This window comes from Nylanderia fulva, unplaced genomic scaffold (assembly GCF_048542155.1).
Source record: "Nylanderia fulva isolate GAGA-0341 unplaced genomic scaffold, ASM4854215v1 Scaffold83, whole genome shotgun sequence".
Classification (NCBI taxonomy): Eukaryota; Metazoa; Arthropoda; class Insecta; order Hymenoptera; family Formicidae; genus Nylanderia; species Nylanderia fulva.
This window is the reverse complement of record NW_028190950.1, coordinates 409,803-481,891: the sequence shown is the minus strand read 5'-3', so window position 1 is coordinate 481,891 and position 72,089 is coordinate 409,803. Positions and strand designations below refer to the sequence as shown.

At 40.8% G+C, this 72,089-nt stretch overlaps 3 protein-coding genes and 1 pseudogene across 3 annotated transcripts; 3 read left to right on the top strand and 1 right to left on the bottom strand.

Annotated features, from left to right (window-relative positions):
• Positions 1-7,129: 7,129 nt before the first annotated feature.
• On the top strand, positions 7,130-8,647 carry LOC146719878 (uncharacterized). The gene has a single exon (XM_085489424.1). It carries the CDS (start codon positions 7,466-7,468, stop codon positions 8,492-8,494), a length of 1,029 nt encoding a protein of 342 aa, XP_085345550.1. The 5' UTR covers positions 7,130-7,465; the 3' UTR covers positions 8,495-8,647.
• A 17,421-nt stretch (positions 8,648-26,068) lies between these two features.
• LOC146719877 (uncharacterized) lies at positions 26,069-28,402 on the top strand. Its single transcript, XM_085489438.1, has one exon. The coding sequence runs from the start codon at positions 26,372-26,374 to the stop codon at positions 28,400-28,402; it is 2,031 nt and encodes a 676-aa protein (XP_085345564.1). The 5' UTR covers positions 26,069-26,371.
• Positions 28,403-40,964: 12,562 nt separating this feature from the next.
• Positions 40,965-47,012, bottom strand: LOC146719876 (uncharacterized). Its single transcript, XM_085489437.1, has 3 exons — positions 44,312-47,012; positions 42,627-44,230; positions 40,965-41,159 (listed from the first exon to the last, which is right to left on the bottom strand). Exons 1-3 carry the CDS (start codon positions 47,010-47,012, stop codon positions 40,965-40,967), a joined length of 4,500 nt encoding a protein of 1,499 aa, XP_085345563.1.
• A 2,120-nt stretch (positions 47,013-49,132) lies between these two features.
• On the top strand, positions 49,133-51,204 carry LOC146719875 (uncharacterized; annotated as a pseudogene).
• The last annotated feature ends 20,885 nt before the right edge of the window (positions 51,205-72,089 follow it).

Sequence of the window (72,089 nt, the reverse complement as noted above, 5' to 3'; positions counted from 1 at the left end):
TGCAGTAAAAAAATTAGTCTATACTTTGATTTATATTTTATTTTATTTACTAATGTGTTAAAATAACAATACAAAAACAGCGCTAAGTATTTTTTGTACATTACATTTTTTTTACTTTTATTTTTACTTTTATTTTTTAATTTAAATTAAAAATTTTTATTTAACTTTAAATTTTTTTAATTTCCTAAATTTAATTCTTTGTGCCTTATATTACCTTTTTTGAATATACGTTTAAATATTGTTGCGTCCTCGGGACGCCTCTCGCTCTGTCACTCACACACAGTCACTCTCACTCGCGCGCGAAATAAAGACACTCGCGTAATAGGGAAATGAACTTTAATATGAGGAACCAATACACGAAACCAATGAAATATAATAAATAGTGCATTCGTAATGCAAAGAAGCTCCGGTCTCGGAAAACGTCCGCACGATACGACCGCTAGACCAAATCTGTCATGTCTCCCGAAAACAGAAGAAGACCCTTAGTTGTTTAACAACAACTCCCTTGACGACGATCTCCCGGAAGCGTAAAGAGTTGATCCCGCGAAAAGTATCACCCGATACAAAGATGTAGATCCAGGGGCGTAACACGGGGGCGCAACACTGCCCCCCTTCTTCAAAATTGTCGTCCCGACAATTCTCACGGAGATTGAAGACCCAGGACTCTGACGCTGCTATTAGGGCACCAACGATACTCCGCTCTCCCTTAGCTGCTGCTACAGGTTACCGAACGAAACGCCTGGTCCCTCTCCTTTCGCGTCTACACTGTCCGGACGAATCCTGCTCTCCCTTAGCTGCTGCTACAGGTTACCGAGCTTCGCCCTCCTCCTCTCCGTACTCGAACTGTTTTTTTGAAGAAAAATTGGCCAGATTTTTCCCATAACAGTCGAGTTGATGGAAGATATCCCTGCTGTCTTCGCGGTTTCACTATACTCGCCGTCTCCCGGAAGGATAACGAAATGGTCCATGAATCTTCAGACAAAGGGGGGGAATATCTTCCGTGGACCCAACGTTCCTCGTGAACACCCTAAGTCTCTGTCCCGGCATTTGCCCTCAGTCTCGTGGGAAAACCACGGATCAAAAACCACGAGAGGGACAGTCTTCAACGTGATGAACCAAATGACCAATCTTCTGAAGATGAGACGGTCTTCTCAATTGAAAGGAGCCAGTTGCCCTCGATGAGTAATGGTCGCAGGAACTTCCTCAGAGAATTCTCTTGTAACAAAAACTCAGGCAAGCCTCTTCTTAAAAATTTCCAACTAGAAAAGAAAACATTCCTTACGCAGAATAAATTCACCAATTAAAAAAATGCACTTACAAATATACACACAAACACAACTCTCCAATTCCTAGCAATCTTTATTTGAGTTTTGTATTATTTCTAATTAACAATCAATATTTCTATCTAAAAATGGAGCTAATCTATCTGCATGCACTACTTTCTTCCGATGTCTGGGTGTCTTCTGAATGCAGTACACCACATCGTTGAATTTCTTTACAATAGAGAAAGGTCCTTCCCAATTACTCTGTAACTTGGGAGCTCTACCTTTAATTCTTCGAGGGTTATAAAACCAGACTCTCTCTCCCTCTTGAAAAAGAATCTGTCTAACTCCCTTATCGTACCAACTCTTTACCCTAGAAGATCTAATATTCATCTTGTCTCTAATTTCGGAATGGATATCACTTAACTTTCTTTTGAGAGTATTAGCGAAATTTTCTATCAAAGACGGCTCTTTTTCTTCTAACCTAGGAACATTTCCCTGCAATAGATCCACTGGAAGTCTTAGATCTCGAGCGAAATATAATTCCGCAGGAGTCATCCCAGTGGTTTCGTGCTTTGAAGATCTGTAAGCTAGAAGAAACATGGGAATCCACCGATCCCAATCTTTTTGATTTTGTGAAATATACTTCGCTAGATAATTGATTATTGTTTGATGTTGTCGTTCGACCTGACCATCAGACTGAGGATGCAACGCAGTAGTTCGCGTTTTCCTAATTCCGAGAAGCTTCATTATTTCAGCGAACAGTTTCGATTCAAAATTCTTCCCTTGATCGGTATGTACTTCTAAAGATACTCCATGTCTTGAAATAAACTCATAAATGAAGATTTCTGCCACTGTCTTTGCTCTAATATTCTTCAGGGGAAAAGCTTCTACCCATTTGGTGAAGCAATCTACGATGACAATTAAATATCTGTTTCCAGAAAAAGTTATTGGAAGTGGACCTAGGATATCCATTTGAATTCTTTCAAAAGGACTTCCGACATTATAGATCTGCATAGGAGATTTTCCTTTTCCTGTGGGGCCTTTCTTAGAAATACAGACCTTGCAAGATCTGCACCAATTTTCAATGTCTTGCTTGTAAGTCGCCCAATAAAAGCGTTTTCGTACCTTTTCTAAGGTTTTGTTTACACCAAAATGACCTCCGAACGGAGAATCATGTACTTCCTCAAGGACTTGTTTAACTCGCTTTCGAGGAACAATCAATTGAAGAAAACTAGACTTCAAATTCGGAGCTTCCCACTTCTTGTAAAGGACTCCATTCTGAAGAATTAATGCATCCCAATAAGTCCAATAAATTTGAGCAGAAATGTCACGAGTCACGAATTCAGAACGAGATGGTCGTGTTTCTTTCATTTTTCCCCGAATAAAAACGGCAATGTCAGGATCTTCTTCTTGATCTTTACGCCATTCTCCCAGATCTTCTGTTTGGAATATAAGTCGTGCAACCATTTTCTCGTTTTCAGACGTACTCTTTATCTCGACCTTGGCACAATATCCACACCCATAGGTCTCACATAGTCGTCTGGACAATCCATCGGCATTCTTGTGAGATTCTCCTTTCCGGTGTTGTACTTCGAAGTCGTATTCTTGGAGTTTTTCCAACCAACGAGCTAGTTGCCCTTCCAAATCTTTAAAAGACATAAGCCATTTTAAGGAAACATGATCAGTACGAATCAAAAATCTTCGACCCAAAAGATAATGTCGAAAACATTTAATAGCACTGATAATTGCTAATAATTCTCGACGAGTAACACAATAATTCCGCTCAGTTTTGCTAAGAACTCGACTAAAATACGCGATAACCATTTCCTTCCCATCCTGTATTTGTGATAACACTGCACCAATTCCGAAGTTTGAAGCGTCAGTATCCAAAATAAATTGACTTTCTTCTTTAGGAAAAGACAACACTGGGGGAGAAGATAACATTAATTTCAAGTTTTGAAAAGCACTATCACATTCGTCGTTCCAAAAAAATTTAATTTGATTTCCTGTTAGAGCAAAAAGAGGTTTAGCTATTGAAGAAAACCCTCTAACAAACTTCCTATAATACGAGCAAAATCCTAAGAAACTACGCAATTGTTTTTTAGTATGTGGTACTGGCCAATCTTTAATAGCAGTTATTTTTTCTGGGTCGGTGGTAATGCCCTGTTCGGAAATTACATGTCCAAGATATTTTACGTTTCTTTGGAAAAGCAAACATTTCTTTGGATTAATTTTAAGATTTGCTCTCCGTAGTCGCAAGAATACTTCTTTAAGGTTTTGAAACATTTCAACAGAATCTTTTCCAAAAATGATGATATCGTCTAAATAAACTAGACACTTTTTCGAAATCAATCCGTTTAAAACCTTTTCCATAAGTCTCTGAAACGTCGCGGGAGCGTTACACAAACCGAAGGGCATGATCGTAAATTGCCAAAGTCCCTTACCGATAGAAAAAGCTGTCTTTTCTTTGTCTGAAGGACGAATCTTTATCTGCCAGTAACCACTTTTTAAATCAAGCGTAGAAAACCAAGTGTTACCTGATAGCTGATCCAAAATGTCGTCAATTCGAGGGAAGGGATAGGAATCTTTTACCGTGATAGTGTTAAGTTTCCGGTAATCAACACAGAATCTCAGTGTTCCGTCTTTCTTTTTGACCATAACAGCCGGCGAAACCCAAGGACTTTGAGATTCTTCTATGATTCCTTCTATTTTCATCTCTTCCATTATTTTATCAACCTCATCCCTCATCTGAAAAGGAATCCTACGGGGTACCTGTTTTATGGGGAGAGAGTCTTTTACATTTATGACATGTTCAATAATATTGCAATTCCCAGCAACAATATTACAGGAGAATAGATCTTGAAATTCATTTAGAAAATTTACAAAGGTTTCTTTCTGTTTTTTCTGCAAATGAATCGAGCTTTTTTCGAAAAGTTCTTTTAAAATAGACGGGATTCCTTTTGGAAAATTCTCTATTCTTGAACATTGAAAATCTTTATCGTCAAAAATGGATTTATTAAAAACTTTATCAAAAACGTTTTCCAAATTAATCATTTTAAGAAAATCCATTCCCAAAATACATTGATCATTAATTTCAGCAACTAATAACGGAATTTCAACCGAATAATTTCCGATTTCAATTTTTGTTTTTACTAAAAATTCAATTAAAAATTTTTCTCCCGTCGGATATTTTAAATTAATATCATTGACTCGAATCTTTTCAAGATCTTCTCCCACTAATCTGCTATTTAATATGGAAACATCAGAGCCTGTATCTATTTTAAAAAGACACTCCTTTTTATTTAATCTACCAAAATACGAATAAGAATCTGCGATTGGAATCTGAGATTGCGGCGGATGTCAACGAAAATAGGCTCAGGTGTATTAAATCGTGCGATAAACGCACTTTCGGTCGAGCTTCATATTTCCGGATATCAATTTTGCGGCCCGGGAATTCGTTTGAAAAAGCGTTTGGCTAGAGGTGATCAAGGCGTCAACCCATTGGACGCGGCGTGTCGTAAACACGATATAGCGTACTCTCGTGTTACGTCTCGTGGGGTCGCGGCTGCGAAAATTTGAATGCAGAGCTCGGCTTTTTCCACGAGACACGATCGCTATTACGGGTACGCGAATCTATGCGATTCTCCCCGGGGATACCCGCGATCTGAGGTTATTCGCGCTGGAACTGAGGTGATCGGATTATTGCGAGGGACCTACCTGTGACTCTACTGTAATAAAGATAGCTTCGTCGATTGCTCTATGCGAAACGTCGTTGGGGTTGCGTAAATAATCTTCGTACGTAAACTGACAAAGCTCGCACAAATCACCGATTCGCGTGAGGGTAAGTCGGAAGTTGCAGACTCCGCAATTTATTCCGATAGGTGTTCCGCCTATGATTAGAGTATGCTTCCGAATCCTTGTCCAAAGTAATTTCGAGACTCTAGGTAAGGTGGAGTAGCATGAAATGCAGAGAGCTGCCTTAGTCTCAAAATGGATGTACCCGACACCAACTTGGCAATAGAATAAGGGTTCAAACGGTACGAAGAGATTAACTTCTGGAGGAGGAGTTATACCTCTAAGGGTGAGTGGGCACATTTGTGTTTGTTGCGTAATCGAATTGATAATGCGTCATTCGCTCGTAGATCTTCGGTGAACCCGGCAGTTATCGAGAAGTTAGTAGTCGTCGGCAAAACCGTCGGTAATTGTTCAGTAAAACACTGGTAAGGTGCCAGTAAGGCGTCGATAACCCGTTGGTAAAAGAACGTATGTCGGTATATGGTTGGTAATGTCGGTATAAGAACGTATGTTGGTATATAGCCGGTAATGTCGGTAAAAGAACGTATGTCGGTATATTGTCGATAACGTTGGTAAAAGAACGTATGTCGGTATATCGTCGGTAATGTTGGCAAATCGAAAGTGTTCTCAATTGATTATTGTTTAAATGACTACTTTGTTGTACGGATTTACGAAGTTATTTCTTGAGACACAAGATTTTTAAGAGATTGAACTATTTGCGTTTTTCCGTGTTAGAATTCCGAGAGTGGCACCGCATGTGGTGGTCGACCCTAGTTTTATAGCCCGACCTTTTTTTTATAGCTTCCGCAGTGACGATGGAAAAGAGGAAAAATGCGTCGGAGATTTTTCTAGAATGTTCTCTTCCACGTGGTAGAAGCGTCTCTGAATTTGCTAACACGCGCGATTCCTTAGGTTAACGTGAATTTCACTTACCTTTAGTAGCACTTTCTTGATCGTGTCGGCTCGTACTTGGAGGTAGTGCGTGCGGCGAGGGTCGTTCACTGGGATGTTTGGCGGCGGCAGGCGTCGTGGTTGGAACGTTATTGGTATGCACTTCCACTGTAGGAGTTCGTCGTTGTTATTATTTTTAATGTTGAAAATGTTCTCGTATTCAGGATCGGCCTGATATTCCACTCCGAGGAATTGAGAATATTCTTCGGTCGCTGATTCGCGATAAAGTCGGTTTAGTTTTCGTAATTGATTCTTCCTTCCTGCGCGTCGCGTCTTAGGCATATTGAATTTGATGCATCCTCTGAATGATTACTCAAATAAGGAGGGTTGATATGCGGCGGACCTCACTATCAATTCCTTATTTTGGCAAATGCTGAGAATGTTAATTCTGACTGTGATGAGCGGTGGTCCGCTCCAAACACAGTTTGAATTATTCTGAATTCAAACGCCGTATGACAAATTTAAAACGCTATCGTATTTTATCACGGGAGTGGAAGTTTTGAAGAATACTGAACACTAGTTCTCACACATGAATACACTGATTTATTCGTATAGTAGTACAAAATTCGAGACTAAAACTTAGAATTAGAATTTAGATTTAGACTTAGAATTTAGAGTTAGAATATTATACTTAGAGTTAGAATTTTAGAATTAGAGTTAGGATTTAGAATTTGGACTTAGAGTTAGAATTTAGGAGTGCGACTATACTGTTCGGTGTCGCGCAGAGAACTGCCGAAATTCGGGACTGCTCTGAGGTCCTTCGTTTCGGCGGCTCGGGCCTGCGGCGGCCTGGAGAGGGGGAACTCTCCGGAGTAGGGGCTCTCACCGTGGTGGGAGATCCTTAGGCGCTACGAAGCGCCACGCTTAGTTTCTAGGCGGAGTTAAGCGTCATGGCCGGCTTTGGCGCGCTTTTCAAATAGCGTTTAAGGAACTTGGAGTAAACGAAAAAATTTATACGGCCGGACGTGACACCTCCCCCCTTAAAATAAAAATGTTGGAATTTAATGTTCCAACATTTTGGACTTAGTTTTCTATGCGCTACGATTAGGTTCTTAACTTAACATTGGTTATGTAAAGACGGCGCCTCCACCTTCTGGACAATCCTGCCAATTGACAACTGTCACTTTGGACGATACGATGTTCTCTACGAAGGAATAGCATATCGATTGTCGCCCAGCACTCCCCAAGAGGAAGCGCCAACGATTTATACAGTCACGGCGCGTGACACAACCTTCGCATTAGCAAGGACAACCGAGACCAACGTATGCGGATACAACCTTTGGCGAACGGAACATCCCAAGCTGTGTATCCTCGAAACGAGGCCCGAACGGACATTCAAAAGCCGTTCCAAGGTCAGAATCGACAACCTCGACATCTTCACATATGTGAATTCAAAATTTATATACGTCGAGAAACACCTGAAAACCCAGCTGACCCAACTATACAAGGATATTATGGAGCAAAAATGTGCACTGGAAAGGCAGATCCTCCTCAACGCACTTTCTCTAGCAAGCATAGCACCTGACGAAATGGCGCATCGAATAATGAAGTCTCCAGGTTATACCGCCATAACTGCAGGTGAAGTTATACACCTTATCAAATGTATACCTGTCAAATGCCGCCTACGACCTACCGAGGAGTGCTACAACGAACTCCCCGTCACTCATCAAAATAAGTCACTCTTCCTCTCACCAAGATCGAAGATACTTACTAAAGCCGGAACATCGAGGGATTGCAATGAACTATTACCAACTCTATACCAAATACACAACACCTGGTATAGACTAACACCGAAACCCGTGGAATCGGTGGCACCGCCTACTATCAGGCCTCTAACCAAACCCTCATGGAAGTACGTAAGCCCGGATTCACTCGCTTCCAGTGGTATCTATACGAACGAAGATCTTGATCGTCTTCGCGACCATATCATGTTCCCCGTGGAAAAACCCTCCATGCTCCACACAATCGCCAGGGGAGCAATGGGACAGGAAATTCCTACAGGCAGTTTCTCCTTGCTGAATTTATTAGACGAGAAATCTCTCGACCGAATAGCGGAAAATACCGGAGCCAGGCTATGGAAGGGATTTATAAGCTTCGGATCCGCCAGCGCCGGAGTACTTGGCATCTTCGTTACCGTACGGTTGATAAAATTAATAATCGACACCCTGATCCATGGGTACGCACTCCACTCGGTGTACGGATGGAGTCTACATCTACTCGGAGCCATTTGGACCTCAGTGACCAACGTCCTCCTACACCTTGGTAGATCAGCGGACGGAGAACAGGACAACGGACGAGAACTGCTACACCTGAAACCCCCTCCAACGAACGAAGAAGAAACACCCTTAACCCTGCCCACACAACAAACCCCTTCGATTAACGAATCAGACAGTGGCAAAGTGTGTGCAAAAACTCACCCTACGAGTGTTCCCCCAATGAAAGATTACGGCGAACTAAATAAATATTTACATAACCAATGTTAAGTTAAGAACCTAATCGTAGCGCATAGAAAACTAAGTCCAAAATGTTGGAACATTAAATTCCAACATTTTTATTTTAAGGGGGGAGGTGTCACGTCCGGCCGTATAAATTTTTTCGTTTACTCCAAGTTCCTTAAACGCTATTTGAAAAGCGCGCCAAAGCCGGCCATGACGCTTAACTCCGCCTAGAAACTAAGCGTGGCGCTTCGTAGCGCCTAAGGATCTCCCACCACGGTGAGAGCCCCTACTCCGGAGAGTTCCCCCTCTCCAGGCCGCCGCAGGCCCGAGCCGCCGAAACGAAGGACCTCAGAGCAGTCCCGAATTTCGGCAGTTCTCTGCGCGACACCGAACAGTATAGTCGCACTCCTAAATTCTAACTCTAAGTCCAAATTCTAAATCCTAACTCTAATTCTAAAATTCTAACTCTAAGTATAATATTCTAACTCTAAATTCTAAGTCTAAATCTAAATTCTAATTCTAAGTTTTAGTCTCGAATTTTGTACTACTATACGAATAAATCAGTGTATTCATGTGTGAGAACTAGTGTTCAGTATTCTTCAAAACTTCCACTCCCGTGATAAAATACGATAGCGTTTTAAATTTGTCATACGGCGTTTGAATTCAGAATAATTCAAACTGTGTTTGGAGCGGACCACCGCTCATCACAGTCAGAATTAACATTCTCAGCATTTGCCAAAATAAGGAATTGATAGTGAGGTCCGCCGCATATCAACCCTCCTTATTTGAGTAATCATTCAGAGGATGCATCAAATTCAATATGCCTAAGACGCGACGCGCAGGAAGGAAGAATCAATTACGAAAACTAAACCGACTTTATCGCGAATCAGCGACCGAAGAATATTCTCAATTCCTCGGAGTGGAATATCAGGCCGATCCTGAATACGAGAACATTTTCAACATTAAAAATAATAACAACGACGAACTCCTACAGTGGAAGTGCATACCAATAACGTTCCAACCACGACGCCTGCCGCCGCCAAACATCCCAGTGAACGACCCTCGCCGCACGCACTACCTCCAAGTACGAGCCGACACGATCAAGAAAGTGCTACTAAAGGTAAGTGAAATTCACGTTAACCTAAGGAATCGCGCGTGTTAGCAAATTCAGAGACGCTTCTACCACGTGGAAGAGAACATTCTAGAAAAATCTCCGACGCATTTTTCCTCTTTTCCATCGTCACTGCGGAAGCTATAAAAAAAAGGTCGGGCTATAAAACTAGGGTCGACCACCACATGCGGTGCCACTCTCGGAATTCTAACACGGAAAAACGCAAATAGTTCAATCTCTTAAAAATCTTGTGTCTCAAGAAATAACTTCGTAAATCCGTACAACAAAGTAGTCATTTAAACAATAATCAATTGAGAACACTTTCGATTTGCCAACATTACCGACGATATACCGACATACGTTCTTTTACCAACGTTATCGACAATATACCGACATACGTTCTTTTACCGACATTACCGGCTATATACCAACATACGTTCTTATACCGACATTACCAACCATATACCGACATACGTTCTTTTACCAACGGGTTATCGACGCCTTACTGGCACCTTACCAGTGTTTTACTGAACAATTACCGACGGTTTTGCCGACGACTACTAACTTCTCGATAACTGCCGGGTTCACCGAAGATCTACGAGCGAATGACGCATTATCAATTCGATTACGCAACAAACACAAATGTGCCCACTCACCCTTAGAGGTATAACTCCTCCTCCAGAAGTTAATCTCTTCGTACCGTTTGAACCCTTATTCTATTGCCAAGTTGGTGTCGGGTACATCTATTTTGAGACTAAGGCAGCTCTCTGCATTTCATGCTACTCCACCTTACCTAGAGTCTCGAAATTACTTTGGACAAGGATTCGGAAGCATACTCTAATCATAGGCGGAACACCTATCGGAATAAATTGCGGAGTCTGCAACTTCCGACTTACCCTCACGCGAATCGGTGATTTGTGCGAGCTTTGTCAGTTTACGTACGAAGATTATTTACGCAACCCCAACGACGTTTCGCATAGAGCAATCGACGAAGCTATCTTTATTACAGTAGAGTCACAGGTAGGTCCCTCGCAATAATCCGATCACCTCAGTTCCAGCGCGAATAACCTCAGATCGCGGGTATCCCCGGGGAGAATCGCATAGATTCGCGTACCCGTAATAGCGATCGTGTCTCGTGGAAAAAGCCGAGCTCTGCATTCAAATTTTCGCAGCCGCGACCCCACGAGACGTAACACGAGAGTACGCTATATCGTGTTTACGACACGCCGCGTCCAATGGGTTGACGCCTTGATCACCTCTAGCCAAACGCTTTTTCAAACGAATTCCCGGGCCGCAAAATTGATATCCGGAAATATGAAGCTCGACCGAAAGTGCGTTTATCGCACGATTTAATACACCTGAGCCTATTTTCGTTGACATCCGCCGCAATCTCTAGACAATACTGAGCAAAGCGCGAGTCCGCGCAGCTATAAATAGGCGGACGTTGGACATCAAATCGGGAGTGAGAAAAATTAAGTTCGTGCGACAACCTCTGACGATACGAGTGATGAATTACGACGACAGAATACGCTGCAGCGTGAACGAAGGTGTGCGCAAACACGGTACGATGTTACCGACAACTATACGCGCGATCGTTTGCGGCCCCTCAAACTGCGGTAAAACCAACGTGTTGATAAGCCTGCTGGAAAATCCGCACGGCGTTCGTATCGAGAACGTGTACGTGTACTCTAAATCGCTGCAACAGCCGAAATATCGCTATTTGGCAAATTTATTGACACCGATTGACGAAATCGGCTACTTTACATTCTCCAATAACAGTGACGTCATTCCACCAAGCGAGGCATGTCCAAATTCAATTTTTGTCTTTAATGATGTGGCATGCGACAAGCAAAATACGATAAGAGAGTGCTTCACAATGGGGCGCCACTCGAACATTGACTGCTTCTATCTCTGTCAGACATATGCGAGAATACCGAAACATCTTATACGCGACAACGCGAACCTGCTAATTCTGTTTAAACAGGACGCCACCAATTTGAAGCATGTGTACAACGATCACGTGAATACCGACATGTCGTATGAGGATTTCAGTAATTTATGTCGTACATGTTTGCAGCAAAAGTATGGATTTCTAGTGATAGACAAGGACAGCTCGTTTACGAACGGGCGATACAGAAAAGGATGTAACGAGTTCGCGATACCGCAGAGCCATTAGTTGTCGGCAGCACTCTCTGGAGTTTCTCACGACCGGAAGGATTGTTGGTGACATGGCTGATAATATTTGCGAGCGTGAAAAGGTTGCCAAAGAGATTGCGAAGACGGCCGAATCAATTCGCAAGAAACATCGCGCTCTGAAGACCGGAGAGATCGATGATGATATCGCCGTCAAGACTCACTTTAAACCTATTATCAAGCCGCTACAAAAAATTGTCGACAACGCGACGATTTCGGTGAAAAACGAGCCTAACACCGACGACGACGACGATGACGGTGTGAAGATTGAGACACAGTATAAGGGGGAGACACCGAAAAAAAGAAAACATAAAACTATCAAGCGATATAAAAAAGATGAGGAAGAATTGAAAAAGAGAAAATATGATATTTCGAAACCATTGGATGCTTCACTGCCGACAACATCTACACCGATAAGCGTACTACCTGTGATACCCAAAGCACTCGTAGACGAAAATGTTTTCGAAACCACGCGTAACCCGCCCGAAATATCCCTTCGACACTGGTTAAGATCGCCGGAAGGTCGACAAATGATGCGAAAGGATTGGGGGCCATTAGGACAAAAGTACATGGACGCTCTCCTCGGTGCTGATGAGAAGAAAAAAATTGATAATGTATACGGAGTCTACTTCGGCGAGAATGAAATGCGGCTCGGCAGCAAACGATTTGCGATTGACAAAGATGACAATAATCATAGGCGACACGCGGTACATTGGAACGCCCGGATTGTACGAGTTGATTTTCAAGAAAAAACCTGATTACCAGGAGGACGATTTGCAAAAATACAAGCACATATTATTGACGACAAACGTGCATAAACGCAATTTTGATGCGCAAGGTCGTGTGAAAGGTAGCAATAGGGACAAGTACAAATATATAATTGCACCGTTGACGCGGATGGAGAGCCCAAAATCTGGCATGGGAATGCCTCGCGCTATGACGCTAACCGGCAATAAGATTGATTACGTGCACTGGGATGACCCCAACGAGCTAGTGGATCGCCTACGATTGCTCGACGTTTCGCGCCAAGCTGGCAACAACGCGCATGACAACGAGATCCTGTCGATCATGGAGGAACTGAGAGAAGCGGGCATTATTAAAAATTAAACAAAGGTCCCGACAATCTATTCAGTTCATCGCGTGACACTTTACAAAGCATTGCAAAAAATGTCTATCAATAAATTTGGATTATTCGAGAGGAGAATTGATACAACCGGCAATCATTGGTACACATTGATGAGAAGATGTGTGCGTAAAAACGCTCTATGTCGCGTCGCTACAGATTATGACGCGAGATTGCGCAAGATTCGCCGTGTAGCGCAACCTGAGGCGGATACTGATGCTGTCAACAAATTGTACCTGGAAGAGTGCTTTAAAACATTGATGGTCCAACAGAAAGAGTTAGATGAGAAGCTGACTGCGTTAGAGAAGAATGTACGAGCGTTGGAGACTGCGATAAAAGAACTTCATCGCGCGGCTAATTCAGAAACGACTATTAACCTAAATGAGCGGCTGGCTCAGAATCATTTATAAAATAGTTGTGATACGGCTAGAAGAAGTGGTTGCAAACAACAATGAGTGGCATTAGTGACCGACCCGGAAACAGCAGTGAACGATCTGGAAACGGTGGCGAACGCAACCGCTACAATCGAGGTTACGAACATGTCAAGCAGGGCTGCGACCGAGGCTACGAACAAGTCCTTAAAGGTTATCAACAACCCAGTAAGGGTTGCGAACAAGTCAGAGACGGTTACGATCGAGTCAGAAGCGGCTACGAACGGGTCAGAAGCTACTGTGAAAAAGGCTGCAAACGAGTCAAAGACGATTTTCGAATGGGTCAAAGACGGGAGTGAACAACGCTATAACGTGGCACGAACGTGAACGAACGTGAACGAACCCCGAAACAACGTGGCACGAACGTGAACGAACCCCAAAAGAACCCCGAAACAACGTGGCACGAACGTGAATGAATCCCGAAACAACGTGGCACGAACGTGAAAGAACCTCGAAACAACGTGGCACCAACGAGAACGAACCCCAAAATAACGTGGCACGAACGTGAAAGAACCCGAAATAACGTGGCACGAACGTGAAAGAACCTCGAAACAACGTGGCACAAACGTGAACGAACCCCGAAATACGTGGCACGAACGTGAAAAAACCCGAAATAACGTGGCACAAACGTGAACAAACGAGAATAAATAGTGAAAATAACAACGAGCAACATAGTTTGGAGAGACGGCAGTTGGTAAACGAGTTGTGTCACGTCCGGCCGTATAAATTTTTTCGTTTACTCCAAGTTCCTTAAACGCTATTTGAAAAGCGCGCCAAAGCCGGCCATGACGCTTAACTCCGCCTAGAAACTAAGCGTGGCGCTTCGTAGCGCCTAAGGATCTCCCACCACGGTGAGAGCCCCTACTCCGGAGAGTTCCCCCTCTCCAGGCCGCCGCAGGCCCGAGCCGCCGAAACGAAGGACCTCAGAGCAGTCCCGAATTTCGGCAGTTCTCTGCGCGACACCGAACAGTATAGTCGCACTCCTAAATTCTAACTCTAAGTCCAAATTCTAAATCCTAACTCTAATTCTAAAATTCTAACTCTAAGTATAATATTCTAACTCTAAATTCTAAGTCTAAATCTAAATTCTAATTCTAAGTTTTAGTCTCGAATTTTGTACTACTATACGAATAAATCAGTGTATTCATGTGTGAGAACTAGTGTTCAGTATTCTTCAAAACTTCCACTCCCGTGATAAAATACGATAGCGTTTTAAATTTGTCATACGGCGTTTGAATTCAGAATAATTCAAACTGTGTTTGGAGCGGACCACCGCTCATCACAGTCAGAATTAACATTCTCAGCATTTGCCAAAATAAGGAATTGATAGTGAGGTCCGCCGCATATCAACCCTCCTTATTTGAGTAATCATTCAGAGGATGCATCAAATTCAATATGCCTAAGACGCGACGCGCAGGAAGGAAGAATCAATTACGAAAACTAAACCGACTTTATCGCGAATCAGCGACCGAAGAATATTCTCAATTCCTCGGAGTGGAATATCAGGCCGATCCTGAATACGAGAACATTTTCAACATTAAAAATAATAACAACGACGAACTCATACAGTGGAAGTGCATACCAATAACGTTCCAACCACGACGCCTGCCGCCGCCAAACATCCCAGTGAACGACCCTCGCCGCACGCACTACCTCCAAGTACGAGCCGACACGATCAAGAAAGTGCTACTAAAGGTAAGTGAAATTCACGTTAACCTAAGGAATCGCGCGTGTTAGCAAATTCAGAGACGCTTCTCTACCACGTGGAAGAGAACATTCTAGAAAAATCTCCGACGCATTTTTCCTCTTTTCCATCGTCTCCACTCTCAGCAATCGGCGGGCATCGGCGTCGGGCCGCCCCCGGTCTCGTAGGGTCGCGCCCGTCCCATGTGTGCTGTTGCCGCTCGTCTCTGCTTTTCTCGTGCTCGCTACGTGCCCTCTCTCTGGGCTCCTCAATTGCAGTGGTCCGTCCTGTGCCCACGGTCGCGTCCTCGCCCACTGGCTGCATCGGTCGCCGGCTTGGGCCCTCCCACTTGACCGGCTGCTGCTCCATCGTGGCCGCGGACGTGTCGGCGCGTCACCCTGCGGAGCCGCTCCGGTCGCCCTCGCCGCAGCGCGCAAGCTTCTGTGGGTCCCAGTGGTGGCTCCGGACTCCACGTGCCTGTTGTCCTCGGTCGGGTAGGAAGTCCACGCATGCTTCACGCGGGTTAGCAGACTGGTGTGCTCGGGCGTTGTGGCACTGCAGGCGTCCGCACCGCCTCGGCTGGAGCTTGATCTGTGTTCTCTCGAGGCCCCGTGTCTCCAACGCGCGCCAGTGTCGTGAGACTTGCTGTGCGTCAGTGGTGCGTCACCTCTGATCTCAATCGTACTGGTGCCTTCTGCTCCCGCTGCTGTGACGGTAGTCTGGCTCCCCTGTGTGTGGCGCTGTGCTGTCGGCGCATCTGTATCTCCAACTCTCCCTTGTTGCGCCACCTGCTTGACTTTTCTTCGTCCTTTGTCGCCCGTTTCTCATTCTCCCTCGTCTCTTCCGGTGCCTCTCTCTCCTGGCTCTCCGCCTTCTTCTCTCTGGCCCGTCTTCCGTTTCCTCTCCCGCGTCCGGTCCTCTTTTTGTCTTCCCCTGCATCCTTCGCCTGTTTCTACCCTCTTTTCTCACCTCCTCTCTCTCACGTTTCCTGCCTCCTGGTCCCGCGTTCCTTTCGCTTACTCTGCTGCTCCTATCTCCTCTACCCACCGCTCTGTCTCCCGCTCTTCCCTCTCTCATCCCCCCGGTCCTCTTCCTAACTTCCCTCTTCCTCCGAAATCGGGACGGCCCCAGTTCGATTGCGCTCGAAGCGAGGCCTCTCTCGGCGATGGAGCGGTGGAAAGAGTTAGGGCAAAACCCACCCCGAGCGCGACGTGCAAGCGTCTGCGCATGAAGCGTCCGCACAAGGACACAGGGCTGCGCCTTCACGGGGTCTGCGTTGACCACCACAACACTCTAAGGACTACGTCCCTACATACTGGGGTCGGAGACCTGTCGAACTGCCGAACGATCTCAGGCGAGCGGTCTCTCGACTAAGCCGGGCGTCGCTCCCCAAGCGGAAGGATGCCTAACAGTGGGTGATGAAACTTCCGACGGGGGGGGACAGACGACGACAAATCTAGATAATACGGTGCACAGAGATGACTAAGAAGAAAGGAAAGAAGTATAAATTAGATTTACGCAAAACAAAAAAGGGCAACAAATCACCTGAGAGGTAGAAATCATAAGCAGAAGTGGAGCTTAGGCCGTTTGAACCCCTTATTCTATGCCAAGTTGGTGTCGGGTACATCCATTTTGAGACTAAGGCAGCTCTCTGCATTTCATGCTACTCCACCTTACCTAGAGTCTCGAAATTACTTTGGACAAGGATTCGGAAGCATACTCTAATCATAGGCGGAACACCTATCGGAATAAATTGCGGAGTCTGCAACTTCCGACTTACCCTCACGCGAATCGGTGATTTGTGCGAGCTTTGTCAGTTTACGTACGAAGACTATTTACGCAACCCCAACGACGTTTCGCATAGAGCAATCGACGAAGCTATCTTTATTACAGTAGAGTCACAGGTAGGTCCCTCGCAATAATCCGATCACCTCAGTTCCAGCGCGAATAACCTCAGATCGCGGGTATCCCCGGGGAGAATCGCATAGATTCGCGTACCCGTAATAGCGATCGTGTCTCGTGGAAAAAGCCGAGCTCTGCATTCAAATTTTCGCAGCCGCGAACCCACGAGACGTAACAGTTGCACGCGTCAGCGAGAAAAAATTTCCCTCGAAGACATGTCATAGTGCGAGGATACGATGATCTGTGGCAAACCGACATTGTCGAGATGCGTCCGTACTCCCATTTCAACAGAGGTTACCACTACATACTCACCGTCATCGATGTGTTGAGCAAGTATGCGTGGGCTGTACCACTCAAGAGTAAAGGAGGAAGCGAGACAGCTGACGCAATCGCTGAAATAATTCAAAACAGCAAGAGATGTCCGAAAAACATGCAAACCGATAACAAGAAGGAATTTTACAACGCCGATGTGCAACGACTTATGCGAAAACATGACATTAATCACTATTCGACATATTCGATATTGAAGGTGTCGGTCGTCGAGCGAATCAATCGCACGCTAAAGAACGACATGTGGAAGATGTTTACGCTGAATGGCACTTACAAGAGGTTCGACATACTGCCACGCCTCGTATCAGATTACAACGGACGCAAGCATCGAACGATTGGTATGCGACCCGCCGACGTTACCCCCGCGATCGCCGAAAGACTCTTGGCTACCGTGTACAATCATGTAGAAATCACGGGCCCGGCAAAGTTCAAAGTAGGTGATCAGGTACGCGTCAACAAGTACAAACAACTTTTCGAGAAGGGATACACGCCAAATTGGACAACCGAGGTGTTTAAATATAAAAACAGTTAATCTCGGCTCGAATTATTGTGTTACAATAAAAATAAAATCTCAACGGCAATCGTAGCCTGTGCGGACGACATGCACAAAATTAATAAATTAAAATGAGATCTCAAATCAAACTCATTTATTAAATTCTAAACGTTTCGACCCACTTCGGGTCTTCTTCAGTAGCTGCAAAATACAAAGAAACAAAAATAAAAGATAATCAGTACAAACAGAAAATTATAAAACTCATATACATACAATCCGCAAATAAATTAAATATCATTCCCCTCCCTATTTAAACCGTCCGGGCGTCGGAGCGTCTCCCTAACGGTGACCATCGTCAGGAAGGAAGCAGAGCAGTGACTCCCTTACCAACACTAATCAACATAGTATAGATTAAACGTAGAAAAATCCACAAAAATTAAAAATTAAAAACCGGGAAATACACTCACCCCGACAGTAAAAACAGAGAGTAGACGATGCTACACGTGACACATCACTCTAACGACTGTGCGGTATTCTACCTCGACCCAGTCGATACATATATACGCAAAAAACAAATATAAAAATATAAAAATAAAATATAAAAATAAAAATAAAAACAACTAAAACTTATCGGCACTCATGTCAAAGGTCTAATAAAAAAACCGGCTATGTATAATCACAAAGCTAGATTTTGGTAAATTTTTCTATTAACAGATCAAAATTCTCGTTTAATTTATCAGTGTCGCTATGTAAATTTAAACTATTCCTCTGCCGTTTTATGTGGAACATTTCGGATATCAAACGTTTACCTAAAAAAGGCTCCTCGTCTAAAACTTTTACATCCTCCCAATTAAATTCATGGTTCAATAATCTATGTTCCGATATGACTGATAATTGTGACGCGTGTCACGTCAGGCCGTATAAATTTTTTCGTTTACTCCAAGTTCCTTAAACGCTATTTGAAAAGCGCGCCAAGCCGACCATGACGCTTAACTCCGCCTAGAAACTAAGCGTGGCGCTTCGTAGCGCCTAAGGATCTCCCACCACGGTGAGAGCCCCTACTCCGGAGAGTTCCCCCTCTCCAGGCCGCCGCAGGCCCGAGCCGCCGAAACGAAGGACCTCAGAGCAGTCCCGAATTTCGGCAGTTCTCTGCGCGACACCGAACAGTATAGTCGCACTCCTAAATTCTAACTCTAAGTCCAAATTCTAAATCCTAACTCTAATTCTAAAATTCTAACTCTAAGTATAATATTCTAACTCTAAATTCTAAGTCTAAATCTAAATTCTAATTCTAAGTTTTAGTCTCGAATTTTGTACTACTATACGAATAAATCAGTGTATTCATGTGTGAGAACTATTGTTCAGTATTCTTCAAAACTTCCACTCCCGTGATAAAATACGGTAGCGTTTAAATTTGTCATACGGCGTTTGAATTCAGAATAATTCAAACTGTGTTTGGAGCGGACCACCGCTTATCACAATCAGAATTAACATTCTCAGCATTTGCCAAAATAAGGAATTGATAGTGAGGTCCGCCGCATATCAACCCTCCTTATTTGAGTAATCATTTAGAGGATGCATCAAATTCAATATGCCTAAGGCGCGACGCGCAGGAAGGAAGAATCAATTACGAAAACTAAACCGACTTTATCGCGAATCAGCGACCGAAGAATATTCTCAATTCCTCGGAGTGGAATATCAGGCCGATCCTGAATACGAGAACATTTTCAACGTTAAAAATAATAACAACGACGAACTCCTACAGTGGAAGTGCATACCAATAACGTTCCAACCACGACGCCTGCCGCCGCCAAACATCCCAGTGAACGACCCTCGCCGCACGCACTACCTCCAAGTACGAGCCGACACGATCAAGAAAGTGCTACTGAAGGTAAGTGAAATTCACGTTAACCTAAGGAATCGCGCGTGTTAGCAAATTCAGAGACGCTTCTACCACGTGGAAGAGAACATTCTAGAAAAATCTCCGACGCATTTTTCCTCTTTTCCATCGTCACTGCGGAAGCTATAAAAAAAAGGTCGGGCTATAAAACTAGGGTCGACCACCACATGCGGTGCCACTCTCGGAATTCTAACACGGAAAAACGCAAATAGTTCAATCTCTTAAAAATCTTGTGTCTCAAGAAATAACTTCGTAAATCCGTACAACAAAGTAGTCATTTAAACAATAATCAATTGAGAACACTTTCGATTTACCAACATTACCGACGATATACCGACATACGTTCTTTTACCGACGTTATCGACAATATACCAACATACGTTCTTTTACCGACATTACCGACGATATACCGACATACGTTCTTTTACCAAGCGGGTTATCGACACCTTACTGGCACCTTACCAGTGTTTTACTGAACAATTACCGACGGTTTTGCCGACGACTACTAACTTCTCGATAACTGCCGGGTTCACCGAAGATCTACGAGCGAATGACGCATTATCAATTCGATTACGCAACAAACACAAATGTGCCCACTCACCCTTAGAGGTATAACTCCTCCTCCAGAAGTTAATCTCTTCGTACCGTTTGAACCCTTATTCTATTGCCAAGTTGGTGTCAGGGTACATCCATTTTGAGACTAAGGCAGCTCTCTGCATTTCATGCTACTCCACCTTACCTAGAGTCTCGAAATTACTTTGGACAAGGATTCGGAAGCATACTCTAATCATAGGCGGAACACCTATCGGAATAAATTGCGGAGTCTGCAACTTCCGACTTACCCTCACGCGAATCGGTGATTTGTGCGAGCTTTGTCAGTTTACGTACGAAGATTATTTACGCAACCCCAACGACGTTTCGCATAGAGCAATCGACGAAGCTATCTTTATTACAGTAGAGTCACAGGTAGGTCCCTCGCAATAATCCGATCACCTCAGTTCCAGCGCGAATAACCTCAGATCGCGGGTATCCCCGGGGAGAATCGCATAGATTCGCGTACCCGTAATAGCGATCGTGTCTCGTGGAAAAAGCCGAGCTCTGCATTCAAATTTTCGCAGCCGCGACCCCACGAGACGTAACAAAATTTGGTGACAGCGGTGGGATACGAGTTAATATTTGCGATGGAAACACGAGGGAAATCGGGTACGAAAAAGCTCACTGAAGTAGAAATAGACGAACTTCGCGCTCAATTACATGCCAAGGAAGCACGGTTACGCGAACAATCCGAGATGCTTCAACAGCAGAAAGAAACGTTCGAACGCGAAAAACGGGCTTCGGAAGAAGACCTCGAAATCATCCGCAGTAACCTCGTGAGTAAAGAAACGGAGATGGAAAAACGTTTGAACTCCATCACAATGGTAGCAACCGAAAAACCCGACTTAAGCGATCATATGCTCCAAGAAATCGAACGATTACGCCAGGAGATAAACTCCATGCGCGGGAACAATACGATACCTACGCAATATATTCCCAGCACCGCGGGACGCTTTCTCGACGAACAGGCGTCTCCCGCATTCCAACACGGAACCAATTATGATAGTCCAAGGGTGTCTTTCAGGGAAGCACTTGAGACTATCCCGCCATTCGACGGTCGAAATATCCCCCTCTCTCAATTTATACGAGCATGTAGACGCGCTAAAGAAATATTCCCACCATCGTCCGAGCGAAACCTAACCCGCCTACTTCTTACTAAGTTACGCGGGCGAGCTATATGCGCCGTAGAAGACGAAGAGTGCGAAACGATAACTCAACTTGCCGACCTCCTGAATGGAGCCTTCGGATCCCCGAAAACCATCGACCAGTATCGTGGGGAGCTGAGCACAATTTACCTTAAACCAAACGAGCATATCCTTGATTTCATTAGCCGCGTAAAAGACTTGCGATCTTCTATAACGGACGCGGAACGCCGAGCGCAAGGAATGCTATCCGTCGGATCAGTAAACGAAATCGACGCCTTAACAGCACGATCTTTCTGCGAGGGCTTGCCACTCGCCTATAGGATACAATTGAGACAAGAACACTATCGCGACCCGTTTCTAGCTTTTTCACACGTCAAAATTCTCGCGAAAAGATCGGAACTAGACAATGAAAGATTCGAAACTCCGCGCCGTTCATACGAACGTAACGTATATCCGAATGAAAGGCCTTTAGCCCACTCGACGCCCATAAAAATAAACACGGAACGATCTCCTAACAACAGATGGACTCGAGCCGAGTACTCGCCGCGCGTCGAACAAACACGGCACAGTAACGCGCCGTTTCCAAAAGCCTATAATAGTACACAGTCACAGAGACCGACAAACACTTACAGAACGGAAGACGCCAACCGAGGGGGTCCCGAGAACAATAGACACGAACGAACCAGTAACAACAAATACTGTAGGTACTGTAAAAATCCGGGACACGAAATAGAGGAGTGCCGGAAAAGACAATACAATAACTCACGTCAGGGAAACTCCCCTCACCCCTCGAGGCCCAGGGACGAGGCTCGAGCGGGAACGTCTCGGGAAACAGATCGTCCAATACGACTAATAAACGCGGAGCAAGCCCTGGAGAAACCAGAATCGCCATGCTAACTCCGAACGATTTTTCGCACGCGCCCACCGTTTCCATTGCCGCGGACGGTTTAGCACGCAACACGAATTTCATGATAGATACTGGCGCGGCACCCAACTTGGTTAAACAAGGCCAACTAAGCCCCGATTGCGTTATCGATAAAAGCATAATTATTTTCCTTAGCGGAATTACAAGCGATAAAATCGAAACGCTCGGAGCGACAAGTATAAAATACCTCGGTCACAGGATCGACCTCCACTTAGTCCCAGACGACTTTCCAATTTCCCAAGGCGGAATCCTAGGATTCGAATTCTTACGCGACGCGTCTAAGATAGATTATTCCAAGCGCTGCATCGTGTGGCAGCAAACGCAAATCCCTTTTAACGATGCTCAGACGGTAAAAATCCCGGCTAGATCGCGGGCCACCGTCTCGCTCCAAGTCAGCAATCCCGAGGTCAGCATAGGATATATTCCGCGAATTCATGTGAACGAAGACATCTACTTAGGAGATGCCATCGTCACTAATCGTAACGGCACAGTATATATGAAAGCCGTTAACATAAGCGACAAGGACCACGAATTGTACTTACCTAGGGTAAGATTACAAGAGATCGAGAAAATTTCCAAATCTTGTCCACAGAACCTCGAGGATCCTTCATCCTATCTCAAGGGTCATAAAAGCACCCTCCTTAACCTAAAATTCCAACGCACGGGTCACATAAACACTGAGGGCGGTCCCTTAACCCTAGGGCATCTGGGGACCAATCTCATAAAACATAACGACATAAAACCTCAACACGTCGCAGCGTTGACCCGACAAAACACACAATCTCGTCCCGAAGAAATAAAAACACTGCTGCGGCTTGAACACTTAAATGCGGAGGAGACTAAACACGTACATAACCTCATAAACGTCTACAACGATTTGTTCCGTCTCCCCACCGATAAATTACACTCCACAGACGTCACTACACACACAATCCCGACAACCGACGAATTAGCGGTCCACACGAAACAATACCGATTTCCGCCGATGCACAAGGAGGAAATTAATAAACAAGTACAAGAACTCATCGAGAACGATGTCATTCAACCATCCACTTCACCGTACAACTCCCCCTTGTGGATCGTGCCAAAGAAACCGGACTCGAAAGGTAACAAACGCTGGCGCATGGTAATAGATTATCGGGCGCTGAATGAAAAAACGATCGGGGACGCGTACCCCCTACCAAACATAGTGGAAATCCTCGATCAACTAGGAAGCGCGAAGTACTTTAGCGTATTCGATTTAGCATCGGGTTTCCATCAAATCAAAATGGATAAAGCACACGCCCATAAAACGGCGTTTTCCACACCGTACGGGCATTACGAATTTAAGAGAATGCCGTTTGGGCTCAAAAACGCCCCCGCGACATTCCAAAGACTCATGGACCAGGTACTCACCGGACTTCAAGGCGCCGAACTATTTGTGTACCTTGATGATATCGTAATATATTCGAGCTCACTGCGAGAGCACGAAATAAAGTTCCACAAATTGGCGGAACGACTTAGGAAGGCAGGACTGCGACTCCAGCCCGACAAGTGCGAGTTCCTCCGTAAAGAAGTCACGTACCTGGGACATGTCATAAGCGAAACTGGAGTGAAACCCGATCCTAAAAAGATAACCGCGGTTCAGAGTTTCCCTCGCCCTAAAGACCCGAAGAATATCAAGCAATTTCTCGGGCTAGCGGGATACTACCGGAGGTTCATACCTAATTTTTCGAAGATAGCGCGCCCGCTTACCGATCTGCTGAAAAAGGATGAGACCTTTGTTTGGCATAAGGAACAGGAGACAGCCTTTACGCACCTCCGCGATGCATTGTGCAAAGAACCGATACTACAGTATCCGGATTTTACGAAACCTTTCGTTATAACTACCGACGCATCCGGATATGCAATAGGCGGTGTCCTGAGCCAAGGGCCGATTGGAAAAGACCTCCCTATAGCCTACACCTCCAGGTTACTAAATAAGGCCGAGCGAAACTATTCGACTATAGAAAAGGAACTATTAGCAATAGTTTACAGCGTAAATTTCTTCAGGCCTTACATATACGGTAAGAAGTTTAAATTGGTCACGGATCACAAACCTTTGGTGTGGCTACATTCAGTAAAAGACCCATCTTCCCGTCTTGTCCGATGGCGTCTAAAACTATTAGAATACGAGTATGAGGTATTATACAAAGCAGGAAAAATAAACGCCAATGCAGACGCCCTCTCGCGAAATCCTACCCCAGACCCTATGCCCGAAGTCGAACGAGTCCTCCCTCTCTCACAAATACAAAGATTGTCCGACTCCAATGAATCCCTATTCCCCGCCAAGAAGAAGCGAGGCGCAAAAACTCCACGAATCACAAACAAGCTGGATTGCGGCGAACAGCGTCCCTCACCGACCCCCGATAATTCGAAATCAGAGGAAACAAACTCGCCCCCTAGTTCCAGCGAGGACAGCGACTCGGAAAACGAAACCGATAGCAACTCCAGTTCCAGTAGCGAGGAGTTATTCATAAACGTAAACAGTCCTTTCATTCCACGGGCCGCCGTGAGGCCCCGCGTGATAAATATCCCGGACAATTTCGCGACCCGAAAAGATAACCTTGTCATTTTCATAACGCAACAAGGAACACCGATTGACAAGGGAGCCCAAATATTGCAAGTAGCGAACTCCTTGCCTATGACCAGAGATGCAGCTTTGGGCAGGGCAAGGGTAAGTCGCGAGGGCACCCGACGCGTAATTTCTCTCGCGGTAAAGGAGAGGATTTCCGGCGTTACCGAAAAGGAAATAATAAAAGAAGCAATACACTCGCTACTAGACGTTATCCGAGAATTGGGCTTGCAATCGATCTCGATCAGTAAAGGCAACGTTGACAATGTAGATTGGAATACGATATATAACCTCTTAATTAAAATACTAGACGAAATCGACATAAGAATATTTATTTGTACGAACGACATAACGGTCACCGGGAAGGACCAAAGGGAACAAATTCTCGCCGAAAATCATTGTTCCGCGGTAGCAGGACACAAGGGCATCACCAAAACTTACAATAGGATTAAAAAACGCTACACTTGGAGCGGTATAAAAACTGATGTCCAAAATTTCGTCAAAAACTGCCGCGCGTGTCAATTAAAGAAATTGGTTCGCGTAAAAACCAAGCAACCAATGATCCTAACCGACACCCCCGATTCGGCCTTCGAAAAGGTCTCCATGGATATAATGGGTCCCCTCCCAACCACGAAACAAAACAATACGTACATCCTAACTATACAGGACCTGCTAACCAAATACTCCCTTGCGATCCCACTCCGACAAGCAGGAGCGATACAAGTAGCAGAAGCATTTACTAACGACCTTATTTGTACATTCGGCGCGCCAAAAGCGATCCTCACCGACCAGGGCTCACACTTTATAAACAGCCTCATGAGGACAGTAGCCCGAAAATTTAAAATCAAGCAATGTAAGACCACAGCGTACAGACCACAAGCGAACGGATCGGTAGAACGATCACACCAGGTACTCTGGGAATATTTGAAGCAATTTGTTGATAAAAATAGTGAATGGGATCAAATTTTAAAACTAGCATCGTTTTCGTATAATACGAGCGTACATGAGGGTACAAAATACACTCCGTACGAACTCATTTTCGGGAAAATCGCGCGGGTCCCCTCGAGCGACCCGGACATCGAAAGCATGACTAACGAAAGCTATACACAATATTTAACCACACTATTCAACAAATTGCGCGATTCCCAAACAGCCGCACGCGAAAACTTAAACAATGCTAAGAATAGAAGTAAGAAATACTACGATAAGAAAATCAATACGCGTAAATTTAAGATTAACGATAGCGTTTATTTACTTAAGGAACCTAACAAAGGGAAATTAGGAGACCAATATACAGGTCCCTATAGGATAATAAAGATACTAGGTAAAAATAACGTTAAGTTAGCTATAAGCAATAGTAAGACTAAAACCGTACATATGGACAAGTTAAAGCCCTCACCACATCAAGCCCCCACCCTTGAAGACCCCCACTCCGAAGACGAATATATCTCGGACGCCCCAACGGAGGACGGGCCAGTAATCAACCAACCACGCTAAGATGAGGACTCTCGCAATTATCCTGGGCATGGCCTTCCTGGCCCCACTATCCAGCGGACTAATCGGATACGACTGTGGAGGACGGGGCCTGAACATCACAACACTCTCCCTCTTAGATATCGAAGAGTGTAAAACCAACAGCATCGAACCTAAGAAGGAGGAAGTCTATATACAACTACTCCAACTCAGTGAATTCGTGCATACTCCTGCCTACCAATGCAAAATCGAAATAGACCGGACTATATTTTACTGCGGAATGCACTCTCATATAGCAGCGGTGCAGAACGGAAGACAGGAGTATATCCACGAAATATCGGCAGATACATGCCGAAAATTGCACGAAACAGGGACCATATCCCTAGGAGTTAACCAGCACATTACTGGGATTAAGCCAAATGCAACAAACCTAAGAGCAATGACACTCGCAGGATCAGTTAAGACAGACGGAAAATGCAGCGGCACCCAGTTCAGCGACGCATACGGTTCATGGGACGACGTGATCGTGCAAGCCTCAGTACGAATCACGATACGACAATTGGAGCTGCCCGTTGGATACAATAACAATGAAGTGATACTTCCATCCGGCACTCGCTGTCCCGTAACGACAGGCGAATGCATTGATGCCGACGGCGCCTCCACCTTCTGGACAATCCTGCCAATTGACAACTGTCACTTTGGACGATACGATGTTCTCTACGAAGGAATAGCATATCGATTGTCGCCCAGCACTCCCCAAGAGGAAGCGCCAACGATTTATACAGTCACGGCGCGTGATACAACCTTCGCATTAGCAAGGACAACCGAGACCAACGTATGCGGATACAACCTTTGGCGAACGGAACATCCCAAGCTGTGTATCCTCGAAACGAGGCCCGAACGGACATTCAAAAGCCGTTCCAAGGTCAGAATCGACAACCTCGACATCTTCACATATGTGAATTCAAAATTTATATACGTCGAGAAACACCTGAAAACCCAGCTGACCCAACTATACAAGGATATTATGGAGCAAAAATGTGCACTGGAAAGGCAGATCCTCCTCAACGCACTTTCTCTAGCAAGCATAGCACCTGACGAAATGGCGCATCGAATAATGAAGTCTCCAGGTTATACCGCCATAACTGCAGGTGAAGTTATACACCTCATCAAATGTATACCTGTCAAATGCCGCCTACGACCTACCGAGGAGTGCTACAACGAACTCCCCGTCACTCATCAAAATAAGTCACTCTTCCTCTTACCAAGATCGAAGATACTTACTAAAGCCGGAACATCGAGGGATTGCAATGAACTATTACCAACTCTATACCAAATACACAACACCTGGTATAGACTAACACCGAAACCCGTGGAATCGGTGGCACCGCCTACTATCAGGCCTCTAACCAAACCCTCATGGAAGTACGTAAGCCCGGATTCACTCGCTTCCAGTGGTATCTATACGAACGAAGATCTTGATCGTCTTCGCGACCATATCATGTTCCCCGTGGAAAAACCCTCCATGCTCCACACAATCGCCAGGGGAGCAATGGGACAGGAAATTCCTACAGGCAGTTTCTCCTTGCTGAATTTATTAGACGAGAAATCTCTCGACCGAATAGCGGAAAATACCGGAGCCAGGCTATGGAAGGGATTTATAAGCTTCGGATCCGCCAGCGCCGGAGTACTTGGCATCTTCGTTACCGTACGGTTGATAAAATTAATAATCGACACCCTGATCCATGGGTACGCACTCCACTCGGTGTACGGATGGAGTCTACATCTACTCGGAGCCATTTGGACCTCAGTGACCAACGTCCTCCTACACCTTGGTAGATCAGCGGACGGAGAACAGGACAACGGAAGAGAACTGCTACACCTGAAACCCCCTCCAACGAACGAAGAAGAAACACCCTTAACCCTGCCCACACAACAAACCCCTTCGATTAACGAATCAGACAGTGGCAAAGTGTGTGCAAAAACTCACCCTACGAGTGTTCCCCCAATGAAAGATTACGGCGAACTAAATAAATATTTACATAACCAATGTTAAGTTAAGAACCTAATCGTAGCGCATAGAAAACTAAGTCCAAAATGTTGGAACATTAAATTCCAACATTTTTATTTTAAGGGGGGAGGTGTCACGTCCGGCCGTATAAATTTTTTCGTTTACTCCAAGTTCCTTAAACGCTATTTGAAAAGCGCGCCAAAGCCGGCCATGACGCTTAACTCCGCCTAGAAACTAAGCGTGGCGCTTCGTAGCGCCTAAGGATCTCCCACCACGGTGAGAGCCCCTACTCCGGAGAGTTCCCCCTCTCCAGGCCGCCGCAGGCCCGAGCCGCCGAAACGAAGGACCTCAGAGCAGTCCCGAATTTCGGCAGTTCTCTGCGCGACACCGAACAGTATAGTCGCACTCCTAAATTCTAACTCTAAGTCCAAATTCTAAATCCTAACTCTAATTCTAAAATTCTAACTCTAAGTATAATATTCTAACTCTAAATTCTAAGTCTAAATCTAAATTCTAATTCTAAGTTTTAGTCTCGAATTTTGTACTACTATACGAATAAATCAGTGTATTCATGTGTGAGAACTAGTGTTCAGTATTCTTCAAAACTTCCACTCCCGTGATAAAATACGATAGCGTTTTAAATTTGTCATACGGCGTTTGAATTCAGAATAATTCAAACTGTGTTTGGAGCGGACCACCGCTCATCACAGTCAGAATTAACATTCTCAGCATTTGCCAAAATAAGGAATTGATAGTGAGGTCCGCCGCATATCAACCCTCCTTATTTGAGTAATCATTCAGAGGATGCATCAAATTCAATATGCCTAAGACGCGACGCGCAGGAAGGAAGAATCAATTACGAAAACTAAACCGACTTTATCGCGAATCAGCGACCGAAGAATATTCTCAATTCCTCGGAGTGGAATATCAGGCCGATCCTGAATACGAGAACATTTTCAACATTAAAAATAATAACAACGACGAACTCCTACAGTGGAAGTGCATACCAATAACGTTCCAACCACGACGCCTGCCGCCGCCAAACATCCCAGTGAACGACCCTCGCCGCACGCACTACCTCCAAGTACGAGCCGACACGATCAAGAAAGTGCTACTAAAGGTAAGTGAAATTCACGTTAACCTAAGGAATCGCGCGTGTTAGCAAATTCAGAGACGCTTCTACCACGTGGAAGAGAACATTCTAGAAAAATCTCCGACGCATTTTTCCTCTTTTCCATCGTCACTGCGGAAGCTATAAAAAAAGGTCGGGCTATAAAACTAGGGTCGACCACCACATGCGGTGCCACTCTCGGAATTCTAACACGGAAAAACGCAAATAGTTCAATCTCTTAAAAATCTTGTGTCTCAAGAAATAACTTCGTAAATCCGTACAACAAAGTAGTCATTTAAACAATAATCAATTGAGAACACTTTCGATTTGCCAACATTACCGACGATATACCGACATACGTTCTTTTACCAACGTTATCGACAATATACCGACATACGTTCTTTTACCGACATTACCGGCTATATACCAACATACGTTCTTATACCGACATTACCAACCATATACCGACATACGTTCTTTTACCAACGGGTTATCGACGCCTTACTGGCACCTTACCAGTGTTTTACTGAACAATTACCGACGGTTTTGCCGACGACTACTAACTTCTCGATAACTGCCGGGTTCACCGAAGATCTACGAGCGAATGACGCATTATCAATTCGATTACGCAACAAACACAAATGTGCCCACTCACCCTTAGAGGTATAACTCCTCCTCCAGAAGTTAATCTCTTCGTACCGTTTGAACCCTTATTCTATTGCCAAGTTGGTGTCGGGTACATCCATTTTGAGACTAAGGCAGCTCTCTGCATTTCATGCTACTCCACCTTACCTAGAGTCTCGAAATTACTTTGGACAAGGATTCGGAAGCATACTCTAATCATAGGCGGAACACCTATCGGAATAAATTGCGGAGTCTGCAACTTCCGACTTACCCTCACGCGAATCGGTGATTTGTGCGAGCTTTGTCAGTTTACGTACGAAGACTATTTACGCAACCCCAACGACGTTTCGCATAGAGCAATCGACGAAGCTATCTTTATTACAGTAGAGTCACAGGTAGGTCCCTCGCAATAATCCGATCACCTCAGTTCCAGCGCGAATAACCTCAGATCGCGGGTATCCCCGGGGAGAATCGCATAGATTCGCGTACCCGTAATAGCGATCGTGTCTCGTGGAAAAAGCCGAGCTCTGCATTCAAATTTTCGCAGCCGCGAACCCACGAGACGTAACATTATCAATTCGATTACGCAACAAACACAAATGTGCCCACTCATCCTTAGAGGTATAACTCCTCCTCCAGAAGTTAATCTCTTCGTACCGTTTGAACCCTTATTCTATTGCCAAGTTGGTGTCGGGTACATCCATTTTGAGACTAAGGCAGCTCTCTGCATTTCATGCTACTCCACCTTACCTAGAGTCTCGAAATTACTTTGGACAAGGATTCGGAAGCATACTCTAATCATAGGCGGAACACCTATCGGAATAAATTGCGGAGTCTGCAACTTCCGACTTACCCTCACGCGAATCGGTGATTTGTGCGAGCTTTGTCAGTTTACGTACGAAGATTACTTACGCAACCCCAACGACGTTTCGCATAGAGCAATCGACGAAGCTATCTTTATTACAGTAGAGTCACAGGTAGGTCCCACGCAATAATCCGATCACCTCAGTTCCAGCGCGAATAACCTCAGATCGCGGGTATCCCCGGGGAGAATCGCATAGATTCGCGTACCCGTAATAGCGATCGTGTCTCGTGGAAAAAGCCGAGCTCTGCATTCAAATTTTCGCAGCCGCGACCCCCACTAGACGTAACAATACTAGGTAAAAATAACGTTAAGTTAGCTATAAGCAATAGTAAGACTAAAACCGTACATATGGACAAGTTAAAGCCCTCACCACATCAAGCCCCCACCCTTGAAGACCCCCACTCCGAAGACGAATATATCTCGGACGCCCAAACGGAGGACGGGCCAGTAATCAACCAACCACGCTAAGATGAGGACTCTCGCAATTATCCTGGGCATGGCCTTCCTGGCCCCACTATCCAGCGGACTAATCGGATACGACTGTGGAGGACGGGGCCTGAACATCACAACACTCTCCCTCTTAGATATCGAAGAGTGTAAAACCAACAGCATCGAACCTAAGAAGGAGGAAGTCTATATACAACTACTCCAACTCAGTGAATTCGTGCATACTCCTGCCTACCTATGCAAAATCGAAATAGACAGGACTATATTTTACTGCGGAATGCACTCTCATATAGCAGCGGTGCAGAACGGAAGACAGGAGTATATCCACGAAATATCGGCAGATACATGCCGAAAATTGCACGAAACAGGGACCATATCCCTAGGAGTTAACCAGCACATTACTGGGATTAAGCCAAATGCAACAAACCTAAGAGCAATGACACTCGCAGGATCAGTTAAGACAGACGGAAAATGCAGCGGCACCCAGTTCAGCGACGCATACGGCTCATGGGACGACGTGATCGTGCAAGCCTCAGTACGAATCACGATACGACAATTGGAGCTGCCCGTTGGATACAATAACAATGAAGTGATACTTCCATCCGGCACTCGCTGTCCCGTAACGACAGGCGAATGCATTGATGCCGACGGCGCCTCCACCTTCTGGACAATCCTGCCAATTGACAACTGTCACTTTGGACGATACGATGTTCTCTACGAAGGAATAGCATATCGATTGTCGCCCAGCACTCCCCAAGAGGAAGCGCCAACGATTTATAGTCACGGCGCGTGACACAACCTTCGCATTAGCAAGGACAACCGAGACCAACGTATGCGGATACAACCTTTGGCGAACGGAACATCCCAAGCTGTGTATCCTCGAAACGAGGCCCGAACGGACATTCAAAAGCCGTTCCAAGGTCAGAATCGACAACCTCGACATCTTCACATATGTGAATTCAAAATTTATATACGTCGAGAAACACCTGAAAACCCAGCTGACCCAACTATACAAGGATATTATGGAGCAAAAATGTGCACTGGAAAGGCAGATCCTCCTCAACGCACTTTCTCTAGCAAGCATAGCACCTGACGAAATGGCGCATCGAATAATGAAGTCTCCAGGTTATACCGCCATAACTGCAGGTGAAGTTATACACCTTATCAAATGTATACCTGTCAAATGCCGCCTACGACCTACCGAGGAGTGCTACAACGAACTCCCCGTCACTCATCAAAATAAGTCACTCTTCCTCTTACCAAGATCGAAGATACTTACTAAAGCCGGAACATCGAGGGATTGCAATGAACTATTACCAACTCTATACCAAATACACAACACCTGGTATAGACTAACACCGAAACCCGTGGAATCGGTGGCACCGCCTACTATCAGGCCTCTAACCAAACCCTCATGGAAGTACGTAAGCCCGGATTCACTCGCTTTCAGTGGTATCTATACGAACGAAGATCTTGATCGTCTTCGCGACCATATCATGTTCCCCGTGGAAAAACCCTCCATGCTCCACACAATCGCCAGGGGAGCAATGGGACAGGAAATTCCTACAGGCAGTTTCTCCTTGCTGAATTTATTAGACGAGAAATCTCTCGACCGAATAACGGAAAATACCGGAGCCAGGCTATGGAAGGGATTTATAAGCTTCGGATCCGCCAGCGCCGGAGTACTTGGCATCTTCGTTACCGTACGGTTGATAAAATTAATAATCGACACCCTGATCCATGGGTACGCACTCCACTCGGTGTACGGATGGAGTCTACATCTACTCGGAGCCATTTGGACCTCAGTGACCAACGTCCTCTTACACCTTGGTAGATCAGCGGACGGAGAACAGGACAACGGACGAGAACTGCTACACCTGAAACCCCCTCCAACGAACAAAGAAGAAACACCCTTAACCCTGCCCACACAACAAACCCCTTCGATTAACGAATCAGACAGTGGCAAAGTGTGTGCAAAAACTCACCCTACGAGTGTTCCCCCAATGAAAGATTACGGCGAACTAAATAAATATTTACATAATCAATGTTAAGTTAAGAACCTAATCGTAGCGCATAGAAAACTAAGTCCAAAATGTTGGAACATTAAATTCCAACATTTTTATTTTAAGGGGGGAGGTGTCACGTCCGGCCGTATAAATTTTTTCGTTTACTCCAAGTTCCTTAAACGCTATTTGAAAAGCGCGCCAAGCCGGCCATGACGCTTAACTCCGCCTAGAAACTAAGCGTGGCGCTTCGTAGCGCCTAAGGATCTCCCACCACGGTGAGAGCCCCTACTCCGGAGAGTTCCCCCTCTCCAGGCCGCCGCAGGCCCGAGCCGCCGAAACGAAGGACCTCAGAGCAGTCCCGAATTTTGGCAGTTCTCTGCGCGACACCGAACAGTATAGTCGCACTCCTAAATTCTAACTCTAAGTCCAAATTCTAAATCCTAACTCTAATTCTAAAATTCTAACTCTAAGTATAATATTCTAACTCTAAATTCTAAGTCTAAATCTAAATTCTAATTCTAAGTTTTAGTCTCGAATTTTGTACTACTATACGAATAAATCAGTGTATTCATGTGTGAGAACTAGTGTTCAGTATTCTTCAAAACTTCCACTCCCGTGATAAAATACGATAGCGTTTTAAATTTGTCATACGGCGTTTGAATTCAGAATAATTCAAACTGTGTTTGGAGCGGACCACCGCTCATCACAGTCAGAATTAACATTCTCAGCATTTGCCAAAATAAGGAATTGATAGTGAGGTCCGCCGCATATCAACCCTCCTTATTTGAGTAATCATTCAGAGGATGCATCAAATTCAATATGCCTAAGACGCGACGCGCAGGAAGGAAGAATCAATTACGAAAACTAAACCGACTTTATCGCGAATCAGCGACCGAAGAATATTCTCAATTCCTCGGAGTGGAATATCAGGCCGATCCTGAATACGAGAACATTTTCAACACTAAAAATAATAACAACGACGAACTCATACAGTGGAAGTGCATACCAATAACGTTCCAACCACGACGCCTGCCGCCGCCAAACATCCCAGTGAACGACCCTCGCCGCACGCACTACCTCCAAGTACGAGCCGACACGATCAAGAAAGTGCTACTAAAGGTAAGTGAAATTCACGTTAACCTAAGGAATCGCGCGTGTTAGCAAATTCAGAGACGCTTCTACCACGTGGAAGAGAACATTCTAGAAAAATCTCCGACGCATTTTTCCTCTTTTCCATCGTCACTGCGGAAGCTATAAAAAAAAGGTCGGGCTATAAAACTAGGGTCGACCACCACATGCGGTGCCACTCTCGGAATTCTAACACGGAAAAACGCAAATAGTTCAATCTCTTAAAAATCTTGTGTCTCAAGAAATAACTTCGTAAATCCGTACAACAAAGTAGTCATTTAAACAATAATCAATTGAGAACACTTTCGATTTGCCAACATTACCGACGATATACCGACATACGTTCTTTTACCAACGTTATCGACAATATACCGACATACGTTCTTTTACCGACATTACCGGCTATATACCAACATACGTTCTTATACCGACATTACCAACCATATACCGACATACGTTCTTTTACCAACGGGTTATCGACGCCTTACTGGCACCTTACCAGTGTTTTACTGAACAATTACCGACGGTTTTGCCGACGACTACTAACTTCTCGATAACTGCCGGGTTCACCGAAGATCTACGAGCGAATGACGCATTATCAATTCGATTACGCAACAAACACAAATGTGCCCACTCACCCTTAGAGGTATAACTCCTCCTCCAGAAGTTAATCTCTTCGTACCGTTTGAACCCTTATTCTATTGCCAAGTTGGTGTCGGGTACATCCATTTTGAGACTAAGGCAGCTCTCTGCATTTCATGCTACTCCACCTTACCTAGAGTCTCGAAATTACTTTGGACAAGGATTCGGAAGCATACTCTAATCATAGGCGGAACACCTATCGGAATAAATTGCGGAGTCTGCAACTTCCGACTTACCCTCACGCGAATCGGTGATTTGTGCGAGCTTTGTCAGTTTACGTACGAAGATTATTTACGCAACCCCAACGACGTTTCGCATAGAGCAATCGACGAAGCTATCTTTATTACAGTAGAGTCACAGGTAGGTCCCTCGCAATAATCCGATCACCTCAGTTCCAGCGCGAATAACCTCAGATCGCGGGTATCCCCGGGGAGAATCGCATAGATTCGCGTACCCGTAATAGCGATCGTGTCTCGTGGAAAAAGCCGAGCTCTGCATTCAAATTTTCGCAGCCGCGACCCCACGAGACGTAACAAGTGTCCGTTAGAACCATGGGTTGTCTGGTCTTTACGCGGACTAATTTTTTCAGTTGGCAAGGGCAACAGTTTTTTATAAAAATTTGAATGTCATTTTTCATACCGTTCCATTGGTAGCGTTTCTTTATACGTTGGTATGTTTTTGTGATGCCTTTATGGCCACCGATCGCTGAATTATGATTTTCGGCGATAATGTTTTCTCTCTCGGTTTTTTGGGGAATAGATATTTCGTTATTACAAATGAATATTTTTACATTAATTTCGCTTAGAATGCGCGTTAGTAAAGAGTGTACCGCGTTCCAGGGGACGTTGTCGATATCGCCTCTGGCTAATGAGATAGAAGACAGTTCCAATTCTCTGACGACATCCAACAGCGATTGTAATGATTCTTGTAGTATCTCTTTTTCGGTAATTCCCGATTTGCGTTCTTTGACGACTAACGATATAATTTGGCGATTTCCGTCGCGGTTTACCTTTGCCCTGGCTAGAGCTGCTCCTCTAATCATGGGCAAAGATTTGTTCTCTTGGAGCATGCGAGCTCCAAGGTCGATTGGTATACCTTGTTGTGTGACAAAAACGACTAGGTTATCCTTACGCGTGACGAAATTATCTGGGATCGATATAACTTGCGGTCCGATTTTAGTTCTTTGCACGAATCGATCATTTATATTATCGAAAATAGGGGTGTCGTCGCTAGGATCGGAACTGTTGTCGCTTTCAGTCTCGCTTATTTTGCCGGTTTCGTCATTGTTAATATCGTCGTTGTTGATATCGGTTTTGTTAGAAGATCGCGTGTTTGGTGGGTCGTCTGTATCGTCGCTTTCCGTTTGCTGCGACGATTTTCCGATTTGTTGCGGCGTTTCGACGGATCGCCTTTTTTTTGGGTTAAATAGTGATTCCTCGGAACTGGAGAGTTCTCGGGTTTGTTCAAGAGGTAGGATTTGCTTTATCACGTTTAGGTTAGCAGGTTGGATTGGGTTTCGGGAATGTGCATCGGCGTTATCGTTAATTTTTCCCGGCTTATATACTACGCTATATTCGTATTCCGCAAGTTTTAAGCGCCATCAGATGAGCCGTGAGGTGGGGTCCGTTACGGAATGCATCCACACCAGCGGTCTATGATCCGTAACTAGTGTAAACTTTCGTCCATATATATAAGGACGGAAGTAATTGACGCAATAGACGATAGCTAGTAGTTCCTTTTCGATTGTTGAATAATTTTTTTCTGCGCTATTCAAAAGACGAGATGTATAAGTAATGGGTAGGTCTTTGCCGATTTCCCCCTGGCTCAAGACTCCTCCGATAGCGTAACCGGAAGCGTCTGTTGTGACGACGAAAGGTCGCGTAAAATCGGGAAATTGGAGAATGGGCTTAGAGCATAATGCGTCGCGGAGTTTCGTAAAACTCTTTTCTTGGTCGTTTTCCCAAACAAATGCTTTGTCTTTCTTTAGCAAGTCTGTAAGGGGCCGTGCAATTTTAGAAAAATCCGGGATAAATCTACGATAGTATCCAGCAAGGCCAAGGAATTGTTTAATATTTTTCGCGTTGCGGGGCCTGGGGAATTCCTTTACCGCGATTACTTTAGATGGGTCTGGTTTTACCCCATCGCTGCTAATTATGTGGCCCAAATATCCGACTTCCTTGCGCAGAAATTCGCATTTGTCTGGTTGGAGCTTCAAGTTAGCCTTGCGTAATCTCTCGGCTAGTTTGTTGAACTTGATTTCGTGTTCCCGGAGTGAGCTGGCGTACAATACGATATCGTTGAGATAAACGAAAAGTTCGATTCCTTGTAGTCCGCATAGAACCTGATCCATGAGTCGTTGGAACGTCGCTGGGGCGTTTTTTAAGCCGAACGGCATTCGCTTGAACTCGTAATGTCCATGCGGTGTCGAGAATGCAGTTTTTTGCGCGTGCGACTCGTGCATCGGTATTTGGTGGAATCCGGACGCGAGGTCGAATACACTAAAGTATTTTGCGCTGCCTAGCTGATCGAGAATTTCTGTTATGTTCGGCAAAGGATACGCGTCGCCTATCGTCTTTTCGTTTAGTGCTCGATAGTCCACGACCATTCTCCAACGCTTGTTTCCCTTCGAATCGGGTTTCTTAGGTACTATCCACAAGGGTGAATTATACGGTGATTCCGAATGTTTAATTACATCGTTGTTTAGTAATTCTTTTATTTGCTTGTCAATTTCCTCCTTGTGGATTGGAGGGAAACGATATTGTTTGGTATGTATGGGTTGATCGTCGGCTGTCGTAATTTTGTGAGATAGCAACCCTGTATACCCTAGCTTCTTGTTTGGCAGGTGAAACAAGTCGCTGTACGTTTCTATTAGGTTAGTTACATGGTTAATTTCTTCTTTGTTTAGATGGTCGAGACGAAGGAGATCCCGGATAGTGGATTTCTGTTCGACAGAGGATAACTCTGTGGTTGAGGAAATAGAAAGGATTTGGTTTGATGACCCTAAGGTTGCATCGGATTCGCTTCCGCTAGAGATTTGTTCTATTTCCTGGAGGTCTATCGTAGGGACCACTAACTCGCGGTCTGTATCACTAGCATTGATTGCGTGGAGGTATGCCCTTCCACCGTGATTAGTGACTATCGCTTCTCCGAGGAATACGTTTTCGCAGACGCTAAGACGCGGGACGTATCCTACTGCGACGTCGGAATTTTGTACGTTGACGTAGAACGTTGAGCGCGATCGAGCGGGTACTACTATAGTTTCGCGCTGTGAGAAAGGAATTTGAATATTTCGCCAGTACACTGACCCTTCCTTGAGATTAATGCTGCTAGCATCTTGGAGGAAGTCGGATCCTAGGATCCCTTCTTGAAGGATTGGGAAATTATTTGGTACCGCGTGGAGATAGAGGGGATAACCCATGTACACGATTTCGGTGGACCCGAGCGTTTTTATCTTCTCGTTTGTTATACCGCTAAGGTACAACGTGTCATCTTGACGGATTTTAACCTCGGGATGTAGATTTCGAATTTTAATGAAATTAGGGGCGGCCCCCGTATCTATCATAAATGTTGTTTCTTGTAAAAGTCCGTCAGCAATTAAGGCGACGGTGGGCGCGTGTGAATGACCGGGTAAATTTAATGTTGCGATTCTGGCTTCTCGGTACTCGTTCCTTCGACTAGATTTATCGGACGGGTCGTTTGGGGAGAAGCCCTTTGGTGAAGTGTACCCGACCTTCCCGCAGGGCTCGATGCGTTTCCCGTCTCATTCTTCCGCGCGTTATTATTGTATTCGCGTTTTCTACACTCCTCGATTTCGTGTCCATTGTTTTTACAATAGCGACACCATTTGTTAAGGCGGTCATTTTGACGAAGAAGAGCATTATTAGAGTTCGCGTTATTATAGGTTTGTCGTCTGTCGTTGTAGGCTGGACGATCCTCTCTTTCTCGCGTTACAGGGGGTCTCGCGTAATTGTTACGCGATAAATTATTCGGATAACGCTCTCGAGAATAATTTCCATTGCGCGGAATAGTATCAGTTTGCGCCTGGCGTGTATATTCATTACGTGGGGGGTCCGGTTCGCGACGGTCGCGCGGCTTATTTCGATCTCTGTCCAGCTCCTCTCTCTTTGCAAGTTCCTTTGCCCTTGCAAATGCCTCAAACGGTACGGAGAAAAAGCGTCTATCCATCTGCAGTCTGTACTGAAGAGGTAGACCGTCACAGAATGATCGTGCCGTGAGTTCGTCGATTTCGAGAGCAATTTCGTCGTTCACATTTCCCGTTGTACGGCGCTTGGCATCTAGGATTGCGGATCTGAGTTCCTTAACACGACTAATGTAATCTAACATATGCTCGTGTGGTTTCAAGTACACCGTACTAAGTTCTCCTTTATATTGATCGATTGTTTTCGCGGAGCCAAAAGCGTTATTGAGTAGGTCTATTAATTGTACGACACTTTCGCAAGGTTCGTCCTCGACGGCGTAATAGGCGCGTCCACGAAGTTTAGTTTTTAGCAGAGCAGTGAGGTTCCGCTCCGAGGAAGGAGGAATGATTTCCCGAGCGCGACGACATGCTCGCGTGAATTGCCCTAGTGGTACGTTATATCCGTCGAAAAAAGGTACAGATTCCGTTGCTTCGCGAAATGAGACCTTGGGGAGTTGAGGCGACTCCATATGTGGGCCGGGTTGCCCGTTTGAATCGTCGAGGGACAATAAGGGTTGTCCAGAGAGCCGTAGAGACGGACTGGTCTCTCTGCGGAGACGAGCTACTTCCCGGCGCAATTCCTCCATTTCAGCGAGGATGCTATCTTTTAACGCCGTCATTTCTCGAGGAGCGGCGTCCTCCGACGTTTTTTGCATTATTTCTCTAAGGGTTTCCAACTCGCGCTCTCTCTTATCCTGCTTTTTACGTTGGTCGGTTAGGTAGGCGGCTTCGTCTTTCAAACTATTTTCTTTAGACCTTAACGCGGCTTCCCTAGTCTTTAGTCTAGTCTGAGTTTCGGCTAACTCGGTTTCTCGTTGTTTTAGTTTCAACTGAATTTCAGCTAACTCTGCTTCGGAAAACTCTTTCCTCGTTCCCTCCTTTTCTACCGAATCTTCCCTTTCTCCTTGTTTCCGGCGCGTGTCAACCATAGCTCGGAAATTACGTATCCCACCGCTGTCACCAATTTTGTTACGTCCCGTTCGCAGTCGCGGCGTGTTATTCGCGAGTGTATGATTCGCGTTGCACGTACTCGAACTATTGCGGGAGACAACGTCGTATTACGGAAATTGTTCCGGGGATAGCCACGACGAAGGGTTTTCCGACAAAGGTTGCACGATGCGGAGGAAAGGGAAAGAATGTGTTACCCTTAAAGTAGCAGTTACGGCGTGGAGCCTATCTGTAATTCTACAGTTATAATCGTGGTTCCGTCTTCTATCCTCGCCGGGACGCTATCTGGGTTACGCGAGTAGTCTTCGTATACAGACTCGCAAAGTTCGCATAGGTCACCCGCCCGTGAGAGGGTGAGGCGGTTGCTGCAAGTTCCGCAAACTGTCCCAACTAATAATCCACCTATGGTTAGGCTATGTTTCCGGATCCGCGTCCAGAACAATTGAGAAGTTCGAGGTAACGCGGCGAAGCATGAAAGACAAAGAGCGGCTTTAGTTTCAAAATGGATGTACCCGATACCAACTTGACAGTAATACGGAGGCTCGAGAGGTATTAGGAGATTGACTCCTGGAAGAGGGGTTACACCTCTAAAGGGGATTGGGCACATCTATACTTGCCACGTTAGTTGTATTAAAAGATCATGCGTTGTTCGCTCGTAGATGGTTGATGAGACCGGACGTTGTCGAGAGGTCGGTAAATGTCGGTAAAGTGAGTCGATGTGGCGTCGATATAACGTCGGCAACTATCGGTAACGATCGTCGGTAAAGGCCGTCGGTATAAGCCGGTGGTAAATCGTTGGTAAGATCGTCGATAAAAGAACGTACGTCGGTATACTGTTGGTAAATCGAGAGTATTCTTAATAGTTTATTGTTTAAATGACTACTTTGTTGTACGGATTTACGAAGTTATTTCTTGAGACACGAAGATTTTTAAAAGATTGAATTATTTGCGTTTTTCCGTGTTAGAAGTTCGAGAGTTGTACCGTGTGCAGTGGACGACCCTAGTTTTATAGCCTGACCCTTTTTTTATAGCTTCCGCAGTGACGATGGAAAAGAGGAAAAATGCGTCGGAGATTTTTCTAGAATGTTCTCTTCCACGTGGTAAAACCGTCTCTGAATTTGCTAACACGCGCGATTCCTCAGGTTAACATGAATTTCACTTACCTTTAGTAGCACTTTCTTGATCGTGTCGGCTCGTACTTGGAGGTAGTGCGTGCGGCGAGGGTCGTTCACTGGGATGTTTGGCGGCGGCAGGCGTCGTGGTTGGAACGTTATTGGTATGCACTTCCACTGTAGGAGTTCGTCGCTCTTATTATTTTTAATGTTGAAAATGTCCTCGTATTCAGGATCGGCCTGATACTCCACTCCGAGAAATTGAGAGTATTCCTCGGTCGCTGATTCACGATAGAGTCGGTTTAGTTTTCGTAGTTGATTCTTCCTTCCCGCGCGTCGCGTCTTAGGCATATTGAATTTGATGCATCCTCTGAATGATTACTCAAATAAGGAGGGTTGATATGCGGCGGACCTCACTATCAATTCCTTATTTTGGCAAATGCTGAGAATGTTAATTCTAACTGTGATGAGCGGTGGTCCGCTCCAAAACAGTTTAAATTATTCTGAATTCAAATGCCGTATGACAGATTTAAACGCTCTCGTATTTTATCACGGGAGTGGAAGTTTTGAGGAGTACTGAACACTAGTTTTCACACATGAATACACTGATTTATTCGTATAGTAGTACAGGATTTGAAACTAGAACTTAGAATTTAGACTTAGACTTAGAATTTAGATTTTAGAGTTAGGATATTATACTTAGAGTTAGAATTTTAGAATTAGAGTTAGAATTTGGACTCAGAGTTAGAATTTAGAAGTGCGACTGTACTGTTCGGTGTCGCGCAGAGAACTGACGAAATTCGGGACTGTTCTAAGGTCCTTCGTTTCGGCGGCTCGGGCCTGCGGCGGCCTGGAGAGGAGGAACTCTCCGGAGTAGGGGCTCTCACCGTGGTGGGAGACCCTTAGGCGCTACGAAGCGCCACGCTTAGTTTCTAGGCGGAGTTAAGCGTCATGGCCGGCTTTGGCGCGTTTTTCAAATAATGTTTGATAGTTTTAGGATTTATTTCTTATAGATGGAAAAAAAATTTACATACCCGGACATAGTAATGAAGCCGGACGTGACAGCGGCAGACCTCTTCGGCTAGCGAACCTCTGATAGGCTGCAAGAAAGCCGGGCGTGGAGTAATCTTTCACTAATTCGAGGTGAATCGCCCTTGTAGCAAGACAAACAAACAGAGCGATATATACCTTTCTGGCCTTTTGCCCTCTGCCGACGAATGAAATTACGTGGAGTGGGCCGGCGTAATCAACCCCACAATGAGTAAAAGGCGCCGAAGGAGTGACACGAGCGGCTGGAAGGTCGCCCATGAACTGAGAAGACAATTTAGCCGCGTGACGAGTGCAAACTACACATTTTCGAATGTGCGCCTTTACTGAGCTGCGGCCTCCAATGAGCCAGTATCGCTGACGCAGCACACGGAGTACTAGCTGTGTCCCCCAGTGGAGCATGGATTTATGAGCGCGATCAATTAAGAGATCGGATAAGTGATGTTTCGGAATTATTATAGGATGTTGCTCGTCATAGCTGGGCGCGGAATTCGTCAATCGCCCGCCAAGACGGAGTAAAGAGTCCTCTCCTAGAAAAGGACTCAATCTGCTCAACGAGCTCGAATGCGGCATGGTGCCGTTATTCTTTAGTGAGCGCGTTTCCCGCTCGAAGAATCTCTGTTGCAGATAGCGCAACCAGAAGATTTCCGCCCTCCTAAACTCATCGGCGTTCAGAAGGGGGGAGAGTTTGGAGCGAGACGCGCTCTTTTCTTTTACACGAAGAATAAAGCGATTCATATAGGCAGTCACGCGGACAAGCTTGGTCCAAGTGGAGAACCTATATGGGAGTTCCCATTCCTCGGCCTCTTGAACATGGAGCGTCACAGGCCGTCTTCTTTCCACCGACACCTGCTGATTGGTGGCAGAGTCGAGCGGAGCTGAGACATTCAGAATCGGCCACGCAGTTGATGGCTTCTGAAGCCATCGTGGACCGTTCCACCATAGCGGGTGAGTCACGAGCTCGCAGGCGGTCAAGCCGCGCGAGGCACAGTCCGCCGGATTATCTCGAGACGGAACGTGATTCCAACAAACAGAATCCAGACAGGTATGCACTTCGGATACGCGGTTAGCCACGTAGGTGCTCCATTTTGATGGATGTTGACGGAGCCACGCGAGAGCGATGGTCGAATCCGTCCATCCGTATATTGGAATCGAAGGTAATTTCAACGATGTCAAGGTCCACTTGATTAGCCGGCTGAGGAGGACGATAGCGTTCAGTTCCAAGCGCGGGATGCTTACGGTTTTGATCGGCGCGACCTTTGTTTTAGCAGCGAGCAGAGTGATTTGAAACTTCGTTGGCGAAGGAAGCACTCGAATATAAACGACCGCCGCGTAAGCGCGGTTTGAAGCGTCGGCAAACCCGTGGATTTCGAACGCGAGGTTATTGGAATGTCGACCGGTCCAACGCGGTATTCGGACGCGGTTTAATGATTCTAAATCGTTGGTGTAGCTCTCCCAACAATCGCGCAACTCCTCTGGAAGAGGGGAGTCCCAATCACATTTGAGAAGCCATAATTCTTGTAGCAAGATTTTCGCGGTTACAACCGGAGCAGCCCATCCTAGTGGGTCGTATAATTTTGCCGTGAACGAGAGAACGGAACGTTTCGTGTGCGTAACCGATCTCAACGGAGTTATCACAAATTTGAACGCGTCCTCTTTTGCAAGCCATGAAAGCCCGAGAACCTTGAGGTCATCTTTTTTTACGAGTAAGTGATCGGTGACTTCCGGCTGATGAGCCGAAAGTCCTTGAAGAAGAGAGGAGGCATTAGAAGCCCACTTTCGTAGTTGGAAACCTCCCTTTCGCAAAATTTATACTAGTTGGACACGAGCTTCTATCAATGAAGTCGTATCGTCCGCGCCAAAGAGCGCATCGTCCACGTAGAGGGACTCGCTGAGAATTGGAACAGCCGCGGGATAGTTGTCGCCTTCATCTAGAGAAAGCTGTTTCAGTACCCTCATTGTGAGGTACGGAGCGGGGGCGAGCCCGTACGTTACAGTGAAAAGGCGATAGTGTTCAATCGGCCCATCGGCCGACGATCGCCATAAGATTCTTTGAAAATCCGCGTCAGACGGATGCACGAGAATTTGGCGGAACATTTGAGCAATGTCCGCCGTGTAAACAAATTGCCATTGACGCCAGCGCAATAATATAGCGGAGAGGTCTTGCTGCAGTCTCTGACCGATCAGTAAGTGATCGTTAAGCGAAGTCTTATTGCTCGTTTTGCACGAAGCGTTGAAGACAACGCGCAATTTCGTAGTGCAACTCGAGTCGCGCAAAACGGGATGATGAGGAATATATACCGGCTCGAACTCGGAGCGGTCAGATAATTCCACCTTCCTCATATGACCGAGCGAATTATACTCTCGTAAGAACTCGTTGTACTGCGCGTGAAGTTCAGGACGAAGCCGTAGCTTTCCTTCCATTTTATTATAAAGCGAGGTTGCAATGTGCAAAGAATCACCGATTTTTATCGGGAAATCATGCCTGAAGGGCAATCGAACCGCATAGCGTCCCTGAGGGGTACGATAGTGGTTGGCGATGAAATGAACCTCGCACCTCTCCTCCTCCTCCGTGAGGGGGACAGGCCGCGAGATCTCCTCATCTTCCCAGAACTTCTGGAGAAGAGAGTGCGTGCTTTGTTCCAACACGCAGTTTAATACAGATGCTTGAGCAGTAGTAGTCGGCCTACTATTTGTGGGGCCGGAAAGGATCCAACCGAGAGCGGTCAATTGCGCTGTCGGAGTTCCAATAGGACCTTGACGGACATCGCGCTTCAGAAGCGAGCCGTAAAGGTCAGCACCGATCAACAAATGAATTTGATGTTGACTGGAAGGATCAGGATCAGCAAAAGATAGACCCTGTAAATGAGGCCACGCATCGAAGGGCTGAATCCGCGAGGCAGCGTATGAAGTAATACGTTGAAAAATGTAAGCCGTCAGAGGAAAGCTCGGATCGGCTTGAGCACACGGGGTTAACTGTAGTGTTACGCGCGATTTCGCAGTACCCGTGTATTTTTCGCCGAAGCATTTAATTTGTAAATCGGCTCGTTGCCGTTTAGTGCGCAACGTCTGTGAGAGCGATTCTGATATAAAGCTAAAGGTGGATCCTTGGTCCAACAACGCGCGAACCTTTAAGCAGCGACCCTCCCCCGTGTGGAGGTCGACCCATGCCGTCGCCAAGAGGACATTTGGATGTTCCTGAAGCGAGGGCGGTACTATCTGGACGGCCGCGACCGTATTGACCGTCTGATTCGTGATCGCATTAGATGCGGCTTGTGACGCAGATTCGGAGGTAGTAGCCTCGGAACTGGCCAAGTTATCGGAGACATTTTGATTTGCCGCTGAATGCAGCAATGTGTGATGCGAGCGACGACATTGTCTGCACCGATATTTGCTCGGGCATTTCGACGGGAAATGTCCGGACTTTAAGCAGTTAAAGCAAAGTTTATGCTGGCGCGCGAGAGCAAAACGCTGTGAAGCTGATTTCTTCGCGTAGTCTTCGCATTTCGAAACGTGATGCTCACCGGAGCAACAAATACATTTAAAGGCAGTCACGTTGTTTACCGTTAAACGCGGTTTATCATTTTTCGAAGAACCGGAGTCCTTGCTTAAATCGGCAAAGTCCGACAAGCCGCGTATACGAAGAGTTAAAAACTCATTAAGCTCCTGATAAGAAGAAGACTCATTTCGTTTGATTCGCGTTAAATTCCATTCGGTACGTGTTCTCGCGTTAAACTTTTGCGTTATTGTATAAACAAGAATGTCGTCCCATTGTTCTATCGGACGATCGAGATTTTTTAACGCGGCTAATGATGCAGACACTGTGTCGCGCAATTTTCGCAAATCGCTTACAATCTCGCTTTTCATTAGTGGAAGGCTAATAAACGCGTGTAAATGAGCATAGATTAACGCTTGCTTATCGTCATATTCATTAGTTAACAATTGCCAGGCAGATTCGTAATTCGCATCGGAAATTTTTAAATTATTGATCAGCAAGGAAGCGTCTCCCGTTACGCTCGTTTTTAAGTAATGAAATTTTTGAGAATTTGAAAGAGCGTCGTTAGTTACTACGAGAGATTCAAAAATGTTTCGGAAGTTTTCCCAATCGGTTAATTTCCCAGAAAACTTTGGCAGCGCGATGCGTGGCAATTGGAAGCAATGATTATCTGTTTCGCGAACGGAGGAATCGGAACTACGATCGGTAAACGGAATTGTATTAGGAGATAATCGACTTATCGTATCTTGCAGCAGATCGGCCGTGTCGATGTAGACATCCTCAGCTCTCAGGAACTCTTCCAGAGTGAAGTACGGCAAGGTCGTTTGCTGCTCCGTGGTCGTCTTTTGAAGCAGTTTGACATGAAGGCCGCGGCAGGCGGCCCAGTGCTCCTCCAACTTAGCAAGCCTACTTCGCGTCTTGGCGAGTGTCACGTTTGATTTGGCCAGCTTTTTGAAGTTGACGAGATCTCGTTTGATCTCGTCAATACAAGCTCCCTGCTCGATGAGCAGGTCACTCACGGCATTCGACATGATTATCGATGCCGGATTGTTGAATCGTTTATCGATTATTCGCTACTGAAGCAAAATATTCAAGCGCGCGCGCAGACTTGAAGCGCCCGCTGATTGACGCGCGAGAGAGAGTGAGAGAGTCCGAGCGCGAGTTAGCGTACCGTCACGTTAAGCCGTTATCGGCTGTCTTTCTCACACGAAGCGATTGCGTGGCGCGTGATAGCGGCGTCGAAATTGCAAATCGCGTGGTTTTTTAAATCTTTAGAAACGTCGAAAATCACCGAAATGATCGAGAGAGTCAAAAAGAGATGCACGACGCGGACGCGTGATAGCGGCGTCGAGATAGCAAGTCGCACACTTTTTGAAATGTTTCGAAACGTCGAAAATCAACAAGATAATCGAGAGAGTCACAGAGAGATGCACGACGCGGACGCGTGATAGCGGCGTCGAAATAGCAAGTCGCGCACCTTTTAAATGTTTAGAAACGTCGAAAATCAACAAGATGATCGAGAGAGTCACAGAGAGATGCACGACGCGGACGCGTGATAGCGGCATCGAAATAGCAAGTCTCACACCTTTTAAATGTTTAGAAACGTCGAAAATCAACAAGATGATCGAGAGAGTCACAGAAAGATGCACGACGCGTACGCGTGATAGCGGCGTTCGCGGTCGTTTGCACTGTGGTCTGCGAGAGTCAAAAGTCAGTGAGAAAAAAAATGCACTGGTTAAGATTCACCGGTGCGGTGCGCGTGATAGCGGCGCACGCTCACTGAGAGTCACTGTTAATCAGTAAGAGTCACGATTAATCATTGAGAGTCACTGCGATTATCGTAACGCAAAGCGCGTGCTTGCGGCGTTTGCGGATAACTCGCGAATGTTCACCGCACTCAATTAAGAAAATCACTGGGGCGTGATAGCGGAGTACACGTGCAGTCACTAATCTCGAACGGCGTTTAACTGCCGTCCGAATGCAAAATTGCAAAGCGCGTGATAGCGGCGCTTGCACTGCAAGTGACACTTCAACGTCGAAATTCTGTCTACTCAAATGCAGAATTCGATGTACACCGGATACGTGAGGGTGCGTGACCGTCACGTGGCCGGAGCGCCGCGGCTTAGGCCGGAGCGACGGCAGGCGCGCGATCGAGAGAGCCGCAGCTAGAGAGAGAGAGAGCGAGCGAGAGAGCTTCGGAGCGCGCGGCGTGATACCGTCTCTCTCGCTCTTCGCGTCTTGGAGAGAGCGAGAGAGAGAGAGAGAGAGAGAGAGAGAGAGAGAGAGAGAGAGAGAGAGAGAGAGAGATCTTCGGAACGCGCGCGACGGTGATCCGTCTCTCTCGCTCTTCGCGTCTTCGAGAGAGAACGAGAAAGAGAGAGAGAGAGAGAGAGAGAGAGAGAGACTGTTTCGGAGCGCGCGCGACGGCTAATTGTCGTGTAGCGCGGTCTCACTCCCGCACACGGAGTCTCTCTACTCCAAACAAGAACGCGTAATTAGCGGATTTCTCGTGCCGCAGATCACTGCGTTTCTAAATTTACTGCCCCGATATAGGCACACGAGGCAGAAATTGTCAATCGTTCGAATAAGGTACGAAACGAAGGAGCTCGTTCTTTTCGCGATTTCATTATCACTCGATCGGTTTTTTAAAATCCGGCTCGAAGGACCATTTATTTTGTATAAGTTTTAACGTTGTAGGATGCCGGGTTAACGTGATCAAATGATTGTACGCGTTTGAAACGGTTTAAATTAGTTTATTCACTTTTACAAGTTCGTCGCGTACGAGACTTATGTTTCTCGGCGCTCACTCTCTCGAGGACTGACTCGAGGGCTGCGCGAATTTCGGAGCTCGCGTAGGGCGGCAGCCGATCGGGGTCCTCGATTGGACCATCAGAAAATCAGGCGATGTACACACGCCAATTAGCGGCGAGTGTACACGTTAGTTTCACGTGTTTCCTTGGCGTAAACACTAAGGAATTTAACAAAAAACATTCTAAAAAATTCGATCGTCCTCGAGGATTCGCTCCGAAGAACGAATTTTCAACAACACCAATCCAAAAAAATTGTAATCAAGTTATCTGAGGAACTACGTACAGTTTATTTGGATGAAGAACTAAACTTACAATTCAATGAAATTTTTCTAGAAGAAAGAATGGAGATACAATCTGCTGCTAGATCCGTGGAAAAAACTTCAAAAGAAACCATAACAAAATTGTTAGATAAATTATTGGAAGCAAAGCAACGAGACTCTGAACAACAAAATCTAGGGAAAATAGCAGGAAAATTTACAATTGAAAAATTCTCAAATAAAAACCCTAACGCGTACCAATGGGTAAACGATTTTGAAAAAGAATGTGAACGCTTTAACATAAAGGAAGACAAAGGAAAAATTGAAATTTTTAAGCTGTTCCTGGATAAATCCAGCCGAGATTGGTATAGCTGTATGATGATGAAACTCACAATAAATTCTGTTCGAAAATCGAACGGCTGATTGTAAACTGAAAAGACCTAAGAACATTATTGCGTTAAAGCTCATGCAAATCGTGACATGCAACATGCATCATGCATCATTTTTTATTAATATTCTTTAAAATAGCGCTCGGCCGCACCGGTATACATATACCCCGCGCCTGCGAAAAGAAAGCGCTTACGTTAAATCCCCGATAATTGTAAACACCGCGGTCACGCGAGAGGAGATACACTTTAGTTCCGATAACAATAAAAAGATTATTTTTCTAAAAGTAAACAATTACACAAAACGCTCTTTCGACCTCAGCAAAACGATAGAATAAAGAGGATTCTTCTCGACTATTCTAGAAACACGGGCCTATAAAAGCCTCCTCTCTCGTGATCGCGGCGCTCTTCTCCGATTGCTCGTCGTGTCAAGAGTGTGTTGCTACTGTTAGAAAAAGATCGCTTGTCTTTTTCTCTTTACCACGTCTAATTACCGTTGCTTGCGGAACGTTTAATTATTAATTATCGACTCGGCTATTTCTTTTGGATTCTCCTAATCCGTTAACTTTTTGTAAATTCTGTGCGGTTTTCAGTATTTGTAATTTCCTTTGTTTTTAGTTAAAATATAGTTATATTAAACGATACGTGTTTGTCGAGTGTCGTGCTTCGCCGTCTTCTCGCTTCCGACATCCTTATCCTGCCTTCCGTCGCGCACAAATTCAGAATGGAGAAAATGGAAAAAAAATTTTGTGCGAGAACCTTCGATTTGTTTTAATTTTCCGCGCAGAGGCAAATTTATTTATTTATAAGTCGGCTCGCAGATACGAAGGAGACTGGATGCGGAGAAAATTGTAAAGGTGGAGAAATTCACTTTTGAGGCAAAGCAGTTTTATTCAAAACTCTCGCAGACAAGATTAAAACGCGGAAGTTCGCTCTAGAACGAGATAAATTCGCGCGATGCTCTTTTCGCTGATATACACGGAGACGTCTCTTCAGTTCAGACTCCTCGAGTAGACTCATTTTTGATCCTCGCGGAATTCGGCAGCTAAGGGGGCGATCGATCATCCGATCGACGCGTGGCACACGTGCTGAAATCCTATTCGCGGACGATTGCCCCATCACGCTCCGAAACGCGAGACAAAGGCGAGTTTTTGTAGATTCCTCGCTCGCGGAATCGAAAACAACCGGAATAACATCTCGGCGTCGAATATTTTCAATTTCTACGATTGACCTTGCTTCGTCGCTCCGAAAATACGTGACAATTTTAAACAAACTTTATTGAGACATACGCCAATAAAGGATGGTCGGCAATTAGATATGCCTTTTCATTCAAATACCAATCAGGACCTCTGCTGGATTACGCCATCAAGAAAGAAAAACTTTTGCTGGAAATAAGAAAATCAATTGATATAGGTACACTAATAGATTTGATAGCGACAGGCCTTCCAAACTTCGTGTCAGATAGAATTGACAGGGAAACTTTAACAACAACTGAAGACTTGTACAACGAAATCGGAAAACTAGAACATCTGGCAAACAAAAAAAAATTTGAAAATAATAAAAATACAAAAGACCAGAAAACAAAAGAAAAGGAAGGAAAAAACCCTGTACAATCTGTAAAGAAAAAAAAGTATACGATACCACCCCGAACACCTATGCTGGTTCAAATCCGAAGAAAATAAGCAAGAAAAAAAAAACTCTATAAAACATGTTAACAACTCAGTAATTGAAACGAAATTAAACGAAAAAGAAACAAAAAACGAGCAGTAACACCATTAATAAAAGTCAAACTAATAGATCTATTTGGAATTTATGATTCAAGCTCAAATGTCTCTCTGATCAATTCTAAAATATTAAAATTAAAAGGAAGAAAAAACCATTCCAACAACGCAGATTTAATAACAATTAATGGTGTTAAGAAAACAAGTGGTTTGACAACTTTAAAAATTAAAATCTATGAAATAGAAAAAGAAGTCAATGTATATATCATCGATAAAGAAAATTTTATATATGATTTTCTAATTGGATTAGACATGATTAAAGAATTTAAACTGGTCCAGAATGAAGATCTAAGAATAACTCAGAAAAATAACTCAAATCAACAAAATAAAACTAGAACAGAAGAAATTTCTACGAATTTACATAATAATAACGAAGAAAAAAAGTCTCTAGTAAATTTTAATGAACAAGTAAAAAAAGAAAATTTCAAGATAAAAATAAATCACCTGACTCTTAGACAAAAAAGTGATATAAGCGAAATGATTGAAAAGTATAAAACAGTATTTGCAAAGGACAAATATGATATCGGGTTAGTGAAAGAATATGAAGCACGAATAGACCTATTTATTGACAAATACTGTAGTAAAAGGCCCTACAGATGTACTGAGGAAGATAAGAAAGAGATTGAAGGGCAAATATCAAAACTATTGGAAAAAAAACTTATAGAAGAATCCTACAGCCCATTTGCGGCACCAGTAACCTTAGCTTTCAAGAAAGAAGAAAACAAAAAAATTGACTATGCATAGATTTCAGAGACTTGAATAAAATAGTAATACCTCAAGCCCAACCTTTTCCACGGATTGAAGATCTGGTAATAAAGACAAGAAATTGTGAACTTTTTACAACGCTGGATATAAACTCTGCGTTTTGGTCAATCCCCCTAAGGATTGAAGATAAAAATAAAACTGGATTTGTCACTCAGAATGGACACTATCAATGGACTTGCCTACCCTATGGACTAAAAACATCACCAGCGATTTTCCAAAGAATACTTGGAAATATACTAAGAACATACAACCTCACGGACTTCGCTGTAAACTACATAGACAACATCTTAGTATTCTCAAAATCCTTTCCGGAACACATAAACCATTTAAGACAACTATTGGAAGCAATAAAGAAGAAAGGGTTCAGATTAAAATTTACTAAATGCACATTTGCTGAAAACTCAGCGAAATATCTTGGTCATATTATACAAAATAACTCAGTTAAACCAATAAAGGATAATTTAATTTCAATAAAAAATTTTCCAACTCCGAAGACTAGGAAAAATATCAAGCAATTTTTAGGAAAAATAAATTTTTATCACGACTATATACCAAAGAGAGCAATAATCTTAGATCCACTGCATAACTTTCTGAGAAAGAATTAAAACTTTATATGGTCAGACGAATGTCAAAAATCATTCGAGACAACTAAAGAACTGCTATGTTCGAAACCGATCTTGGCAATATTTGACCAAAACCTACCAATAAAAATATACACAGATGCTTGTTTAAAAGGCGTCGGTGCAGTCTTAAAACAAACGCAACCAGATAAAACAGATAAACCAGTGGCATATTTTTCAAAACAATTAAATAAAAATCAAGAAAGAAAGAAAGCGATATACTTAGAATGCCTAGCAATCAAAGAGGCCATAAAACACTGGCAGTACTGGCTATTAGACAAGTCATTCACAGTATTCTCGGACCATAAACCACTAGAAAACATGAATATCAAATCAAGGCCGGATGAAGAACTAGGAGACCTGACCTATTTCTTATTGCAATATAATTTTAAGATCAAACATACGCTAGGAAAGAAAAATGTGGAAGCAGACTGCTTGAGCAGAAACCCAGTACTGGAAGCAGACGAAAATGAAGATAAACAGTGCGACCAACCACAGAGAGTCGCAGTCCGGAAGAGAATCTCAAGTCGAAGGAAGCGGCGATCCAGCAGCAGAGCGAGTCGACCGCCAAAATGTAAATAGAATAACATCATTTAATTTTAAGTATTAAGTTAAGATAAATAGTCTAGAAGCAATTTAATAATATAATAACCATAAACAGTCATTTCAGTAAATTTTCTTTTTGTATTGTCAAAGTTTGAGTTTAGAGTTAAAACATACTAGAATACAATCAAACAAATAAAAGATATGTATTTTAAACATTTTTAGTTTAATTATGCAAATTTAGAAAAAATCATAAAAGTCGGCAAAAATTAAGTTTAAATTTCCGAACACAATAAAATACATTTAAATAACAAAAAGAAATGTAATCTTAACAATTTTATTTCATAAAAATCATTTTTAATAATTTTACCAAAAATCATTCTTAAGTTACGAAATATGTCAAAATTACGTTTAAACAACCAAATGACATGTATTTCAAATATTTTAAGTTAAGTTACGTTGATTTATTAAAGTATCTCAATTACTAGTCAAACATCACAAATAATAAGCATATTACAATTAAATAGCATAAATAGCTACTAGTAAAATATCTAATAAATCAACGAACTACGTTTTAGTTACAATGCGAAATATCACTTTGTCAAAATATTTGTATTCCGCTAAGTTAAGATATGAATATAATATCACAAGTTAATTTAAGCTTAAATATCAGTTTTGTTTAATGTCATATAGTCTTAGCGAAGAATAATGTTATTTATTATTTCTCGCGAAACTAACAGATATTTACATATATTAAACGATTAGAATATTATTCATTAAAACACAAATAAAAATTACAAAATAAATAAAATACTCAAAAATAACAATAAATAGGTTAAAATAGGTAGCAAGGATATGTACAAAGTATATTTATAATATAAAGTTATTTAAGATAAGAAAAACCAAAAAACAAGAACTCTCAGTGAGTCAAGCTTAGCATACCGCGAGCGCGCGAAATCCTGAATGGTCAGCGGACCACTGGTGGGGCGGCGAAACGCAATTGGCCGGTGGGCCAAGAGCGGGGCGAGCGTCTCGGCGGCTATATAAGCCGACGCCGAGAGAGCCCGGGAGTTCTATCTCCACCTAGAATTCACAAAGAGGACTTTCAGGAAAAGCATTCTTGAATAATGCGGACAAAGACACTTCGGCAACAATAGCGGTAGTAATACGTCGACTACTCTAAACCACTGTACGCGATACGCGGCGATAAAAAGTGTAACGAGATCGGCAAAACAAAAATTACGGTAACGAGCAATCGACCGAAAAGTATAATGTTAAGGGGATGCCGGAGGTCTACTATTATCGGCCGAACCGATTATATTTTCCAACACCAAGAAGTTTTTATTGCGTTAATAGAATAACAAATGCTTTTCCACGATTAAAGTTAATACAATAATAAACTGCGAAGCTGTCTCAATTTGTGATAAAAAGACAAAAAATTTTTAAATACGAGTTTTTTTTCTGGCTTCTCGCGTCACGTCATAACAATATTTGCTTGTATAAAAGTTTCACAATTTATACGTACAAAATAAGACCATTTCGCGGAAAAGATTGCATAAAGGAATATTAGTGAGCTTGCAGAAATAAGTTTAGAAGTCTAATAAAAAAGATCTTGGTTATGGAATATTTCATTCACATGTGTATGTGCGAAATGACATTTGGGAATAATACAGAGCAGAAAATTAGTTGCGCAATGTCGCGATAGATGGAGCTGCAATCGTGCAGTTAGACAAGAACAGACAGTCATATTATCTTCGTCTCTCTCATGCTGTCTTGTCTTCTGACCACGGTGTGTATACGACCGTGCTTCTGACACTCTCTCTCTCTCTCTCTCTCTCTCTCTCTCTCTCTCTCTCTTTCTCTCTATCTCTCTTTCAAATTGCTTGTTCATAATTGTATGCGAGTGATTTGAGAGAGAGAAAATATGCTTTCTAAAAATATGTAGATATAATATGCCAATATTATATATGTTATATGTGTATATATATATATATATATATATATATATATATATATATTTTCATCATATATTTTATATATATATTTTTTTATCAAATATTCCGATTTATTATGTACGTAAAAATGCGCGTCAGATCTTTCGTATTTGCGCGGTATCAGTAGTATGTATGTACCACAGTAATCCGCGCGTATTATACGTTGATATGATCTACTGTGCGACGCCTCACTCACGTCGCGCGGTGCTATGCACGTTCATACGCGTAAAAAGCAGCGTATACTTGAGTTTGTGTGTTGTCCACACCATGGGACGAAAATATGACGCCAAACATTTGCCGCTTTCGAAACGTAGAGTTTCCTTCAAGAAGGGCTGGATGTACAGGTTAGTTTATTTATATACATTTTCTATATATGCATACATACACATACATATATATATATATATATATATATATATATATAAATATATATATACACACACATATATATAATATATACACATACCTATTGATTTATTTAGCAATCTGTCTATCTATCGAACTATCTATCATCTATCGATCAACCTATATCTATCTATCTATCTATCTATCGATTTATCTGTCTCTTTTCTCTTTTCTACATTGCATTCTTTTATATATGCACACGTATATAATAATTTTTTTTAAATATTGTACATTACAAAAGTAAAAATAATTAATTAAGAGTTTAACTAGGCTCTGTAATATATAAATATAAATTTAACATATATAAGATAGGCAATAAGAGCCAAATCGCGGATGACAGTGCGTTATTCTAAACGAAACTAAATTTTTTCGTTAGAATTAAATACCTGTGCACAAGGCACCAAATTTTTACTTGGACACGGCCAAGATATAAAATTGGAATAATCTCTACAAGAGATTTTTAATTCCATGTATCCCCTATTCCCCCTAAAGAAATAAAGTGCGAGAGAAAAATATAGATCCGAAAGTCGCAGAATCGGGAATCGAACCCGAGACCTTTCGCTTGCCGGGCGACTGCTCTTCCAACTGAGCTATTCAGATCCTTTCGATTCTATACTTTTCTCTGTTATATATATTAATGTTGGTAAATAAACGCCTTTAAGCCAGCGTGTATAAATTAAGAGTTTAACTAGGCTCTGTAATATATAAATATAAATTTAACATATATAAGATAGGCAATAAGAGCCAAATCGCGGATGACAGTGCGTTATTCTAAACGAAACTAAATTTTTTCGTTAGAATTAAATACCTGTGCACAAGGCACCAAATTTTTACTTGGACACGGCCAAGATATAAAATTGGAATAATCTCTACAAGAGATTTTTAATTCCATGTATCCCCTATTCCCCCTAAAGAAATAAAGTGCGAGAGAAAAATATAGATCCGAAAGTCGCAGAATCGGGAATCGAACCCGAGACCTTTCGCTTGCCGGGCGACTGCTCTTCCAACTGAGCTATTCAGATCCTTTCGATTCTATACTTTTCTCTGTTATATATATTAATGTTGGTAAATAAACGCCTTTAAGCCAGCGTGTATAAATTAAGAGTTTAACTAGGCTCTGTAATATATAAATATAAATTTAACATATATAAGATAGGCAATAAGAGCCAAATCGCGGATGACAGTGCGTTATTCTAAACGAAACTAAATTTTTTCGTTAGAATTAAATACCTGTGCACAAGGCACCAAATTTTTACTTGGACACGGCCAAGATATAAAATTGGAATAATCTCTACAAGAGATTTTTAATTCCATGTATCCCCTATTCTCCCTAAAGAAATAAAGTGCGAGAGAAAAATATAGATCCGAAAGTCGCAGAATCGGGAATCGAACCCGAGACCTTTCGCTTGCCGGGCGACTGCTCTTCCAACTGAGCTATTCAGATCCTTTCGATTCTATACTTTTCTCTGTTATATATATTAATGTTGGTAAATAAACGCCTTTAAGCCAGCGTGTATAAATTAAGAGTTTAACTAGGCTCTGTAATATATAAATATAAATTTAACATATATAAGATAGGCAATAAGAGCCAAATCGCGGATGACAGTGCGTTATTCTAAACGAAACTAAATTTTTTCGTTAGAATTAAATACCTGTGCACAAGGCACCAAATTTTTACTTGGACACGGCCAAGATATAAAATTGGAATAATCTCTACAAATCTTTTGTAGAGGAATTAAAAATCTCTTGTAGAGATTATTCCAATTTTATATCTTGGCCGTGTCCAAGTAAAAATTTGGTGCCTTGTGCACAGGTATTTAATTCTAACGAAAAAATTTAGTTTCGTTTAGAATAACGCACTGTCATCCGCGATTTGGCTCTTATTGCCTATCTTATATATGTTAAATTTATATTTATATATTACAGAGCCTAGTTAAACTCTTAATTTATACACGCTGGCTTAAAGGCGTTTATTTACCAACATTAATATATACAACAGAGAAAAGTATAGAATCGAAAGGATCTGAATAGCTCAGTTGGAAGAGCAGTCGCCCGGCAAGCGAAAGGTCTCGGGTTCTATTCCCGATTCTGCGACTTTCGGATCTATATTTTTCTCTCGCACTTTATTTCTTTAGGGGGAATAGGGGATACATGGAATTAAAAATCTCTTGTAGAGATTATTCCAATTTTATATCTTGGCCGTGTCCAAGTAAAAATTTGGTGCCTTGTGCACAGGTATTTAATTCTAACGAAAAAATTTAGTTTCGTTTAGAATAACGCACTGTCATCCGCGATTTGGCTCTTATTGCCTATCTTATATATGTTAAATTTATATTTATATATTACAGAGCCTAGTTAAACTCTTAATTTATACACGCTGGCTTAAAGGCGTTTATTTACCAACATTAATATATATAACAGAGAAAAGTATAGAATCGAAAGGATCTGAATAGCTCAGTTGGAAGAGCAGTCGCCCGGCAAGCGAAAGGTCTCGGGTTCGATTCCCGATTCTGCGACTTTCGGATCTATATTTTTCTCTCGCACTTTATTTCTTTAGGGGGAATAGGGGATACATGGAATTAAAAATCTCTTGTAGAGATTATTCCAATTTTATATCTTGGCCGTGTCCAAGTAAAAATTTGGTGCCTTGTGCACAGGTATTTAATTCTAACGAAAAAATTTTTATTTTTTTCTTTTAAAAAATAACGCACTTCACCGCATTTGGCCTTATTCCCAAAACCCTTTTTTTAAAAAAAAATAATTAAATTTAATCAAAAAAAAATAAAAAATTTTTTTTTAAAATAAAAAATTTTACAAAGGTTTAGTAGAAATTTTTTTTTGTAAAAATAAATGATTTATATTTTTTTCTTTCTAACCCCCTGCTCTTTTTAAAAATAATAGTTTATTGGGGTTTTCCAATCTCAAAAATTTTTTAAAATATAAATCATTTTTTAAAAAAGGAATTTAAAACTTTATAAAAAATTAAAATTAAAATTTAGGGGTAGGCCTGTTTTACAAAATAAAAAACACTTCCCCCAAAAATTTAGTTTGTGTAGTGTATAAGGGGCCTTTTTTTTGAAAAAAATAATTTTTATATGATTTAGTTGTATAAAATTTACTGCTCTGTTTTTGAAAAAAATAGCATTTTGTTTCCCCAATCTTTTAAAATACTTTTTATTAAATCATTTATCAAAAGAATTATTTATTTTAAAAATTTTTATAATTATTTGATGGCCCCCTTTTTTAACACATACACTTTAAAAATTTGGGGGGTAAGTTTTTGTATGTGTTAAACGGCCTATCTATAAAAATTTAAAAATTGATTTAAAAAAACCTTTCTTTGAAAAATTTAAAAAAAATTTTTTAGAGATTGAATACATAATAAGCTATTATTTTCAAACAGGCATAGTTAAAAAAATAAATCATAAAAATAATTTATTTATTACAAAAAATTTCTACTAAATCTTTGTAATCATTAATTCATAAAAATTTTATTATTTTTAATTGAAAATTTTTAATTTTTTTTTTACTTTTGTAATGTCAATATTTAAAAAAAATTTATTATATACGTTTCTTTTTAAAAAAATGAATTTAAAAAAAGAGAGAAGAACAGATGATGATAGATAGATAATAGTAGATTAATCGTAATAATAGATATTCGATAGATGCAGTTTTCTAAAAAACCCTTTGGTATGTGTTTTTATATTATTTATATATATTATATAATATATTATCTAAACCCCCAAAATTTTCCCCCAAAAAATCGGAAAAACAAAAAAAATCAAAAAAAAATACTTTTTTTCAGAAAAATTTTTTTAGACAAAATTTTTTAAAAAAAAATTTATTGATCTTATCATTGCCTTGGGGCGGCGTTCCCCAAGGGAAAAAAAAGGGCACTTTTTTAATTTTTTTTTGGAATCCTATAATTTTATTACTATTTTTGTAGCTTTCGGGGATTTTTTCCAAAAACCAAAAAAAATTTTTTTTTTATGGAGTATCTTTGTTTAAAAAAAGGCTAAAAATTTTTTTTTACAAAAAAAGGTACAAAAATCTTTTTAAAATATTCCTTTTTTTAGTAATCATATCATTTTTTTTGGGCCCGGAAAAATGGACCCCAAAAATTTTGGGGTAAAAAAACCCCTAGTTTTTAAAAAAAAATAGGGCCTTTTGGGATAGGAATTTTACATATTCATTTCTTTTTTTTTTAAAAAATTGTTTTTTAAAATTAAAACGGGGGGAAAAAAATAGGTATTTTTAAAACAAAAAAAGGGAATTTTTTTTAAAAATATATTTTATGTCAAAAAATTTTTTACCCCTTTTAACCTTTATAACTCAAGAGCACTTTATGAAAAAAAATTTTATTAAAAGTGTTTTGGAAAAAACCCTTTAAAAAGCTAAAAAATATTAAAAAAAAATTAGGATTCCATCTAAAAAATTTTAAAGGTAACCTTTTTTTGACCTTGTAACACTGCCAAAAGGTTTAAAACCGGTTTTAGACCCCAAAAATAATTTTTTTAACTTTTGCCCAAAAAATTTTTTCCCCGAAAAAAGTATATTTTTTGGGGGTTTTTTTTGTTTTTCCGATCTTTTTGGGATACCCTGTATATATATATATATGTGTGTGTGTGTGTGTGTGTTTGTGTGTGTGTGTGTGGGTTGTTTGTGTTTTGGCGCCTTTTGTATTTTTTTTGTTTGTGGGGGGTTCCCTTGAATTTCCCCCCCCTTTTTTAAAAAAAAATTTAAATTTTTCCCCCCCCCTTTTTTTTTGAAGATCCAAGAATAAAAATTTCCCCCGTGGATATCACGTTCCCCCACATCCTGCAATTACCCCTACATACTACTTTTATACATACATCATATCGGGGGTCCCAAATTTTGCAAAACCCCGGGAAAAGGGGGAAAAAGCGTTTAAAAAAAGATAGAAAGGGCCCTTTTAAAACATTTTGCGAATTCGCAAAAATTTTTGAGTTTTTAAAAAAAAATATCAAAAAAATTTTGGGGGGTAAAAAGCGGTGGGGCCGGGGCTCTTTTCATGCCCCGGGTGCCCCTTTTTGTTTTTTGCCGCTTAGATCAAAAGTTCATTTTCTTTTCGGGGCGCCACAAATTGGTCGCCGTTTTTCTCCCCTCCCGCCTCTCGATAAAAAAAAATGCTTTCAAAACCCGCTTATTCGTTTAGATTTTTTAAAAAATAACTTAAAAATTATTGAAAAATCGCAAAATGATCGGGGTTTTCTTTCTTTTTTCACCTTTCTCCCTTCCCCCGGGGGTTTTGCAATTAAAGGGGGCACCCGTAATATATAAAATTTTTAAAAATCGAATGAAAATATGTCTGTGAAAATTTTTCCCCCAGGATGTCCTGAACTTTTTTTTCCACTTTTAAAACTGTATTCTTGAGATTATTCGAAAATAAGATTTTTCCCAAAAAATTTTCAAGTTTTCCCCCCCATCTAAAAAATTTTTTTCGATTTCCCCAATAAAAACCTCCTTCTTTTTTTTTTTCAATTTTAGGGGGGTTTAAATTGTTATAAATTTTTTTTACATAATATAAATAAATTTTTTTCTAAAAGAAAAAATTTTTCCTGAAAAAAAAGCGGGGGTTTTTGCTTTTTAAAAATCTCCCCCCCTTTTCCCCCGGTTTCCCTGTTTTCCCCCATCGTCCCCGGGGCCTTGTTTTTTGCGGGGGTAACAAAAAAATTTTTCATGCCAAAATATCCATTCGTTGCTTTTTTTTTAAAAAAAATACTTCCCCCAAAAATTTTTTTGCGTTTGGGGGTTTTAAAAAGAAGATAATTTTACATTAGACCCCGGTTTTAATTCGTCTGTTAGTTGCTTCTAAAAAATCTTCTCCCCAGAACTATTTGCATGAGTTTTTCCTGGTTAAAAAAAAGATTTTTTAATTTTCAGAGACGATTTATTTCCCCCTGTTATTTTTTTTTTTAAAATATTCTCCCAAACGTTTGGGGCGGGGCGTTCTTTTTTATTAAAAAAAGATATTTTAAATCAAAAAACGATTTTTTCGTCTGTTATTTTTTCCAAAATACCCTCCCCAAACATTTGCATGTAAAATTTCCTAGTTTAAAAAAGTTTTTTTACATGGGGAAGACGTTTAAAATTTTTTTTTTTTTAAAATTGGGGTTAAAAAATTCTTCTCCCCCAAAAACGTTTTCCCCTGTGCTTTGGTTTTAAAAAAAAATTTTTTCCCCTCGAACTATTTTTCGGTTTTTTAAATTTTTTTTAAAATATTTTCCCCCCCAAACTTTTTGATTGCGTTCGGTTATTAAAAAGGTTTTTTTAATATCGAGCCATTTTTCGGGGGTTATTTTTTTCTAAAATTCTTTTTCCAAACGATTTGTTTTTCGTTCTGGTTATTAAAAAAGTTTTTACATAAAAAGATGTTTTTTTCCCCCTTTTTAGTTGTTTAAAAAAAAATATTTTCCCCCCAAACGTTTGGGGCATGTGTTTTTCCGGGGTTTTAAAAAAAAAGATATTTTACAAAAAAGAAAATTTTTATTCGTCTGTTAGTTGCTTTAAAATATCTTCCCAAAAACCCCGTTTTGCTTGGGGCGTTCGGTTTTTATTAAAAAAAAATTTTTATATCAAAAAACGTTTTTTTTTCGTTTTTTTATTTTTTCAAAAATTTCCCTTTTTCCCCCGAACGATTTGCATGGGGGGTTCCTATTTTTTTAAAAAAAAGATATTTTTAAATATCCTCATATAATTGAAAAAAGTTGTAACGACAAAAGCTTACAAATTATTGGAGAAAATTGCAAAAAATTTAAAACTGGCGATAAAATTTTTTTTGGGGAAGGGCCCCCCAACCCCTTCCCCGGTGTACAAAAATAAAATTTTGGCTGTACATACGAAACATTGAAGGCTAAAAAAAAAAATTACATTTTTTCCGGCCCTTTTCCCCAAAACAAATAAAAAAAATAAATATTTAAAACTTAAACCCAAACCTTTTTGGGGATATGTTGGGAATCTTTGTTTTGCATTTCAAAAAACAAAACCTTTAGGAAAAAAATCCTGAAAATTTTAGACATATTCTCTGATTTAAAAATTATAGAAACCCCTTTCCCCTTAAAAAAATAGCAAAAATAAACTGTCACCCCAAAACCCCTTTTCCCCCAAAAAAAAAAATTTTTTTAAACCTTATACAAAAAATTTTTAATTCAAAAAAATATTTTTAAAAAAAATGCCCCAATACAAATGTCTCATTTGCAAAAATGGGGGAACGAAAAAAATATTTTTTTTGGTTTTCTTCACGGGAAGGGGGGGTGGAGGGCCTTTTCATTCTATATATTAAAAAAAATGTTTTTTAATTATAAAATATTTTTTTTTTGATTTTTAAAAAAAATACAGCTAGTTTTTGAATTATTTGCTTTTTTTTCTAAAATTTTTTGATAAGAGAAAAAAGGGAAATTTGGGGTTTCCTGCAAAATTTAAAAATTTTTAAAAATTACAGGTAATATAAAAATACAAAACCCTACACGTTGCTTTTTAAACCCTACCGTAGGGTTAAAAAACCCCTACCGTATGTGTAACATTATTTTTTATGTTTTGTAAAGTATATGGAAAAGTTTGGGTTTTTTTGCATGCATTTATATATGAAGGGGAAATTTTACATATATATACTTTTTTAAGTGAAAAATATCCATGCAAAAACATAATATAATATTCCCTGGGGTTTAAAAAACTGGCAAGGCCCCTTTTTTTCCCCCAAAAAGGGGGTCTTTGGGAAAAAAAAACAAAAATGTTAAATTTTTTCCCGGGGGTCAATTTTGAGATCATTTTGGGGGGAAATTTTTAAAAACCTTTATTTTTTTTAAATTTTTTTTAGTTTTCCCCGACAGCTTTCCAAACATTATAAAAAAACATTTTTTCATAAGACTTTTTAAAAAAAAGGGGCCCAAAGAAAAATTTTTTGACAAAAATTTATTCTTTGAAAAAAATTCAGTTTTTTAAGGGGATCATCCCTTTTTTTAAAATTTTCCCATAAGAGCCCCAAAAATTTTGGGGTAAAAAAAATGCCCCCCGGAAACACAAAATATAACTGCTATGTTAAAATGATATAAACAATTTAAAGGGGCATGTTACATGAAAAAATTTAAAGGTAATTTCTCATTCAAAAGAGGGGGAATTTTAAATGACATATTTTTTTATAATTTAATTAAAATCCCAGAAGCAATCGAAATTTTAGGATGCCAAAAAAAAAATTTTTCGCAAAAATCCCTACCTATTATAAAAACAAAAAAATAAAAATCCAAAAGGGGGAATTTTTCAACTAAAGTTTTTTTACTGTTTACATGACGTTTTTTACGGTTTAAAATAGCAATTTAATGTTTTGGCGGGGGATTTTCCCTTTTTAAAACCCAAAAAAAATTCTTTTTGCAACTGTTTTTTTCTTTTTGCCCTTTGGGTTTTTTCTTTTTTCCCCCATAAAAATTTTAAAATTTTTAAATTTAAAAATTTAATTTTTTCAAGATATTGTAAAATTTTTAAAAAGGGGAAATTTTTCCCCCTTCAAACCTTTTAACTCAATAAGTACTAAAAAAAAATTTTTTTTTTTTTTTGGAAAAATTCTCGAAAAAAGCAAAAGAATTTTAATAAAAATAGAGGGTTTTGTTTAAAAAAAGTTGATCTTAAAAGGGGACCTCTTTTTGGGGACCCCTAAAGTAAGGGGTTCACCAAAAAAAAATCTTATTTTTCCTAAAAAATTTTTTATAAAAAACAAAAAAAATTATATAAAATTTTTAAAATTAAAATTGGCAAAAAATAAAATTTTGAAAATTTTAAAAATTAAAAAAAGATTTTTTTATAAATATACTTATATAAATTTTTTAACAATTTATTGTATATTAAAAAAAAATTTTTTCACTTTAAAATTAAATAAAAATTTTTTAAAAATATAACTTGCCATGAGTTTATACTGAACCCCAAAATTTATATATAAAAATTTCATTTAAAAAAAAATAAACATTTTTAAAACATATAATTATTTTAATTAATAATTATTTAGTTAAAATTTTCCAAAAAAAATTTTTTCCCCCCCGGGTTAACCCCCTAAAAATTTTTAAAATATTTTTTTCATAAAACCCCAAAAAATTTTTTCATAATTGACCGTTTCCCCCGGTTTTTGAAACCACCTTGTTTTATATATAATTATATATATATTATATAGGGAAAATTTTTTTTTTCCCTTTTTGGAAAAATACATGAAAATATCATATATAAAAAAAAAAATATATAAAAGAGCAAATTGAAATTTTTTTTAAACTTCCCCTAAAAACCCCTTTATATATTAGTTTTATTGTTTTTGACACGCTTAGAATGCGGTGCGAGATGAATTTGACATAAAAAAATTATTTTTGTCTGATTTTCAAAATGTTAAACCCCAAACTAAAAAAGGGTTTTTTTTGACAATATATATTATTTTTGGAAAATAGGGGAATTAAAATTGTCGGAATTTTATCCCCCAATTTTATTCCCCTTCAAATAGGGCGCTAACCCGGGGGTTTTCGGCCAACGCCCGGGGCCCCCCCTTAACGGGCTAATTGTCCCCATGGGGGGGGCCCTAAAAAAAAATAAATATTTATTTTTAAAAATTTTAAAAATTAAAAACCGTGTGAAGCCACTTACCCCCCCCCTCGTCCCTTCCCCGACAAAAAAACCCCAGCGTGCCCCACACCCCTACGGCGATACACGGAAGTACCCCCAAATCCCGCTAAGATGAAAAAAAAATAAAAAATTAAAATCACAGCATAGGAGCCCCTTTAAAGGAATCACTGCCTCGACAAATTGGGGGTTAAAAGGGGGCGTAAAAAAGGCCCCAACCCCCTTGGGGGGCCATTTTAAAACCCCTTTTTTTTCATAAACCCCAAAACCCCGACACTTTGCCCCCAGCGCACCAAAACCAATTTTGCGATTACGACAAGACAATCAAAGGGCCCTTTCCCGACCTGGACCAGCAGCTGAAAAAAAACCTTTTTTGTTGGAGGGGAAAAAACTGGCGCCACGTATTTTGGGAAAAACGAGCGGGGCCCGGGGCCGTTGCTTTTGGGGCCCCCCAAACCCAAAAAGGGGGTCGTACGGTCAAAAAAAGTTTAAAATTGTCAATTTAAAAAAAAATAGGGAAATTTTTACAGATCAAAATTCAATGAAGATACCCCAAAAAAAAAAAAAATAAAATGACAAAAAAATAAAGGGGTCTTTAAAAAAAATTGGAAAAAAAAAAAAAAAAATTTTTTTTAAAACAAAGAATTCATTTTAAAAATAAAAAAAAAAAGTACCCAAAATTTTGGCCATATTGGTATAAAAACCAAAAAACTAAAAAAATTCCCCAAAAATACACACAAAAAAACTTAAAAAAAAAATTTAAAAAAAGGGGGGAAAAATTGCGAATCGCACAAAAAAAAACAAAAGACAGAAAAAATTGATTTAATATCCCACTTATGGCCCCGTTTTAAACCCAATTTTAAATAGTCCCTCTAAAATACAAATTTGGGGTTTTTAGCTCTAGTCTACAAAAAAACCTACATTATTAGGGGTCCCTTTCAAGATACTTTTTTTATTGTAAAATTAAAAAACTCAAAGTGAAAAATGTTTTAAAAATAAAAGCAACATAACAGAGACGGAAAACATATACATGCTTTAAATGTTTTAATCCCCCCCCCAAAATTCCCCCAAAATTTTTAAAAAATTTTTTAAAAACAAACAGTTTAAATAAAATTTTTCAAATAAATGAGTAAAAATTAAAAACGCTCTTATATATTAAAAAAAATTGTAACTTAATTTTCAGTAACATGCCAACTAAAGACAAAAATTATTCGGATTTTTAAAGAAAATTAAAAATTTTTTTTTTAAAAAACCATCAAAACTTTTAAAAATCCTTTTAAAAAAACCCCCCTTTCGATTGTAGGGGAGCCCCTTTTTTTAGTAAAATCATATAATTTTGTAAAAATTAAAAAATTTTTCAAACTTTTTGACAAGGGGAAAAAGATTGAATTCCCCTTTCTGTTTTTACCCAAAAAAAAATAAATTTTGGGGGATGCAAAAATTCCCCAATTTTTTATGATGTGTAGCGGAAAAATTTTGAGGCTAAAAAACTCTCTAATTTTTCTTTGGACCCCTTTCCCGATTTAATTTGGGGGTTTTTCCCAAAAAATGTTTTTTTAAAGGTTTAAAAATCTTTGGGCCCCCCCTCGTTTAAAAAACGGGGAATTTTTCTTAGTTTCCCTTAATTATTTTTACGTTTATTGAAATGACACCTTTTTTTAAAAAGACAAAAGTTAAAAAAAAATTTTTTTTGAATTTTTAAAAAAGAAAATTGCTTACTTTTGAATCTGCAAAAATCGTGACTTTAAAAAAGTTTCCCCGGCCCCCAGATCATTTTCTTATCATTTAAAATTTCCATTTAAAAAAAGTTAAAATTTTGGTTTTTATATCCCGGTTGGGGATCAAAGGCATTTTTTATTAAAATACTTTTTTATTTTTTTTATTTTTTTTTTTTGTTGCAATTTTTCAAGAAAAACCCCAATAAGCCGCTGAAAAACTCTGTATTTTTTTTTTAAAATTTAAAATAAAAAAACCTTTTTTTTTTTTTCTATTTAAAAGTTTTTGAAAAAAATCCATCTTTTCTGGAATTTTAAAATTTTCAGATAAAAATATTTTAAAACCTTTATTCCAACAAATGTACCCCTTTTTCCCTAATTAAAATTTCAGAGATAAAAGGTGTCCTTTAAACCCCTTTTAAAATTTTTAATTCATATTTTTTCCCCTTTTTAAAAATTCCTTTTTGTTTTGTCTCTTTGGGGCCCTGACCCCTTTTTTTTTCCCCTTGCATTTTTTTGGCAACTGATCTTGTAAATCACATTAGAATTATGTGAGACTTGATTCTTTCTTTAAGTTTTTATTTTTTTATTGATTTTTTTTAAACATCGATACCAATCTTGTTTAAATTTTTTTATCGAAGAGACAAAAATTTCAAAAACTTGTTTTTTTTACGGGGAAAACCCCTAATTTTTTTTTGTTTCCTTTTTTTTTTTTCCCCCGATTATTTTTTGTGTTGGGGTTTTTTTATTTTGTCTAACATAATTCATTGGAAAGATTCTTAATTTTATATTTTAAATTTGCTGAATATCATGTCAAGGGGGAAAACTAAAATTAAGACTTCTGGCTTTTAAAAAATTTGGGGGTAGAACAAAAAACCGTCTGGGGTTAAAAAGTATATTATTCCCAAAATTTTTTGGGATTGGAGGTGGGGTTGGGGAAAAAAATAAAACCCTGCCTGAAAACTTTTTTTTCTGATCCATCAATATAAATTTTTCCCCCTTTAATATTTTTTGAGAAGGGGGTAAAAAAAAACAACGATTTTTTTCCCGTTCAAAAAAAAAATTCATTTTCCCCCTGATAAAACCTTAAAAAATTATTAAAATTTTGTAACCCCCCCCGATGGGGGAGTAATAATTTTTGGGCCCCAAATATTGATATAAAAGAAAATTTTAAAATCAAATTGGGGTTTTAAAAAAGGAATTTTTTAGATCTTCATGACTAAGCCGCTATTGTATTTTTTAAAGAATTTACCATAAAAGCCGTTTTAACCCATTTTTTAAAAAGGTTTTTTAAAGAAAGGGGGAAACCCAAAATTGTAAAAAAATCAGAGCGAATAAAAAGAGAAGGAAAAAAAAAGCGTGGGGAAAAATTTAAAACCCAAGAAAAATTTAACAAATACAAAATAAAAAAACACCACCCGGGGTTTTCACCAAGTATTTATTATTGGGGGGGGTTGGGGGATCTGCCCCGGAAAAACTAAAAAAAATAAAAACCCAAAAGTTATTGGAAAAAAACAAGGAATTACATACAAAAATACAATAAAAATTTTAATTTTCAAAAACCGAAAAAGGGATGACTTTAAAATGGGAGGGGATGGGGGACGTTTTGGAAAAACCGGGGAAAAACTAAAAAGAAAAAAAGGGGGAACTAAAAAAATTGGAACCCACAGAATTGTCCCCAAAAAAATTTTTTAACTCAATAACAGAATAAATCCCCAAACCCAAGAAAAAAAAATCAAATTTTCCCCTTCCCCCCCTCCAAAAAGAAAATTTCCTCCCTACTTGGAAAAAAAAAACAAGGAAAAAAAATAAAAATTAAAAAAAATAACGAAAATTTTTTTGAATTTTTTTTCCCCCAAAAAAGGGGGGATTTAAAGAAAAAATTTTTTTTAAAAATTAAATTGCCCCCCTTTTTAAAAACGGGGGAAAATTGGCGTTTTTTTACGAAGAGAAGAAAAAAACCCGGTTGGGTTAAATACACGAAAAATGATTATCAGAGAAATTAGAAAGTGATCAAGGCGGGGGGAAAAAGGGAAATTTTAAAAGGGTTAAGAATAAAATTTTTTTCGTTTTTTTTTCCTTTTAGGTAGAACGTTTTTAAAAAAAGGGGAATGTGTTTTAAAAACCCAATAAATTTTTTGTTCTTAAGCAACGTGATTTGGTTTTGGATCAAATCCGTCAATTCCCCAAAAAAAAAGGGTATCTTAATTTTTTAAACCGATCGCATATATATTTTCTACATTTGTGTTTGGCTCAATTACGAGCGCACGAGGCGAGACAGATTCTTTATGCACGCGAAATGTCCGACGCTGTTTTTGTTCTCCACGTACAGCAGATTGACGTGTCTGTCTTTCTTTTTTTCGAAAGACGTAACGGGACGATGTTCTCGTTGTCGATGATGTTTGCCAGTTCAAAGTTGTTAATTTGGTTAACAGTCACTGGAAACTCAATGTGTTTGGAGATATTCAGCACTGTGATGTAATGCGAAATACATAGATAAAGCCGCCGGATCATCGTTGATCTCCCTGGTGTAAATTTCACCCCGTCACAAGTGCCGAAAACACGTCACAAGGAGCTAAGACATGTCGCAAGGTCGCAAGCAGTGAGGTCGTAAGCAGCGACATGTTTGCCCCGATGACGCAAAATATCCCCGCTGATATTTCTTAGAAATATACAGATAACGTATAGATCAGCAGCAGCCGCGCTCGCAGCCACGTATGGGGGGGGGGGGGACGCAATCCCCTTAGTAATAGATATCTGATTGTCGGCGCTCGCCAAAGAAACGGCGGCAGCCCCCTTTTGTTCCTAATAATTCTTAGAATTTGATTAACCAGAATTTTTATCTTATCTTATCTTGGGTAATAAATATCGCTGTAATAGATATTTTATCTTGTAATATATCTATAACTTATCTTGTAATAGATATATGTTTATATTTGTTTATAAACATATCATGTAACATGAGCCGATAAGAGGCCCTTATCAGGTAACCTGAGCTAATAAGATAAGCTTATCAGCTGATAAGGCCCTCTCCCCCGCGTGACGTCACCCCCCTCGCCCCGATTTTATATTAAAAGCGATGATTTGAATAAAAATTCATATATCTATTAAAACACGTAGTCTTTCTATACCAGTTAGTAAGAAGTTTCCCATTAGATCGATTAATCGTTGTGTTTAAAAAATTGATACGTCCTTTCAATTCCACCTCATGAGTAAAGCTCAAGTAATGGTGAAAGTTATTAAAAATCTTAAATATTTAAATATAAAATAAATACTATTTTTAATCTTGTTGACCACGCGGTTTTATTATCTGACGAGCAGTTTTATTATGAGAATATTAATATTGTTAAACGAATTTTATTTAATAATTGCTTCCCGAAAAAGATTATCGAACATTGGATTTAAAAAAGACTTAATTTTTTAGAGCATTGTTCTTTTAATAGAATAATTGAGGAATTGCAACACAGCTAAACCTTCTTTCATTTTTTTACCATATGTTAGTTGTTTAAATAATGTCGATCGGATCTTTAATAAGATTGGACTTAATGTTGTACATAATACAGATAATAATCCTTAAGGTTCGCCAGTAATAATTAATAAAAATCTCTCCTCAAAGTTAAAAGTCGACCAAACTGGCAATCATTTATTTTAAATAATTAGTTGAAATACAACGTTTCGGCTGTTATTGCAGCCCTTTTCAAGTAAATCTATAAAAAGTTACATAAAAATAATTATAATTTTAATACACTTTATCGCTACAAATAATTATACATTCAAATACAAAAATATGCTACATACCAAATTAATACAGTAAATCAAATTTACTGCAAACTACCGACAATATTTACCATTGTTTTGATGAACAATGTAGAATTGACCGAAGTAAGCAAGAAATAAATAGATGTTAACTGTTGTACATAATATACCTAAGAAATTAAATTGCTTAATAACCTTAGATAAGGATAGATTGCCTATTGAAAAGAAGAAGTGGTTTATAAGATTAATTGTAAAAACTGCGACGCCTTATATATTGGGCAAACGAAAAGACATCTGTGTACACGCATAAAAGAACATTTCAGTAATATTGAAAAGCATTCGAGTAATTTTTCAGTAATTAGCAAACATAAGATTGATTTTGATCATGACTTTGATTGGTCTACACCTATCATTTAACACAACAAAAACATGTTAGAAAAAGAGAGATTGCTGAAATGTTTTTTATTAAGAAAAACAATAATATAATTAATTTACATAAGAACACTGACAACTTAAATAACATTTACGACAAGCTAATAAAGGTCATTTAGTTAGTTTAAATCTTTTCAATGTACTAGACGTGTGTTCAATTTGACACTATGTTCTCTTTTTGACATCTCAGGAATATAATTATTGTTCGCAAATATGCACATTTTTATTGGTTTTGTTATATAATTTGCGGTTTGTGTGTGCGTTAATTATTCATGACTTTGTATCTGTATTTTTTAGTTTACTTGAAAAGGACCAAAAACTATGGTCGAATCGTAATGATTAATATCAATAAATTATTTGCCAGTACGGTCAAGAGAAGATTGTTTATTTTTTATTTAGATCTATAATACCCTTAATTATATCATGCAAGTATTTTAAAACTTGTTCAGCTAAACTATCTGATTTATTTTGATTTAATTTACAGCCTTCGCTATTACTGAAAATTATAACAGATCTAATGATGTTTTCAAATTCCTGAAAATCGGTTACTTTTCTTAAATATCCTATGATTAACATATAAAATGTTTTTACTCGTGGATGTAAATTTTTGAATTCATCTCACCGGGGAATTAAGTTTATATAGTGCGAAATATCCAAACGAATAATGCATGATCGTCAATGCAGGAGCATCATCGTCAAACAGAAAGATTCTCTAATAAAAGAAAGGGACGTTAATGCAAGTAAATGCATAGACAAAGGATTCCCTATAAGGAGAAACATGAGAATGGCTGCCGAAAAACGTTACGGCTATATCAGACGTGTATGGATGATTGGGACCCTTACGATCTGTTGCACTTATTCAAGGAAAAGTTACTGCGAAAGTTCTACATGATAACCAACAATACGAATAGATCGTTGGAATACATGATAGGGAGGGAAGACATCCCGCACTTGTTTATAATATATTTATTTATAATATATATTTTATAATTTATATTTATAATATATATATATATATATATATATATATAT

Bases quoted from the DNA above. Each gene is read 5' to 3' on its own strand.
- LOC146719877 (XM_085489438.1), top strand. From the start codon at position 26,372: ATGAGGACTCTCGCAATTATCCTGGGCATGGCCTTCCTGGCCCCACTA.
- LOC146719878 (XM_085489424.1), top strand. From the start codon at position 7,466: ATGGAGCAAAAATGTGCACTGGAAAGGCAGATCCTCCTCAACGCACTT.
- LOC146719876 (XM_085489437.1), bottom strand. From the start codon at position 47,012: ATGTCGAATGCCGTGAGTGACCTGCTCATCGAGCAGGGAGCTTGTATT. The intron at 44,231-44,311 runs GTGTCCAACTAG...CTCTTCTTCAAG, and splicing joins GACTTCATTGATAGAAGCTC to GACTTTCGGCTCATCAGCCG. The intron at 41,160-42,626 runs GTATATATCGCT...ATTTACCAACAG, and splicing joins GAGGGCAAAAGGCCAGAAAG to TATACCGACGTACGTTCTTT.